Raw genomic sequence first — 72,089 nt, 5'->3', positions numbered from 1 at the left:
AATGTTTAATAAGACTTCTTTATCACAACCCTTTGAGCTGCTGAATTTTCCCAACCTGTGAACTGTGTTTACTTCCTGGCACTACTGTTTTTGCTTTCATGCCATTTCATAGATTCTGATACTAAAATGGTCACCCACAGCTAACCCAGCTGGAAAGTCAGAACAGTACAGGCTTTTATTAGAGCAGAGCAGTGAATCTGAGGAGTGCTACATTGTCCTCCCAGGGATAGGAATTCAAGACCAGGGACTTTGACTTACAGGGATGTTGTAGCAAAGCAATAGACAGAAAATATCCAGTAATCTAGATGCTGGAAATCAGTGTAAACCAGAGAGAGAGAACTGTAGATAGGATCTTTCTAAAAAGCTAGAATATCATATCAAGCAGACCTCAGGGACTGAGTAAAGCCCTAAACAGAGAACAAAGTGTAGGAATTTGGAACAAGAGATCAGAGCTGAGCAAGGAGAGTTAATTGGAGCAATGAGATATGTTTGGCCTGAGGCCACCTTGTTGCATTTAAAGGAGACTCACCCCAGGGAGTAATGCTGGGCCTGACAAAGAAGCTTAAAGCTTGAGGGTGTTTTTTAACATGAGTAATTGACCTGGATTTGGGCTTTGATTTTCCTACTTCTCCTTTTGCTTATTTATGTAGTTAAAATGTCTGCATTCCTTTATTTTCGCTTAATAAAGAAGGATTAATTTGGTCACTTTACTGGACTCAGCTTCATTTTGAACAGACTTTGATCTAATGGGCTCAGTTTTGGATTAATGTTGTTACAGAGGTGGAGTAAGACACATTACAGCAACAATCGGAACAAAATGGCAGCACGGCAGAGGAGCAAAACTAGGCAAGCAGAAGGATAGCAGATGCGAAGGGAAAGGAGATGAAAACAAAGACCTAAAAGAATAGGTTACTCCAGTGTAGCCACTCTAGAATGCAGAGAGGGAAGCTAGTGAGTTAGCTGAAGGAGACGGCGGGTCAGTGAGATGGGGTAGAAGACAGATCCAAACAAAGAGGTAACCAAAGGAGTCACTAATAACCCAAACACTGGAATTGAGACAGGAGGAAGTGGGCAGGACACAATCATTAAAGGAATGATAGAGCAATTAGCACCAAGATGGCGGAAAAGTCAACTCTCAAGACACCTGGAGACCCAAGATGGCAGGAGATTTGACCTCCCATAGACCTTGAGCTTCATTATACACACTGTAATGTACTAGCATGATACATGACACCCCACAGGTGCCATGACAGTTCTGAAGCTAACCATGAGAGGTCAAAGAGAGGGTGATGGCCCAGTTCCTGGGACTCCCCAACCCTTCCCCAAAGTAATTGGAATAATTCTCTCACTTGTTAGCAACACCTTGCCTCAGGTGCTCTCTCTCTTTCTCTCTCTCTGGTGCCTGCACCTTCAAAGATGGCCCACACTCTGTCTGTGGAGTGTGTATCTACCTTTACTTTAACCACTTCCCCTACCCCTCCCTGTGTATATCTCTCTAAATAAATCTCCTTTTATTGAACTATGGCTTATTCTTGAATTCTTCCCTGCATGAAGCCAAGGACCCTCAGTTGCTGGGGCATGTCCCGGAGAATCCATCGAGACCTGGGACACAGCCATCCTTTCTCACACCCCACCACCCCCATTTTCCTGTATCACTTCAGAGCGCCTTCTCTGGTCATCCTATCTACAATGCCAACACCTTCACACACACACACACACACACACACAAACACACACACACACACACACATCACACACACACACACACACACTATCTTTTCCAGCTGTCTTGTTTTATCTGGGTTTTTTCAGCATTACCACAGACATAGGTTTACTTCTTAAAGTTTCAATTCACATATAACAATTCTGTATTCGCATACACCTAACAACATGGCCTCAAATATATGAAGCAAAAGTCACAGAATTATAAGTAGAAATGGAAACTCAACAATTATCTCATTAATCGATAGAACAAAAAATTAACCTTGACTTTTGCTTATTTGTTTTTGCTTTTATGGAAGTGTAGTTGATTTACAAAATTATATTAATTTCAGGTGTACAACATAGTGATTTGATACTTTTATAGATTGTACTTCATATAAATATAACCATGTAAAATATTGGCTATATTCTCTGTGCTGTACATTACATCCTTGTATCTCATTTATTTTATATCTAGTTGTTTATACCTCTTAATTCCTTTCTTCTGTCTTGTCCTTACCCCAACCCTCTCCCCACTGGTACCCACTAGTTTGTTCTCTGTATTTCTGAGTCTGTTTCTGATTTATTATATTTGTTAGTTTGTTTTATTTTTCAGATTCCACATATAAGTGATAATATACAGTATTTGGTTTCTCTGTATAACTTATCTCACTAAGCATAATCCCTCTCAGATCCATCCATGCTGTTGCAAATGGCAAAATTTTATTATTTTTATGGCTGAGTAATATTGTGTATACACACCACATCTTCTTATCCATTCATCTGTAGATGGACACTTATGTTGCTTCCATATCTTAGCTATTTTAAATAATGCCACTATGAACATTTAGATGCATGCATCTTATGGAATTAGCATTTTTGCCTTTTTTGGAAAAATATCAAGAAGTGGAATTGCTGGGTTAACTAATTAATTAATTAACTGCTGGTAGTTCTATTTTTGACTTTTTGATGAAACTCCATACTGTTCTCCGCAGAGGCTGCACCAATTTACATTCCTACCAGCAATGTGCTAGGGTTCCCTTTTCTTCACATCCTTGCCAACATTTGTTTTTTTGTAGAATTTTTGATGATGGCCATTCTGACAAGTGTGAAGTGATATTTCATTGTGGTTTTGATTTACATTTATCTGATGATTAGTGATGTTGAGCATCTTTTCACGTGCCTACGACCATCAGTAAAAATCCTTGGGGAAAATACCCAGTTAGGTCCAATTTTTTATTGGGTTCTTTGGCTTTTTAATATTGAGTTCTATGAGCTCTTTATATATTTTGTATATTAATCTCTTATCAGACATATCACTTGCAAATATCTTCTCCCCTTCAGTAGGTTGCCTTTTTGTTTTGGAGGTGGGGGTGGTGTTTAAGATTTTTGTTTGTTTGTTTCTTTTGGGGGGAGGGGTAATTAAGTTTATTTATTTATTTTTAGAGGAGGTGCTGAGGAATGAACCTAGGACCTTGTGCATGCTAAGCATGCCCTCTACCACTTGAGCTATACCCTCCCCCAACCTTCTCGTTTTGTTGATGGTTTCCTTCACTGTGCAAAAGCTTTTAAGTTTGATTAGGTCACAATTGTTTATTTTTTCTTGTTTCCCTTGTCTGTAGAGACAGATCCAAAAAATATTGCTAAGACCTATGTCAAAGAATGTACTGCGTATGTTTTCTTCTAGAGGTTTTATGGTTTCAGGACTTAACATTTAGATCTTTAATCTATTTTGAGTTTATTTTTGTATATGGTATGAGAAAATATTCTAATTTTATTCTTTCACATGTAGCTGTCCATTTTCCCCAAAACCACTTACTGAAGAGACTGTACTTTTCCCATTGTACATTTTTGCCTCCTTAGTTTGTCTTCATAGAAGACTGGTTAAATAAACTATGGTACAGCCATATGATTGAATACTATGCAACTGTTAAATAAATAATGAGGAAGCTACATAATGTTATAGAAATATCTCAAGATACATTATATTAAAAGAAAAAATCAACATGAAGAACAGTATAGATGAGTACCGCTTTTGTGTAAAAAGGAAGCAAAACAAAGAATGTGTCCTTGAATATGCTTGTATAAACATAAAGAAATATTTGAAGATACATAAGAAACTAAAAGGAAGAAAGTAAGGTAGGAACTAGACAGATGGTGGACAAGCCTGGAAGAAAAACATTGCACTTTATAATATCCTATATTTTTATTTTTGAATTATGTGAAGAAATTGCCTTTAAAAACAAAAATAAGTGGATCAAAAAATAAGTTAAAAAATGTAAATCCCTGACCTCCTTCTGTAACTCAAGACTGCCTGCCAAAACATCTCCCCTGAAATGCCTAATGGGCTTCTCAAATATGACATGTCCAAAATGGAACATTTGATTTTTTTCCCCCAAACATGCTTCTCTTTCACTCTTCTCTAACTCAGTAAACACCACCACCATCAACCCTATTACTTAAGTTCCAAATCTGAAAGCTAATCTTACCCCCTCTTTCTCCTACCCTAGTGAATTTGTGAACTAGTCCCATAGTTTCTGCCACCATGACACAGTCCTAATATGCCCACTTCTTACCATCTCCACTATTATCATCCCAGTCCCTGCCACTGTCATCTCTAACCAGGACCACTGAAATAGCCTCGGAGGTGCTGCTCAAAGTGAGACCCACAGACAAGAACTGCTCATTTCTAGTCCATGACAACATAAGAATCTTACACTAAAATGAAAATCAGCTACTTCACTAAGCATAATATTTAGTTCAACTAACAATTTTTTTTCATAGCAAGACCTTCTTGATGAGAGAAGGGATGCACTGATTTGTACTCTGGAGTAATCTGTTTCTTTGGAGAGCAGCCCTTCAAGTAGTACCACGGCTGGTGTCACTGCTTCCACTTTGCCCACTTAAACATATACCCATTCTTCATATAGTAGCCCAAAATTATTTCTAAACACTAATCACATCATGTTGCCCCCAGCTTAAAACCGTCCAAAGCATTCCCATGACAACTAGAATAAAATCTAAGCTCTTTACCAAATTCTAAATGAACTTACAGGATCTGGTCCATCTCTCCTTTATTACACTATAGTCAATTACTTTCCTATCTTTAAGCCTTTGGGCCCTCTGCTTGGAATTATCAGCTCCTATATGTTCCTGTGGCTGATAGAATGTCATCATTTAGGTCTTAGCTCAAATGAATGGTGATATGGTATAGGTTGTGGGTGATCTTATCTCCACAGCTTTTGAGTCCTTTTTGCTTTTAGGAACTATGGAACCAAATATATGACTCTCTTCTTGAAATTGGACGGAATCTTATGCTATAGGTTGCTCTGGATTATGAGCTGAATTGTGTCTTGCAAAAATTCATATAGGGAAGGCTTAAACCTCAGCACCTCCAAATGTTCATGTCCTTGAGATAGAATCTTTCAAGAGATAATCATGTTAAAATGAGGCCATCAGAGTGGGCCTTAATCCAATATGCCTGGTATCCTTATAAAGGGAGGAGATTAAGACACAGGCACATAGAGAGGGAAGAATGTGTGACGACACAAGGAGAAGACAACCATCTACAAGCCAAGGAGAGGCCTCAGAGGAATCCAACCCTGATGGCACCTTGATCTCAGATTTCTAGCCTCCAAAATTGTGAAGAAATAAATTTCTACTGTTTAAATCACCCAGTCTGTGATACTTTGTTATGGCAGCCATTGTAAACTAATACATCATGTATTAACCAATGTCTTCCCTGATTTGCTTTGAGTATTGCATCCCAGTTTTCCTTTCCCTCTGATATTTTATTTATTTTATTTTATTTTTATTTTCTGTATGTGTTTATGTAGCCACCTTAAATTCTTTTTGGAACCTATCAATCCTTTGAGATATGAGTCTGATAATCCTCTTTAAAAAAAATGAGATTGAGATTAATTAGCCATCACTAGTTCTTAATAAATCCTCCTGGATCTTGATCAATACTTCTTCCTTTTCTAAGTGGTTGTGTGCCAAATGTCTAATGATCTGTTCAGGAAAGTTGCCGGGGATGCACATCAGGGTGAAGTCAGGGGAAGCACCTAAAGAGTTTGGAGCAAGGAATCTAGAGTTGGCACTAGTACCAAGGACTTGAGGAGTTACTTCTAAAATCTAAGCACTGCTTTTAACAAAATTGATCAAAGAAATTGATGCATCCAGGTGTATGTACTTAAATGCTTAAATGAGTATGTACATGTTAAACCCATTACTAACCATAGTTATTTTATTTAATTCTCAGCACAATCTTGTGAGGTATACACTAATATCTCCATTTTATAGATGAAGAAATTGAGGCACTAAAGAGGTTCGGTAGTTTTTGTGAGGTCATACAGCTAGTAAGTGATAGTGCCTGCTTTGATTACTAGCAAATTAACCACAGAGCCCATGTTCTTGGCTGTTGGATTATACTACAGATGACAAATAGAGGATATCATCAATTTAGCTGAGCAAACAGTTATTAAGAAGCTACTATATCCAAAACATTGCTCTGGAGATATTGAAGATACAAAGATAAGTAAGACATAATTTTGCCCTTAAAGAATCTTGGTCTTGTTAGGCAAGGCCAAGAGCCATGCAAATAAATAAATTACAGTACTGTGTGATAGAACAATGAAAAAAAGAAGTTGGAGCTTCAAAAGTGTTAGAGTGGAGGAAATGATTCCTCAGTTCTAGAGACAGTTTTCCAGGGAAGTTAACCTTTGATAGGGGTCTTGAGGGAAGAGCTGGCCTTCACCGCGCAGCTAAAACAGAGAAGGGAGCTCCAAGCAGAGAGTACAACATGGCTAGTCTGACGAATGCTTACAAATTGTAGTCTGTTATTGCTGGAGACAAAGTGAGAGGGCGGATACAGGAAAGAAGGCTGGACATATTGGCATTATGCTTCCAATGGGGGTCTTTCACATTTCACATTTACTCAATATTCATCATAACTTCTCTCATTTTTTTTTAATCACCTCATTTGAGCATATGGTATACTTTACCCCACCTGGAGCTACAGCTAATCTCCTTCACTGGTTGATGGATTGAGCAAATCTCCTTATTGCCTGACTCAATTCTGCATTCCTTTTACATTTTCTTTGTGTGGCATCAATTCCATAGCTATTTAATTGGCAGGCTAGAAGAGACAGACATAAACAGGGAATTACTATCCAGTGATACAGGGCAGTCTTAGAGATGTGTACCTGGCACTGTGGTGGCAGGAACCAAGGTGTGTTCTACTTCATTTGAGCGGGAAGAAACTCAACCGAATCTTAAAGGATGAGCAGGTATTCCAAACAGGGGTGACAGCATGTAGTGTACAGAGGCAGGAAGCACAGATTATATGAGATGCATGAACTCGTTTAACCAGAGTGTAAAGTGTACTTAGGGAAATGGTGAGAAGTGAGCCTGGCCAAGTAAGCAAATACCCAAAAAAGAGGGTTATATATTTCATACCAAGAAGTTTGGATTTTTCTGATAAGTAATTGGGAGTCACTGATGACTTCTAAGAATCAGAGTAACATGATTGGAGATTCATTTTAGAGATTGCCTCTGGGAGCATCACAGAGGGTGAATCCAAAGCAGAGAGATCGGTCAAAAGGACTACAGCAAAAAAAAAAAAAAAAAAAAAAAAATTGAAGGGCAACTTGGCAACATCTGTCAGCACTAAAAATCTACATACCTCTTGACTCAGCAATTCCACTTGGAGGAACTTATCCTAAGGGTACCCTTGTACATGTATAGAAGGTTATATACAAGGTTATTCATAGCACCCAAATGTTCAATACTCACCCATAAAATGAAATACTTTAGAGCTATTAAAAATTTTTATATGTTGATATAAAATGATCTCCCAAAGTTATTATTAAATGCCAAAAAAATTAATTTACAGAACATGTAGTACATGTCACCTTTTAAGTGAAAAGTATAAACAAAAGTATTTTATGGATTTAATATACATGCAGTACATGAATAAATAATATATGCATAAAATATCTCTGGAAGGAAACACTAGAAACTGATAACATTTAGTTGCTTCCAGAGAGGTGAACTGGATGGATGAGATGACTAGGGCCAGTCATTTCATGAGAGCTTTTGTGTCTGGAACCATGTGAGTGTATTACCAATTCCTAAATAAATAATTTCAACATTAATTTAAGGGAAGGGGGGAACCTAGTAAGAGATGAAGGGGTCTGAATCAAGCAAGTAGCAATCACCTGTGGAGAAAAAAGGGGTAGATAAGAAAAATGTTAAGGAAATAAAAACAAAAGAATTTCATGACTCTTTAATGATGGCATGTAAGAGGATAGAGCTTATAATAGCCCCTGATTTCTGCCCTGGGAAACTGAATGACTACATTGGTGCCATTTACCAAGTTAATAAATGCAAAGATAGTAACAAGTTTAAAGAAAAGAAAATGAGTACAATTGCCTTCATGCTGTTTTAAGTGTTGTGGAACCATATATCCAATTACCTACTAGGTAACTTAGGCATCCAGTGAAGTGCTAACCACTGACAGCATATAAATGGTGGGAAAGTGTACCTGTCAGAGAGGTATTGGGTGAGAACTACAAGTAGAAGGTTTTGGAGTCATTAGAATATGTGTGGTTGATACGAGTTGAATCATATGTTCTCCACCTGCTCCCACCCCCAATATCGCCAAATTCGTATGTTGAGGTACTAGTCCCCAGGACCTCAGAATGTAACCTGACTTGGAGATAAGGTCTTCAAAGAGATAATTAAGTTAAAATGAGGTCATTAGAGTGGGCCCTAATCCACTATGACTGGTGTTCTTGTAAGAAGAGGAAATTTAGGCACAGACATGAACAGAAAGATGATGTGATGACACAGGGGAAGACGGCTATCTACAAGCCAAGGAGACAGGCCTGGAACAGCCCCTTCCTTCAAAGTCAGAAGAAGCCAGCCCTGCCAACATCTTGACCTTGGACTTCTAGCCTCCAGAACTATAAGGAAATAAATTTCTGTTGCTTAAGCCAATCAGTCTGTGGTACTTTGTTATCGCAGTCCTAACAAACTAATAGGCAGTAGGCAGTAGAAGCCATAGGCATGGCTTTTATTTGTTTTAAATATAAATCATAGAAGATTCTGGAAAGATGGCAGCAGAGGCAACATAGTTTTTGGATTTCCCCAAATCTTACCATAAAAATAGATAAAGCAATTCAGGTAGCAATATAAAAAGCCCAAGGACAACAGCTATAACAAAACTAGGTGAAAGGTAGCTCTACACACCCCAAAATGTGAGTGTGTGGGCATGAAAACCAACAGCTACAAGAACTGCATGGTATCAGTAACAGAGGAAAGTAAAGAGAATCAAAAGACAGCTGTTTGACCTGAGAATCCCAAAAAATACCAATGAATGTTTGCTGAAAAATTCATGGGGTCAATTTAAGAATGGCAGCTGAAACTAGGAAGGGTTTTGAATACTCTAACATCAAGGGTCCATATTAAGATCTGAAAGGGATGAAGCAGTCTTGACCAAAAATATCTCAAAACTAACCAACTAAAGGACCCCTCAAGTATAACCTAACAAAGTCCAAGACCATTAAAAGAAGAAATAATGCCAATACTTCTCAAACTCTTCCAAAAAGTAGAAGAGGAGGGAACACTTTGAGATCCATTTTATGAGGCCAGCATAATCCTAATACCAAAGTCAGACAAGGATACTACAAGAAAAGAAAATCATAGGCCAACATCCCTGATAAGTTTGAATGCAAACATTTTCAACCAAATATTAGCAAAGTGAATTCAGGAATGTATTGAAAGGTTCATACACCATGAACAAGTGGGATTTACTCCAGGGATGCAAGGATGTTTCAAAATTCACAAATCAATCAATGTGATACACCACATTAACAAATGAAGAATAAAAATAACACAATTATCTCAATAGGTGCTGAAAAGTATTTCACAAAATCTGTTCATGATAAAAAATTTTCTCAACAAACCAGGGGTAGAGGGAACACATGTCAACATAATTAAAGCTATATATGACACAGTTCGCATCATACTCTAAAGTGAAAAGCTGAAAGGAAAAGGATCAGGAACAAGAGAAGGATGGCCATTCTCATCACTACTATTTAGTACTGGAAGTCCTAGCCAGAGGAATTAGGCAAGAAAAAGAAAAAAAAATGGCATCCAAATCAGAAAGAAATAAGTCTGTGTTTACAGATGACATGATATTATATATAGAAAATTATAAATACTCCATCAAAAAAAAAAAAAACTATCAAATCAATAAAAGAATTCAATAAAGTTGCAGGGTGTAAAACTAATATTCCAAAATTGAACTGCATTTCTATACAATAACAATGAACTATCAGAAAGAGAAATTATGAAAACAATTCCATCAAAAAGAATAAAATATTTAGGAATAAATGTAACCAAACAGGTGAAAGATCTGTACACTGAAAACTATAAGACATTGATGAAAGAAACTGAAGAAGACACAAAGAAATGGAAAGATATTCCATGTTCATAGACTGGAAGAATAATAATGTTAAAAATGACCATAATACCCAAGGAAATCTACAGATTCAATGCAATCCACATAAAACTTCCATTGTGATTTTTCACAGAAATAGGAAAAAATCCTAAAATTTGTATGGAACCAGAAGACACCGAATAGCTGAGGCAATCTTGAGAAAGAAGAACAAAGGTGAAGGCATCACACCATCACACTTCCTGATTTCAAACTGTATTACCAAGCTATAGTAACCAAAACAGTGTGGTATTGGCATAAATGCAAACACATAGATCAATGGAACCTAATAGCCCAGAAACGAACGTACACATGTAGGGTCAATTAATTATGACACAAAATCAGAAGAGAAACCCCCCCAGCTTTGGTGGTTAGGTAAATTTAACTATGATGTAGCTTGTGTGCTTTCTCCTGTTCTTTAATTATGTGAAACTGAAGGTTGGTTTTCTTGTTTTCCTCTTTGGAAGTTTTTTTTAATGTGTAAGTAATTGGACCAAGTTATAATGCAGTTTTCAGTTAAAAATGCCTTCCTTAAATGAAACTATAAGATGGTCAAATATCTGAGAACCATTAAATTGATTCTAGTTATAATAAATTTAATATTTTTAAAAGTTAAAAAAAGAACCAAAAATATACGATAAGTAAAGGACAGTTTCTTCAGTAAGTGATTTTAGGAAAACTAGACAGCCACATGGAAAAGAATGAAACTGGACCCCTTTCTTACACTGTACACAGAAATCAACTCAAAATGGATTAGAGACTTGAATGTAATACCTAAAACAGTAAACTCCTAGATGAAAACATAAGCTCCTTGACTTTGGTCTTGACAACGACTTGCTGTATTTGACACCAAAAGCAAAGACAACAAAAGCAAAAATAAACAAGTGGGACTATATTAAACTAAAAAGCTTCAAAAAAAAAAAAAAAGCTTATGCACAGCAAAGCAAACCATCAATAAAATGAAAAGGCAACCTACTGAATGGGAGAAAAATTTACAAGTCACATATCTAATAAAGGGTCAATATCCAAAATATATTTTTAAAGAACTCAGACAACTCAACAGCAAAAATAAACAACAATCCATTTTAAAAATGGGCACAGGAGCTAAATAAATATTTTTCCATAGAAGACATACAAATGGCCAACAGGTACATTAAAAGGTTCTCAGCATCACTAACCATCAGGGAAATGCACATAGAAACCACAATGAGATATTACTTCACAGTTTCTAGAATAACTGTCATTGAAAAGACAAGTTATAACAAGTGTTGGTGACAATGTGGAGAAAAGGAAATCCTTGTGCTCTATTGGCAGGAATGTAAATTGGTGCAGTCACTGTGGAAGACAGTATAGAGATTTCAAAAAATTAAAAACACAAGCACCATACAAACCAGTAATATAGTTCTAGGTACATTTCCAAAGTAAATGAAAATATAATCTGAAAGAGATATCTGCACTCCCATGTTCATTACAGCATTATCCACAATAACTATTCAGCCAAGATATGGAAACAACCTAGACAGATAAAGCAGATGTGGTATATATATACAATGGAATATTATTCATCTATGATAAAGAATAATTATTCACTTATGATAAGGAAGAAAATTTTGTCATTTGTGACAACATGGATCAATCTTGAGGGCATTATGTTAAGTGAAATAAGTCAGTCAGAGAAAGCCAAATAGTTTACGAGACCACTTATATGTGGAAACCAAAAAGCAAAACTCATGGAAATAGAGAATAGAATGATGGTTACCTGGGGCTAGGGCTGGGGGAATGGAAAGATGTTGGTCAAATAGGACAAATTTCCAGTTATAAGATGAATAAGTTCCAGGGTTCTAACGGGAAGCATGGTGATTACACTTAATAACACTATATCACATACTTGAAAGTTGCTAAGAGAGTAGCTCCTAAATGGCATATATCCAGAAGGAACCCTACTTCAGGATGATACCTGCACCCCAATGTTCATAGCAGCATTATTTACAATAGCCAAGACATGGAAACAGCCTAAATGTCCATCAACAGATGACTGGATAAAGAAGATGTGGTATATTTATACAATGAAATAGTACTCAGCCATAAAAACAAACAACATAACGCCATTCGCAGCAACATTGATGCTCCTGGAGAATGTCATTCTAAGTGAAGTAAGCCAGAAAGAGAAAGAAAAATACCATATGAGATCGCTCATATGTGGAATCTAAAAAAAAAAAAAAAAAAAGCATAAATATAAAACAGAAATAGACTCACAGACATAGAATATAAACTTGTGGTTGCCAAGGGGGTGGGGAGTGGGAAGAGATAGACTGGGATTTCAAAATTGTAGAATAGATAAACAAGAGTATACTGTATAGCACAGGGAAATCTATACAAGATCTGATGGTAGCTCACAGAGAAAAAAATGTGACAATGAATATATATATGTTCATGTATAACTGAAAAATTGTGCTCTACACTGGAATTTGACACAACATTGTAAAATGATTATAAATCAATAAAAAATGTAAAAAAAAAAGAAATGGTAATTATGTGACATAACGTGTTAACTACAGGGTGTAATGGTAATCATTTTGCAGCATGTAAATGTATCAAATCAATACACTGTATACCTTAAACTCACACAATATTATATGTCAATTATATCTCAGTAATGCTGGGGGAGGAGAAAATGTGAATAAAATCACTGGATTTTGAAGAAAAAAAGGGTTTTTGGCATCTTGACAAAGAACAAAGTCACAAATAGTGAAGAAATCCAAATGGTCATTAGACTTTTCAACAGTAATGCTTTATGCCAGAAGAAAATGGAGTAACATCTTTAAGATACTCAGGAAAAGAAAATTTTACCAAGACTTTATATACAGCCAAACTGACTTTCAAAATGAAATGCTGCAAGTAAGCTGTTTTCAACATGCAAGAACTCACAGAATATTGTTTGTGTTGAGCCTTTCCTATCAAATCTACCAGGGAATGAACTTCAGATAGCATAATGACTAGAGAAATATTGACATAAGAACTATTGTTTAACATCAAATATTTATTTTCTTGTAGAACTAACGTTAGATGAGGATTACAAGAGAGAGTAAAATGGTTACATGCATTTACAATGTTAATAAATTGCTACTGTACTATACATTTATTTTCTTTAAAGGTGGGGACATGAGAAGGGTACACACAAAAACTAATTTAATTTTTTTCAGCAACCACATGAGTGGTGGTAGTGTTAGTTTTTTTTTAATGAGACTACTGTGTGTATAACGTGGAATAAAACAAACAAGTAATTATGTCATGCTATATTTACTTCATCCCCAATATTCTTAAGAATTAGGACTATTCTTGGTGTGCAAAGGAGATTCAGAGATTGCAATTTTATCATTCCTAAAGAAGGAATGGATTTAGGCACTATTTCAATGTCTGCTTCACAAAAGAGACATTCAGACATTATGTACCTACTGAATCTGAGTAATATTCTAGACTCAATGTACTAAAAATATAGAAAATCGAGGAACATGTTAAAATATACTAAGAGGATACAATCCACAAAATCAAGACTGTAAGAAACTATATAGGTCAAATGACTCAAATTCTTCAACAAATAAAACACGTGGGGAAAGATAAAGAGAGACGTTGAAAGAGAATTAAAAGAAAGAACTAAAGAATGATGTTTAGGGATGTACACATGGGTGATAAAATTATAATTTAAAAAAACTAGGTATTGGTAACAATAAAATTAATGATGGTTACTTTTAGAGGGGTAGACAGGGGTTTGTGATTAAGACAGGGCACATATAAGGCATCTGGGGCGGCTGGCAAAATTCTATATCTTGATACAAGTGGGAGTTACACAGATGTTCAACTTTTAATAATTCTTTCACGTATACATTGGTTCTATACGGTTTTCTGTCTGTAACATGTTGGGCTTAAAGTAAAAAATAAATTTGAAAATGTAACCTATTATGTTGCTCTCCTGCCTGAAACCCTCCCATGGCTTTCCCTCATACTCACAACGCAATCAAAATTTTTGCCTTCCAATCTCATCTCCTTCCACTCTGCCTTTTCAAAAGCACACCAGTCACACTGCCTTCTTTCTCATTCCTGATTATGCCAACTTTATTTTACGCTAGCTCCTCCTTCTGTCTGGGGACTTCGCACCAACTCTTTCCTTTGTTTGCAGCAATCTCACCCCACATTTTGCATGGAGGGCCCCCTATGCTCTGTAGAATCAAATTTTTTATTATTTACATCATCCTGCTTTATAGTCTTTCTAATATTTATGATTATCTGGAATTACTTTGCTTAACTATTCATTTTTTCTAACTGTGTCTTCCATTAGAATAAAAGCTTGATGAGAGCAAGGACTTGTCTGACATATTTACTGCTATCAACCCTGCTCCTAGAACAGTGCACACAGCAGATACTCATGGTCTTAAATCCCTCAGAGGGAGTGAATTGTATGAGAAGAGGAGAGATCCATGGGGAACACCTACATTTAAGAGACAGGTAAAGGAAGAGAAAGCAGCAAAGAAATTACCTGAATCAGAGAAAAGAGCCAGAGAGTAAAGTGATTTGGTCAGTTTGCTTCCTGAATCCTTACATCATATATTGCTTATAACTTAGAACTTGCCCCTAGGACCTGAGGCTTAATATTCTTCAGCTGGTATTAACTAACTTCCGGACTCCCCCACTCCAATTGCCTCTTGAATTGAGAAGTTTCCAACTAATCCAGGAAAAGTTGATCCAGCTCAAGTCCATGAAGCCCCACCCTTGCACCAACCCTTTGTGGCTGAAATTCCTACCAGAGTCACGCCAGGCATAAAGCCTAGCTAGAACCAGACTGATTGGTAAACAACATAAAAAATTACTTCTCAAATGTCTCCATAATCATTATCACTGAAACAAACCTCCAAAGGTAAGGATCAAAGTTAAGAGTTGGAAACAGAATCATACACAGAGAAAGAGAAACTCAAAGAAATCAAAAGTGATAATGTAATAGTGAAATATTTGGTGAAGAATTAGAAATGTTAAGTGTCAAACACAAACTGAAGTGGGAAATAGATAAGATCTGAAAGCATCGTATACTCAAACTGTCATACTTGTCAAATTTCATACTTAACAAAAGCATGTATTTCATGAGGGAAGAGTTAGAATTCTAAGGAAGAAGTCATGAAAAATAATGACAAATGGGCTCTATATAAAAGCAAAGGAAGAAATGAAGAGGAAGCATAATATTGTCAAAGACACATGACAGGATAATCCATCGATATGTTAATTTGCTTTTTCAGCTGGAGGTATTTTTCCCTCCTCCACTCTAGGTAGGGAGCCAGCACTTTGGTTTCACTTGCCATGAAGACTTTTGAATTTGCTTCTAGGAAACAATCTCAGTTCAGACATTTCTAAAAAGCTGAGCCTTCTCTGAGAGGGAGACAGAGAGACTATCGCTTTGAGTGAGGAAGTACCAGGCAAATCAGAGGACTGGAGGAGATTCTCTAAGACAAAGGGAACAGACGAGGTTTGAAAGTAGGAGTAAACATGGAAGAGAGATGACTCCACTTGGGTGAAGAATTCATGTGAAATAATTCTGATTGTAGGGACGCCTACAGAATAAGATAGTCACCAAGCACCATAAGGTTGAGAGTGACAGTAAAGTTCTTTTCAAGACAACCCATGAGAGAGGGTATAGCTCAAGTGGTACAGCACACGCATGAGGTCCTGGGTTCAATCCCCAGCACCTCCTCTAAAAATAAATTAACAAATAAACCTAATTACCTCCCTCCCCCACTAAAAAACAAACATACAAAAAAAAATGAGGGTGGGGGGATAATCTATGATCACTGTGAGAGGCACTTAACTCATTTCAAAGAAGAATGCCTGACTTAAACTAGAGGACCAGCAGCAGAAATCTGCAGCAAGCACAGAAGAAATCTCAGTGATGCTGCCAAGCACCTTGGATTAACAAACTAGTCCCTCCCCTAGTATTCTGATAAGACTGACATTCTTGTGTTAACTAAGAGGGAGATGATTCCAGAGATGAGTGCCATGTTACACGTGGAGGCATAAAGCAGATTCAATTCTTAGAGAAATTAAGGAACGTGACACTCTTTGCATGCCAATATTTTGGACGAAAATTCATAACCATCATAGACATTTAAGTAAAAGAAGCTGGAAGAGTTCCTTACAAACACAATACCAGATAGCAGTTTTGAAAAAATTAAGAATCAAAGGCAAAAAGCAGTCCCAGCAGCAATGAGAAATCTAAGAAAGAATAGCAAATAAAATAAATCAGACATATTAGGATTCTCCATAGAAACAAACCAATAGCAGCATATATATCTAGAGATACAAATCTACATCTATTTATACAGCTCTATCTATGTAAGTTGATACCTCAAGAGAAAAGGATACTTATTTTAAGGAATTGGCAGGCATTACGGAGGCTGGCAAGTCCAAAATCTGCAGAGTAGGGCACCGGGCTGGAGACCCAGAAGAGATGCAGTTCCAGCCCTAAGGCAGTCTGCTGGCAGAATTCATTCTTGCTCAGGAGGGGTCAGTCTTTGTTCTGCTAAAGTCTTCAACTGATTGAATGAGACTTACCCATATTCTGGTGGGTAATCTGCTTTACATAAAGTCCATCAATTTAAACGTTGATCTCATCCGAAACAGACCTTCACAGAAATATCCAGAATAATGTTTGACCAAATACCTAGCACTGTGGCCCAGCCAAGCTGACACATACAATGAACCATCATATATACCCCCTGGTTGCCAGGGCAACTTCTACTTACCTAAGAGACCACATGTGAATATTTGAGAATTCACTTTAGAGCTTAGTTAAAGACATGTAAAACAGAGGAAAAGATGTTATTGCAAATATACCTCTATGCTTAAGATTCTAGTGCAAAAATTAAAGGATGAAAAATTTAAAAACTCTTTCAAATAGTGTCAAAATCTGAAAGCTGATTTTAAAAGGATGTATCTTATAAACAGTTACTTTGTGTGAAGTCATTCTGTTTTCCCTAAAACCATAGACAGAGGGCAAGAAAGCAGTTGAGGCATTGCAGACTGGAAAACAGATACTTCTCTCCTACTATACTCTTTTACCAAACGCTAACTTGACTCTCTTAGCATTGAGAATCTATGAGTCAGAGGAAATGAAACTAACCCACTGTATTTCACCAAGGTGGCCCCCAACTGACATTTGACAAGGACCTAGAAAGACTCTTTGTTGGGTATAAAGAGCCAAAGCAGCCCAACTAAGTTCCCAACAAGTTTGGGCCTGAAACCTGGCAAAAATCTATTAAAAATTACAGTGGATTTTGCACTGACATCATCCCATTTATTCTAACTGTATAAAGATCAGTAGACTACTTCTTAACGTGCTCTAAGAAAAGTCTCACATGGCTTTCCCTGAAATGTCAAAAAGTTAGAGCTTATACTATCGTTCTTTAGTTTTTCAATTCAGATTTGGATTTGCTCAAGCAAATTTCCTAATTTTCCCAATGAAAGTGTTGAAGATTTTTATCTTGTTCAGAGTTTCCCTTTGTGTCAGTTAGGGTTAGCCTTGGTTGCATATGGGAAAACTGTAAGAGTGCCTTAAACAAAATAGAAGTTATTTCTGTCACACAGAGCAGAAACCCAGAGTCAAAAGGGTTGGTATGGTAGACACATAGTTGCTATCTGAATGTTTGTATCCAAAATTCACATGTTGAAACCTAATGCCCAATGTGATAGTAGTAGGAGATGGGACTTAGGAAGGTGATTAAGTCATGAGGGCAGAGTCTTCATGAATGGGATTAGTGCCCTTACATAAAAAGTCCGAGGAAATTCCCTTGCTCCTTCTACCATGTGAGGACATAGTGAAAAGATGTCTATGAACCACGATGTGGGCTCTCTCCAGACACTGAATCCATATCTGAAAATTCCTTGACGTGTCGACACCTTGTTCTTGGACTTCCCAGCCTCCAGAATGGTAAGAAATAAATGTTTGTTGTTTCTAAGCCACCCAATCTCTGGTATTTGGTTGAAGCAGCCTAAACAGACTAAGGTAACAATCATCAGAGTCCCATGTTTCTATTTTTCTGCTGCATCATCCTGGCATATGGCTTGTAACTTCAAGGTTACCTCATGGCCCTGTGTGTTCCCTGGAGCTCTAGTCATTGTGTCCACATTTCTGGCAAGAAAGACTGAAGCATAAGAAGGTGAGCACTCTCCATTTTAAGATGGCTTCCCAAAATTCTGCCCAACAACCTCCACTTAAAACTCACTGGCTAAAACTTAATCACATGGCCACATTCAGATTCAAGGGAAGGTAGGAAGGCATCTTGCCACCCCAAATAAATTCAGAGCTCTATTACTAAGGAAGAAAATAGAGGAAGAAGGAGAAAATAGATACTGGGAGACAAATAACTGTCTCTGCCATATGCTACCACAGGGATTCCCCACACTCCAGGGTTTCCTCCCCAACTCCTTCTTTTAAATATATAGAAACATTTTTAAACATATAGAAAAATTGAAGGGATAATTCAGTGACTAACCTTATATGCACCAACGACATTCAATAATTATTAATAATATACTGTGTGCGCATGTGTGTGTGCAAGTGGGGAGAGAGATTATGGTAAAAGTACATACATATGTCAGTGTGTGTACACACATACACATACATTTGGATCTCACATACATATACATATTGCTGAACCATTTGCTATGCATTATCCATAGAAACAATGTAAATACATGAAATATATGTGTGAATGCTTGCCCAAACCATGTGAAAGTACAGTATTGATATCATGAAACTTCACCTCTAAATAGGAGATTCTCCTCTATAAACAATAGCATTCACACATTAAGGAAAATTACAATACCCTAACACTATATAATATCTAGTCCAAATTCAAATTTCTCAGTTGTCCAAAAAATGTCTTTTTAACTGATTTTTTTCAACCAGAATTTATTATGGTTCACTTACTTTATTTGGTTGTTATATCTTTGGTTTATTTTAACCCATAAGGGCTTTCTAATGGTCATGAAAGTACACATTATAGCTGATGTTTGATGCCCATATTCAGAACATGCAGTGTGTACATAAGGTCTATCCATAATGTATATCATGGTTAATGAATCTTTGAATTTGATGAAACCCTTTCCAAATAAGCTAATTTCCAATGTGTCTTTCTTAAAAGGTTGTCTTTTATTTCCAATTCTAATCATAAGTAACTCCCAGAAATAAACTGCTTCCTTGCATTTCAAAACCCTCACTGTATAATCATTTCACCAAGTTGACAAGGTCTAATTACCCACACAGTATGAGTTGGGAAAATTCTCTCTATGGCAGGCTCTTAAATAACATTTCTGAGCTCAAGGCGCCTGATCCAAGGCTTTGCAATGCATTAGCTTTGAAAGTCAGTACATGCATTTCAGGCTCCTTCATACATCTGAAATAAACCATCCAAAATATCACAAGAAAGTACCAGTGTGACAAGACCAAAGCAAAAATATACATCTAGGAAGCCACACGCTGTAGCCCATTCCCAACTCCACTTTAATTTTTTTTAAGAAATTACTCAACCACTCATGACATTTGATACTTAATAGCTGAAGTACTTACAAAATATAGTTAGGTATCACATTGGTTGTATGATAAAAAGAATCATTGGCAAAGCTTTGTAGTGTGTTGGAAATTTACTTTAATAACATGCAGAAGTTTGGCCCCCTATTTCATCCTCTTAAAATACCTTTAAGAAATCTATAATAGCTGTTTGTCATTTAGAGAATTATGAAATTCTCTAAAACAGAGTTTAAAATACCTAACACACAGTTAGGTATTGTAAAGCTAAAGGGTGAAAGGGTTGATATAACACCTTACTTTGATGATTTAGGATTCTAGGATTTATGTCCCTGACGATATCATAAAATGATAGCTAACAGAAAGTGTATAAAACGTACTGACAAGGTATGGAATTCAGGTATTCTAAGCATTCCCAGCCAGTTTCTAGGCAATTATTTGCTTGCAGCCATTCTAAACAGTGCTTAAGAATGATCTGAACATCCTTATTTAATACTGTCTGTAATTTACTTGTGAGAAGCTGCAGTAGAAGGGGCAGTTCTAAGGTACTGTTCACATATGCACTGAAAGACAGCTTTCACTTAGACAATGTTGCATAACCTTGCAGGATGGGGTTTAAAAAAGCATACACTTGTGATCATGTCAAACTGGTATACAGAAATTAAAAGATTAAATTCATGGGCAAAGTTGACAAGACAAGGCTATTCTTTATCATATTTATGAGCACAAGTGTACTTTTAAATGCACTTAATCCTGGTTCTATAAAACAGGATTGTATAGGTAAATATTATTCACAGTCCTGACAGGAAACATATGGATAGTTAGAGAAAAGTTCAATAAACAGGCTATTTACAGGGTGGACAAGACGTAGGAAGACCAAAAGGATAAAATACAGTATCCTGGGCCTAGTTGAGCTTTACCACTATTGGGTCCAATGGGGCAAGGGAAGAAAGAGAAGAGTGGAGAGAGCCACATTAACAGCAGCTATCCCATCCCTCTGAGAGCTCTACTCTCGTGCCCTCTTTGTGTTGACTTAATTCTCAGATAGGTTCTCCTCTTGTGGTCAGAAGGTGTTTGCAACACTCCCAGATTTCACATCCTCTATGTTCAATATGCAAAAGGAAAGAGAAAGCTTCTTCCCAACAATTGGACAAAAGAGTCAAATCTGACTCTCACTGGTTCCAACTGGGCCATTTCCACCTGCAGATCAGTTACTATAGCCAGGTGGTAGGATTTGTTGGATGGTTAAGCCACTCACACCCTACTCTAGAGCTGAGAGTGGAGTAACTGCATCCAAATATAAGCTGAGAGTAAATGAAAGATAGAGCCCCCCCCCAAAAAAAAAACCAGAACTTGGAAGAAGGGGGATAATTGTAAATGTCAGGTGGCCCAAAAATGATAAATTTCTAGTCCAAATCATCAATGCCTATCTCCATCCTTCACTTTTCTCCCAAATTCTAGGCTTGAATATTTATTGTATGCCTGGTGTCTTGGATGTCTCCAGACATCTTGTACTTTAAATGTCCCAAACTGAACCACCCATGGAATTCAGCCTTAGAGGTGGAGGAATGCTCACCTTGCTCTTTATTTTAGCTCCCAAATCTTATTTCCTCTTCTCTCCTGCAAAAGCCCCAAAATCTTTGAAGTACGACAGCATATTTTAACATTAGCTCTTTCTCCTTGTTACTGTCACCTTTCAAACCCGTGGGTCACATCCCCTTGTTCATGGATGATTCTAGCATGTTTCATAGCCTTTATTCCCACCACTACTCTTATCACTTATAGTGTCAACATCCACAGTCATGAGCCGCCTAACACCACTTAGATTCTCAGTTCCCCAACCTCCCTCCCCACAATGATCATTTCATCCTTCCACCTCAACCACCCACTCCCACAGTAACACTGTTGACTCTCTTTACAAACAATTATAAAACTGCCAAAATCTCAAATTCTAGAACCTATTTTTTTAATCTTTTACTTGAAGTGTAATTGATCTACAATGTTAGTTTCAGGTATACAGCAAAGCAATTCAATTACACACATACATACTTTTTCTTTTCAGATTCTTTTCCATTATATGTTATTACAAGAAATTGAATACAGTTCCCTGTGCTATACAGTAGGCGCTTGTTGTTTTATCTATTTTCTCTATTTTAATGTGTATCTGTTAATCCCAAACAGATTTGGGGTATTTATCCTAATTTATCCCTCCCCCACCCTTTCCCCTTTGGGAACCATAGTCTGTTTTCTATGTCCATGAGTCTGTTTTTGCAGAACCCTGTTTTCTAACCCTCCCATTTCCTATCCTTTCTAGTCTTCCCACTGCAGCTCTTCTTTGGCCTTAATAAAACCTCCAGCCCATGGTCGTCATCACTTTCTCACTACAAATCATCCCCCATTACCCAGTTTATGTTTCCTTATTCATTGTTCAGATTATTTCCTTGCAAACACCCTTAACTCTCTGTCAGTCCTTTCTTCCTTCATTATCTTGCCTGACAAAGCTTTAACCCTAATTAATCCCAATTAATCCCACCCACTCCATGCCTGCATCCAAGTGTCTGAATATTTCCAGAAATAGGAAGCTTATAGCTTTACTCACAATAAGTGTATGACCATAAATTTCATGGGCACTTCACACTGCCAACCAATCCTACTTCACTTGCTGGGTCTGCCTGCTTTTCTACTCTGCCTATTGACAATTTCACAATCTTTTCTCTTAAAATCTCTTATACTTTCCAATTTTCCATTCTCAGTTGATGACCTTGCCTCATAGTTATTTGAGGAAATACAAACAATGAGTCAAGACCTTCATTGTCTGTACCTGTATTTCCTGCTGTTGAGCAAGTGACATCTGCTGCTTATTACTAGGAGCAGCAGTCCCAGGATGTCAACCTGCATGGTTTGTAGGTATCAGGGTCACCAAGAAAGACACAATTCACAGAGGCACTGGATAGAATGACACTTTACTCACACAGAGAAGAGACAGAGCAAGATCAGCCTCAATGATGAGTGTTGACCCCCCATGGCCAGCACATCTCACCCCACAGCTGATGCAGGGAGATGGTCTGCTGACAGCACTCCTGTGCTGCAGGTAAAGGACCCCCTTCTTTCCCCACCAGGTTCAAATATAGCAGTGAGGTTGGCCATATCATGCCCATGCTTTAAGCAGAACAAAGAGCTACAGTCAAACCCAGAACAGAGAGATTCCCAAACAACTCCATGTGCCCAGTGATACGCAGCCATGTATGGATCAACAGGCTGTGCATGACTGTCTTTCCCAATAGTCCAGCCCCCAATCCTTGCTCAGCCACTGAAATAGCAGATAAACCACATCAAATATGGTGGGACCACCATCTGCCCCCAATTTGGAGATAGAACTGGGTCCATTGGGGCCCCTGAACAGTATATGGATAAAGTTTTCTCGCAGAGCTCCCTGTCATGTTGAGACAGCAATTCATCAGGGTCACAGACTGAGGAGTATAATCAGACCTCCCTCAAGGATGGTCTCTAATCAGGAAACCCAGATGCTTGGAATAAGCCAACTAAAGAGTTTTTTTAAAGAGTCTGGGGGGACTGCAGATTATAGCTGATAATCATCCTACCTGACCATGGATCTTCTCCAGCTGAGTTTTCACCTTCCCTTAATTAGTGATATAGACACAAGAGGTGTTGGCAATAACACAAATGCCATGCTGTTCCACCAGCAGATAATCGAGGCTATTTGGTTGTCCATTACCACCACCAGCTTAGCTAGTGAGTTCAGTGACTCTTGTTTGTTTTGGATTGCTTGGAGAGTGTCTGAGTAATTTTCTGCCAGTCAAGCCATCAAAATGGGAACATGGGATTAGAGCTTTAGCCTCTAATTTAGAGGGACCTCTCTCTGTCCAACAGCATTAGTAGAAGTCTTCTGTAGGGATCTCATAATTTTTTTCTCTATCCAGTCTTAACAACTGAACTCACATTGCTCTGTGGGTCGACATTGTTGTTTCCTTTATTCCTCACTTGTCATCCCTTCGGTTCCCCTTTTGGTCTCTGGGTGTGGCTTTTTATTGTTGGTTTTCCATCTGTTTAGCCCAAGTTGTTGGAAATCACTGAAACCATTCTATTGTTTTTATCCCAAACAGGACATTTCAGTGGAGCTTTTCTTTTTCTTCCCCGACAGTCATTTTAGGGGACAACAGTAGAAATAATAGGGTTTTCCACTGGAGAGGTCCCTGTCACATGAAGACAGCCACTGTACCGTCCGCATCCTAAGGGTCAGGGTCATATAGTCAGTATCCATGGCTTTTACCTGAAATGCAGTTATGCCTTTATGATGGTTTTCCAGGTGCTCCTGGTTTTAGGGAAGTCCCCACCATTGGGAATACTGTGCTCATACTCTTTGCAGTCCATATCAAGAGCAACATGGGCTTATCTCTGTTTCTGTCTTGGTTGTCCTGTTCGATGTGAGCAAAATCAGACTGCAGCCAGGGGCCAGTGATTAGCTTCCCTGGACTGCAGCACTCAGTCTGAGATGTTTATCCTTATCAAACAGGTGGACCATCCAAGTCACATGAGACTCCCCAGGGCCTCTGCCCATATCTGTCTTTCAGTTTTCATATTTCATTCTCAGAGAAGGACCACATTTCAACAGTTACATTTTCAGCAACAACATGAGTGGTTTTGTGTTGAGTGAAAACAAGCCTTACTTGGGGCTTTTAAGCAACACAGATCAGGTGCAGCTTCTTACACAGGGGTCTTTGATTTCCCCTTGGGTGTCATCTGCAACCCCTTGCACATCAAAGTTAGAGGATGGTGTAGGAGTGTGAATGTGGCCAGAAGCTAGGTTAATTTTCCAAGAAAACTTTTAGGGCCCACCTCTTGTATTCTGCCCTCATCCATCACACCCATTTATCTTTGTTGACAGGGAGATTGTCTACATCTCATTTATCCCCAGTCAGCCAGATGGAGGTCATCCCCTAGGGAGTTGGCACCACCCTGGGATGGCTGGACTGATGAACCTTGTGCCATGGTGTACCTGTTGGTGACCTTGCTCACTGCACCAAACTGTCAAGCAAGTGACACCTTTTGCCTACCACCAGGAGCAGCAGTACCAAGATGTCAACTCATTACACAGTTGCCAAGAAAGACACAACTCACACAGACACTGGAGGGAACAACACTTCACTCATGCAGGGAAGAGACAGCAAGATCAGCCTCAATGGTGAGTGCTCCCCCAGGACCACTGCATCTTGCCCCACAGCAGGTGCAGGAAGATGGTCTACCTGCACCCCTCCTGCAGTGGTGAAGAACCCTCTTCTCTTCCTGCCAGGAATATATATACATATATATATATATATATATATATATATATATATATATATATATATATATATATATATATATATACATATATATATATACCAGTGGGGTTGGCCAGGTGTCATATGATGCACATGCTTAAAGCAGAACAAGGAATGTACAAACCATGCCCAGCACAAGCTGTGAAGACGCCTTATTTCCATGTAAGAGAATATTCCAGGACCAAGGCATGCTGTTACAGTTATGCAAGGGTCAACAGGCTATGCATGACTGCCTTTCCCAACACCTGCCTTATCTCGTTTTAACAATCAAAGACTACAAAGACCTCCATTTGTATTCTGGAAATCATCTCCTCTTGCCTTCTTGAGGATTTTGCTCCTGTAACTTTTGCCTCTTTTCCCAGCATCATAAATCTCCACCCTCTACTAAATCAATCCCGTGAACATACAAAGATGGTCTTGTATTTCCCATTTAAAAAACAGTCCCTTGATCTTACAACCCTCTTCAGCTACAGACCTAGCTCTGCCTTCTCCCCACCCTTACTCCTCAGTCCTCTTCAACTCTGCTTCCATCATCACTATTCCACCTGAGACTGTGTTTACTGTGATCTTCGTGTTGCCAAACCCAATGGTCATTTCTGTTATCTTACTTCACCTTTCAGAAGCATTCATGCTAATTGACCTATCTCTCTCCAAAACTCTTCACTTTCTTTCTGAGATATCACACTCTCCAGCTTTCTCCCCACGGTGCTTCCTTTGCTGGAACTTTCTTTTCTACTAGAACTCTAAAGTTTGCATTGCTCTAAGACTCTGTCCTGAGTTTTCTTTTTTATTTATACTTTTTCCCTGATGATCTGACTCAGTGTCATGCTTTAAATATCTTACTCGTACCAATGACACTCAACCCCTAACCTCTCCTCTGAACTTCAGAATCATGTATCAAACTGCCTCCTTTCTACATATATGTGATTTCACCCCCTACTATTTCATTCCTTAACACTCTACAATTTTATGAAGTAATCACAAGATTTTCTTCAATTCACAGTTGTCTGTCCTGCAATCAAACCTAGAGTTAACTGACCCGTTCAGTTTCAGACACTGGGAAAAAAGAACACTATACTAAGAGGTAAGACTCTTTAATTCTCGTATTTAAAAAAAAAATTTATTGAGGTATAATTTACATACAACATTATGTTAATTTCAGCTGTACAACATAAAAATTCGACACTTGTACAAATTGCAAAATGACCACCACAATGAGTTTAGTTAATATCCATCACCATACATAGTTACAGAATTTTTCTTGTGATGCAAACTTTTTAAGATTTACTCTCTTAGCAACTTTCAAATATGCAATATAGTATTATTAACTATAATCACTATACTGTATATGACATCCCATGACTTATTTATAACTGGAAATTTTTATCTTTTGACCCCCTTCACTCTTTCCACCCACCCTCCATCCCCCATTTCTGGCAAGCACCAATCTGTTCTGTGTCTATGAGCTTGAGTTTTTTCTCTTTTCTTCTTCTTCTTCTTTTTTTTAGATTCCACATGTAAGTGAGATCATACAATACTGGTCTTCTTTTGATGTATTTCATTTAGCATACTTAGCATAATGCCTTCAAGGTCCATTCAGATTGTCACAAACGATAAGATTTCATTCTTTGTTGTGGCTGTATAGTATTCCATCATATATATATAGCACATTTTCTATTCATTCAATGATAGACAGAGGATGCTTCCATATCTTAGTTATTGTAAACAATGCTGCTATGAACATGGGGGTGCAACATACCTTTTTGAGTTATCATTTTCACTTTCTTCAGATAAATATTTAGAAGTGGACTTATGGATCATATGGTAGTTCTATTTTTAATTTTTTAAGGAAACTCCATAATGTTTTCCATAGTGGCTGCACCAAGTTACCTTCCCAACAAAAGTGTACAAAAGTTCCCTTTTCTCCACATCTTCACTAGCATTTGTCATCTCTTTTCTTTTTGATCATAGCCATTCTAACAGGTGTGAGGAGTGGTGTTGACACAGTGGTTCTCAAATCTCTATATGCAAATGAATCACCCTAGATCTGAGATGTCCAAGACAACAGCCACTGGCCATGTGGTAATGAAGCACTTGAAGTGTGAGCAGTCAAATCGAGATGTGCTGTGAGTGTAAAATACACAATGGATTTCAAGGACTGAGTACACAACTTACGGTGATCATATGTTGAAATGAAAATATTTTGGCTATACTGGGTTAAATAAAACGTACTGGAATCAATTTCATCTGGTTCTTTTTACTATTTTTTAAATGCGGCTACTAGCATATTTAAAATTACATATGCAAGGGAGGGTATAGCTCAGCGACAGAGTTCATGCTTAGCATGCACAAGGTCCTGGGTTCAATCCCCAGTACCTCCACTAAAAAATAAAAGTAAAAAATTAATTTAAAAATACACAAAGAAACCTAATTACCTCCTCCCCCCAAAACAAAAACAAATATATATATATTAAAAAATAATAAAATTACATATGCAACTCACATTTGTGGTTTAGGTTATATTCCTGTTAGCATTGTCCTCGATGCTTATTTAAAATGCTTCCTGGGTCCCACTTTTGGAGATTCTGTTTCAGTAGTTCCAGGTTAGAACCTAGAAATCTGATAATTTTCAGCTCTCCAAGTAATTCAACTGGTAAATCAGGGTAGAAAATCATTGTTTTATACTGCTTTTGAACAAATGACTTTGAAGGTCTTCAGGATAGCAGAGATTCAAAGATAACAACGGGATAATAATTTTCAATTTCAATTGTGAAAAAATGCAATAGTTTGCAAATAGCATAATGTAATAGTTACATATGTTTTTCAATTAGCAAAACACCCTTCAAAATATAATCACATCACAACCATTTTATAAGAGTGGAAGGTGGGAACAATAAAGCAATATTTATCACAAATTTAAGTGCACATAACCTTTGACTCACTTGTAGAAACTTATCTTGCAGATCTTCTCACAATGATATACCTATAATTCACTTCGACACTATTTGAAATAGTGAAAAGCTGTAAAATTATAAAATTATGACACATCCAACTGAATGCTAGCAGTTTATAAACAAGAAAGTCGTCTATATGTACTGCTGTGGAAAGATGTCTACAATATTTATGATGGAGCAAAGCAAGTTGCAGAAAAGGACATAGATCCTATTTGTGTGTGAAAAAATATGTACATATGTTTATATATACATAGTAAGCTTCAAAAACTGTTAATAGTGGTTACTGTTAATAGCGGAGAAAAGATTCCTAGTGACACGAAATGGATTTTTACTTTGCTTTTTATATCGTTTTGTATTATCTTAGTTTTTAAAATATGAGCAATATGCAAATTTAATTGTACATTACAAACAAATTTTGCAAATCTACATGCCCAGCCAAGAAAACACTTAATCGCTTAGGTTCCTGTTACAGAAATTTGCTTTTCACTATTATGTTTTAATATGGAGTATGGTCTTCATTTTAACTTGCTAAAAAGCCACCGCGTATATTCCTTCATTTATTCAACCAATAGTTACTGACCACCTACTTTATGCCAGGTATTGTTCTAAGGCAGAAAAATAAAGGGCGGTGCAGAAGGGGTGGACAATAAAACGTACACGTACATAATAATTAGCAGTAAGTGCTATGGAGACCTGAATTTTCAAATGCTGAAATGTTCAAATGTCGTCTGTTCCCAGGTATGCGCATACGTACATATATTTACCCACACATACTAATTAATGCCATTGTTGCTACTTAACTTAAATGTCATTTGGATAAGATATTCCGTTAAATTTCCCAAATTAATCTTTTTCCTGCATGATAATGAATTTAGTGCCAAAAAAGTTAAAATAGCAAAGCTCTTGGTTGTGTGAATTTAGGGAAATTATTGGTACTTCAGGCCTAAGTTTTCTCCTTGCCAAATGGAGGATTTACCTCTCGGGTCTGCCGTCTCGGGGAGAATTCTCTGTGCTGATCACAGGATGTAACAGCAGGGCACGGCATCCGGCAGCCTGAGGGGGGGCGGACCCCGTGGGGCGCAGCTGGACCGCGTGCCGCGCAGCCGGCCGGCTCTCCAAAGGCGCTGCGTTCTCGCTGAGGACAGGAGAAAACCGGCACTTTCACATACTTTCCTCGTCCGAGCATTTCTGCCCGCCAATTTCTCTTTCCAGGAGTGCGGCAGCCGCCGGGCATCAACTCCCTCCGGTCTCCAGCCAACCAGGCAGCCCGTCTTCTCGACTGAATGACAGGCTGAGGCCGCCTGCGCTGCAAAACTCAAGTCCACTCCCGGCCCCGAGCCGCCCCATCCGTTCTGGGCGGACTTGGCTCGGGGAAGGCGGTAGGCTACCGCCTCCAAAGGCTGCTGTTCGTTTGAATTCTGGCGCCACTCCCGCGCCACGTAGAGCCAGACTCGGAAGCGACTTGTCGCAGCGCGCCAGCGGGCGCGCGCCCGGGACTAAACGTGCGCGCCGCGGAGGAACGGCGCGAGCACCACGCGCCGGAAAGAGTTCCCAAAAGAAAAGAGCCGCCTGGCGCGCTCTCGCTCTGTCTCGACAGGAACAGGCCACGCCCCCGTGCGCTCCAGTCCAATAGCTGCGAGAGGGAGGGGCGGCCTCGTTCTGACTCAGGAGAGGCTATATAAGGAGCTGCTGGCGGAATCGCTCGGTCTTTTACGTCGGGACCTGAGGGTTGTTCGGTGCTTGTAGGTAAGTGGGCCGCGCGGGAGGTTATCCGAGCGAAGGTGGGTGGCGCAGATTAGGTTGGGGCCTACGGGAATGTGAAAAGGTTTCAGAGATTTGAGCTTGGAGTGCTTTGTGTTGAAGCCGTGCACGTGGGAAACATGCCGCGGGCCACCACGTGTACCGAGTCGTGGTGGCGGTAGGCTTCGAGCTTAGGCGTGGGGAGGTTGCCGCTAGTGGCCACGGGCGCTGTATGCGGCCCGATTGCCAAATCCCGGCAGCCGGCTGGCTGAGCCTGAGCGGCGGCAAGAAAACAACCACATTCCTGGGATTTAGGGCGGGGAGTTAATCTTAAGAGCCAGAGGCCTTTGTTGGTATGCTGTCTTCCATCGCCAGATCAACGGTTATTTCAAAACGGGAGGCCTTGGCTGCGTGAGACTAAATTGCACTGTGCCCAGGTGGCGCTGTGTGCAAATCGAATTAGTGAAGAGGAGGGTTTTCGTACTTGAAAATCTTGGACGTTCTGTGAGAATGCTTAATTTTAAACGTTGATTCCCCCGCAGGAACAGTGACACGCTGTAATGGAGCTGTTATGTAGAGATGCTAAGATACGAGTTGAGCTGGGTTTTTTAACTGTGGAAGTAAACCTGTTGATTTACAGGAAAGATGGTGGTGCATCATTTGGAATTTGCTATTTTTAGATGCAGAGGAAAATTCCAGAAATGGGAAAATGTTTGCTGGAAAATTACTTGGTCGGAACTTGACAGTCTTACCAGGTATGTGTTGGACCACTGCTTTTGAGTCTAGTATTCAGTTCATAAGTAGATTAAATGAGGAATTTTTTGTCCTTGAGCAGAGTCCTGGGGTTGTGAATACTAATGAAGCTACGGATGTCACTGGTGACCAGCTTCATTTTAAATTAAAGTAAGGTAATGTGGTTTACAACATCTATAGCATTTCTAATATAGTGCTTGTCTTTTAATGTTGTATTTGTTTATGGTAAATGTCAGTGTGATGTAGCTTACTGGATTTTGGTCTGATCAGTGATGAAACCTATCCTGAAGCTGACTACCTGAAGAAAAGCATGTACGGATTCGGCTTCTGAGATAAGACCAATATGTAGATATGAAATAATATATTTTTGTTGCCTGGATTTTGTAACTGTAAACTGTTAACTCGGTAATTTTTTTTTCTCTGCCAACAGTGAGGGGTCGCTGTCTGTCTACTGAAAGGCTAGTTTGCTGTGAAATTCCTAAGCTGTAAACATTTTTGTGAGTAGAGATATTTTGCTTGACAATCAGTGACTATTGTGTCCTTGGTCTTATCTATGATGATCCTATCCCGAACCTGAATTTCTGTTGAAAAAACTTACACGGATCTGGCTTCTGAGATAGACCATTTTAAGGACAATGGTATTCTTAAGGATTTTTTTTAACTTCTTTTGACGTTGATAGTCTTGTAAAACTCAAGTGTTTTTCCTTTTCTAGGGCTAGACAAGATTTACTTGTCTGTAATATGAAAAACTGATGATCAGGAAAAGCTCTTCATTTTGTGGACATGGAAAGAAAAATACCAAGACGGACTATATTAATGTTGTAAATGGATTTCTGAACCAATATCAAATCTAGATTAATGCATCCATAAGATTCAAGCCATTTCTATTTAATCATTTCACTACCCTAGAGTCGTAACCTGTTAACCAGTGTATTATTTCCTAGCTCTGAAGCTTGTTTTTTGATTATCCAGCCTTGAAATTAAATAATTTTGAATGAATGTTTGGCCTTTGGTCACCTGTTTGAATTTAACATGGATAATTATAATTACAGCCAAGTGAAGATTTATACTAACTATTGTGGTGCTAAGCATTACTGAATGGAGGTGAGAGCGAAGTGGAGAGACAGACTGAGGGTCAGAATGTCATGCATCAAGATGATAAATCTGATTACTAGCTAAATTATGGAGTATTTCGTCCTAGTGCAATAGTAACATGAAACAGTGTTTGCAAAAGTGGGGAAAAGTAATACTGAAAGTTAAGGAAGAGAGCACTGCGTAACAGTTAAGGGTCATGAAGGAAGGTCATTGGTAAAATCTGGGTTGAAACTGGTCAGGCATGATAAAGAATGGATTTAGCATAAGCAGTAATAGCATCCAATATAACCAAGGTGGTTGGGCCCCATGCATTGTCATTTTCCTTAAATAGCTGCATGAATAATTGTTCCCAAGCCTTATTTAAATGTCAAAATCAGAATACAAATGTTCTTGTCATCTTAAAATGAACTTTTTGTTCAAATGTTTATTTGCCTGCCTTAGTGAAAAGAATTTGATTTGGGTCCCATGCAGCTCAGGAGAAGTTCAGAAGATTGATAAGCTTGTAGTTAAGTGGCCAGGCACAGAGTGAATCTGTTCCAAGTATTAAGACTTTCCAAAATAAACCTCTGGAAGTGATTCTTGCAGCCATATTAAAAAACAATGTTCGTGTGACCATACAGAGAAAACATTCAGTATTTTGAGTATCTACATTATTAAACTAGGTGAGTAATTCCACAAATAACACAATCAAGTATAATTCTAGGAAAATGAGCCTTAGCAGATACTTTGAGGCAAATTAAGGGACCTTATGAAATCTAGCAGTGGAAAAAAATGTCATTCAGCACAGTGGTTTGCACATATGACTGTATCTTAATACTGCCAGAAGCTGAGCTGTGGGACCTTAAACAGAAAATACATTCAAGGGAGGATCCAGTGAGATGTATAAGAAATGTGATTGACAAAATCGTGACTATTACAAATCCTACAGTTCTTGAGGCTATGAAATTAATAAACCATTTCCATGTGTAGTAAGATAATATTTCAATCACTGGCACCTTATCTCCTTGGCATTTTGTTGTGCAGTAAAAGTGAATAATGAATGATTCAAAAGACCAATTGGGGTCTACACAAAACTTTCAGAGAAAACTGCCCTTTTATCAAAGTTGGCAAAGATAACTTAAAAACAAGGCACATGATGAAATAAAACTTAGCATTTACAGCCTGTTGACCTCTTTCTGCAGTCCCTTCTGGTTTTGTTCCTTTCCCTTTCTGTCTTGTAAAATACATTTCCTTAGTTGATAAAGTCCAAAAGTGCATATACTTCTGTGTTTTTGATGGAGGTACTGGGGATTGAACCCAGGGCCTCTTGCATGCTAAGCATGCACCCTACAACTTGAGCTATACCCTCTATATGTCCTCTTTATCAATAGTTATGCAAGGTTCCAAGAAAAAAAGCAAACTGCAGAATACTTAGTGAGATTGAACTAGTGGTACACTCAGGCATAAGAAGCACTGACCAAAAATAGTAAATCTAACCTAAGGGTGGTAAATTGAGAATTTAGGTATCTACTGGATAGATGTACAAATAAGCTGGAAGATAAGGCTGAAATATTAAAGTACTCTAAGATTTTTGAGCAAAGGAGCTCAAGCTATTCAGTTCCATAGAACCTTTCCAATAATGGAACCAGATCTTTGGTCTCATTCTCCCAAGTCCTGGCCTTGTCCCCTTACCACTAGTCCATTTCAGGTCCTGGCATGCCATGCATCTGACTTACAATAGAAAATAGATTTAATCTCATGGAGTCCCACATTCAGTACAGTATAATCCAATGTACTTGGGAATTTTATCTTACTAGTTAGGCTTACTAGTTGCTTCTAGTTTTCAAGACTATCAACAATGGAAAAAGCATTTCAGAATACTCAAACTTATTTGAAGAAAATGTTTACAAATAGAGTGCATTACTGAGGTCAAGAAATTTGGATGAACCCTTGTCTATTGAACTATTGAAAATAAACAGTGAATAGTCCATTTTTAAAGTGTATAGTTTGATTAGCCTTTCCATAAGTATGCACCTATGAAACCATTATCATAATCAAAATAATGGTTAAGTCTATCTCTCCCAAAAGTGCCTTTTTGCAGAGGCTTGATTTTGAGCATGTTAGGTTTGAGATGGCATGTGATACCCAAATGAGTTTTTGAGTTATATACAAAAGTCTGGAGTTCAGGGGAGAGATCTGAACTGGAGAAATAAAGTGAGGCGTCATCAGCATGTGGATGGTATATTTAAGACCATTAAGATTAGATAAGATCACCAAGGGAGTAGAAATAGAGATGTGGTCCAAGAGTTGATCCCTGGGACATTCCAAGAGTAAGACATTCTAGTTCAAATCCTAGAGATTTTTTTGTACCAACAAATAAAAACTGTGAAGCAAAATCTGTTAAGTTCAACTGCCCTAACTGAAACAAACTAGATGAAAAGGGAGTTCCGGAAAGCAAGGATGAGAACTAAGCAAATAATTGCTTGGGGTAATGGGGCTGGAGATTGCCTTGTATTTAATGCAGAGCATTGGTCAGCATGAAAATTGGAGGAGTCAATATCTGAAGACAATTTTGTAAGGTATCAGGCAAAATGGTCTGCAGAAGAGAGCAAGATGAGGAATTTAGGTACTAAGTATGATAAGGGTTTTCATCAAACACTGCACTTAGAAAAGTGGAGTTGACTACAGACAAGTTAGAGGTTTGCCTTGCAGTGCTAAAATGCTTCATGAGGCTGAAAATTACCGAGTGTATAATCAGCATGATTCTTCACTATTCTCCTTTGTGGTTCATCCACCATGGAGCAGAAAGCAGATCAGTGGATTAATTCAAAATTAGGGATAAACTGGCCAGGAGGAGCAGAGCAGTGATGGGCCTATTGAGGGTGTAGATGAAAGTGTTAAAATTATTGACCTTGAGATCTAGGCTGATTAGGAGGAAAAACTAGTGCTGGAAAACTGTCCTAGGTAATGACAAAGATCAGATGTACCGCAGAAAGATAATGAAAATGAGGTAAAATAAGATCCTCTCCAGTTATACTACAAAATGATACATAGCATGTTGTATTTCTGATTAGTGGTTTATCTCTCTCTGGTCTTTGAGTTTTTTGCAAGCAGAAACTGTGCCCTTTAATCTCTTAAACTCTGTGCCTAATACAATGTCCCATTAAGAATTTGTCTAACATGGAAGCATCCTAAATGTCCATCGAAAGATGACTGGATAAAGAAGATGTGGTATGTGTGTGTGTGTGTGTGTGTGTGTGTGTGTGTGTGTACACACACACACACACTGGAATACTACTCAACCATAAAGAAGAATGAAAGCACCATTTGCAGTAACATGGATGGACCTAGAGATTATCATACTAGGTGAAATAAGTCAGAAAGGACATACCATGTGACATCACTTATGTGGAATCTAAGATATAACACAAATGAACTTATTTACAAGACAGAAACAGACAGACAGACATAGAAAACATGGTTACCAAGGGGGAAAGGGTGGGGAAGGGATAAATTAGAAGTTTGGGATTAGCAGATACTACTATATATAAAACAGATAAACAGCAAGTTCCTACTGTATAGCACAGGGAAATATACTCAATATCCTGTAATAAGCCATAATAGAAAATAATATGACAATGTATATATATGTGTCTGTAATATATATATATATAGCTGAATATATATATATTATATATATATATAATATATATATATCTGAATCACTTTGCTGTACACCAGAAACTAACACAGCATTGTAAGTCAACTGTACTTCAATTAAAACTTTTTTTAAGTTTAAAAAAGAATTCGTGTAATTAAATGAAATTCAGTACATATATTTAACGTGGACAATGGTGGTATGATTTAGGTTCTCCACAAGAGATAAAAGAAATGAGAAAAGTTGGAAGCTGTGACGGACTTGATATTTGTGTCCTCCCCAAAATTCACATGTTGAAGCCCTAAACCCAGTGTGGCTATATTTGAAGATGGAGCCTCAAAAGAAGTAATTAAGCTTAAAAATGATGTCATAAGTGTAGGGCCCTTGTCCAGTAGGATGAGTGTCCTTTTAAGAGGAAGTACCAGAGAACTCACTCTCTCCCCGTCTCCATGTGCACTCACAAGAAAGTGGTCATGTGAGGACAGTGTGTTGGCTGCTGCCTACACACCCAGACAGGAGGCCTTGGAATGATACCTACCTGGCAGGCACCTTGATCTTCGACTTTACAGCCTCCAGAGCTGTGAGAAAATTATTTCCTATTGTTTAAGCCACCCAATCTGGTATTTCGTTACGACAGTTTTAACAGACTAAGGCGGAAGGAAAGGATAAATGGCCATTGCTAAAATTTGTGGAGTTTATATGTCTAGACAATTATGAATAATAACTGTGAGAAAAGTCCACACAATATCTCTCTGGTTTTATACATTTTCCCTTTAAGTTTTTATTTATTACATTGGAATGATCTACAATGCACTTTCTTATTGAATACTAACACAGCAGCCACTCACAAAGCTTTGTACCTGTTTCAACATCAAGTTCAATTATTTGAGAAATGGACAGTTTTTCAATTAAAAAAACTCAGTAAAGAAATTAGAGGTTGAAATTAAACTATCTGAGAAAGTGAATGTTTTCTGAAGTCTTATGCTTCACAGGAGAAACTTTAACGAATGAAATTAGTTCCTTTGTAATTATTTCATATAATAAAAAATGGTTTAAGCTTACTAGATATTTCAGTGTAAAATTTCCTTTTTCTAAGAATACGTATATATGTATAACTGAATCATTATGCAGTACACCAGAAACTAACACAACTAATTCAACTACAATTTAAAAAAAAAAAGTGGGGGCATCTTAAAAATTTTTAACTAGAAAATTTTTATTGAAAAAGCATATCATGAACTGCACAAACCTTAGAGTTTTATTTTGACAAATCTGTCAAGTGATAATACACCAGAAGTTACAGAAATTTCTATCACCCCAGAAATTTTCCTCTTATACCTTCCCCTGCCCCTCTGCAGAGGAAACCACTATTCTAACACATTTTTACCATAATGGGATTTAACTTGTTCTAGAACTTCACACAAGTGAAATCATACGGTATGTACCCTTTCACGTCTGGCTTCTTTGGTTCCACATAATTGTTTGAGATCTAGCTGTGGTGTTGCTTGTCATTTTCCCTTTTTAATGCAGGGATTTACTCCACTGTATTGTCCTACCACAGTTTGTTTATCCACCATCCTGTTGGGTTCATTCTAATTTTTGAGTATTAGGAATACAGTTGACATGAAAAAAATTTTCCCTTTTCGATGTGAACATTAAGACTGCAAAAAAACCCTTAACTTTTTGGTAACTGATAGGTCATACCTGTTATGATTTTTTAAACTAATGAAAAATACTCAGTATAAAATAGTGACTGATATTCCTGTACGTCTTGCTCTTTTTTCACAGTACTTTGACATACATTAGCTTGGTTGCTCCTACAGTAGCCCTAGAAGTGGGCATTATTAGTAATTATACATTTTAGATGTGAGCAAACTGAGAGACTTTAAATACAGGCTGCTTAAGGTCTAGATCGCTGGAAGGAATGATTTCATCATTATCTGTACTTTGCACATATATAATATATATTTTTTAATTTGGGTGCCACATTTAAGAAAACAGTGACAAACAAAGCATAAAGACAAGGGTTTGGAAACCATGTCATTCTGGGCAATATTAAAATATTAAAATGACTTGGAAATATATATTTTTTTGGCAGGGGGCAGATATTTAGGTTTATTTATTTTTAGTGGAGGTACTAGGGAATGAACCCAGGAGTTTGTGCATGCTAAGCATGCACTCTACTACTTGAGCTATACCCTCCCTCTGACTTGGAAATATTTAATCTGAAGAAATGAAAATCAAGGGAAAGCATGATGACCATTTTTAGATATTTAAAAGTATATCATGTGGGATGATAGTAATATCAGTAATAACCGCACGTGGTAAATACTATGATTGTGCCCATTTTACAGATGAGGAAACTGAAACTTAGAAAAGTAACGTAATGAAGGTCACATAGGAAGTGAGGGAATTAGAACTAAAAATCTGGCAAAGTCAAAGGATGGTGTTCTTACTCCACTAAATACCTTCCCGAGTGGAGTAGTTAACTGAAGTGTTTCTCTAGAAGACACAAAGGAGATCAATGAAATAAATAAAAAGAGGCAAACCACAGCTCAACCTAAAAATGAACTTTCCAGTAACAGAACATACCGTATCATGGTCTCCTGTCCCAGTGAGTTGAAGGCAGGAGGCTGGCCCTAGTCAACTTCAAAGACTTTTCCAAATCTAAATTCAAATTCTTGACTTGCCCAAGGTAATCCCGCTGGTTAATGATCAAACTGACAGCCAACATCTTCTACCCGTCTCTCAATCCAGTGTTCAATCCCCTATTAGTGTGGTGCCCCAATTTTTTTCCCAGCAAAAATTTAAATTTTCTCAGAATTCATTAATCTATGGGTATGGAAAAGACCATACAAATCAAATAACTTTAATCAACTATTTTATACATAGGTACAGTTTGGGGCATGTTGCTAATAGTTGGTCAATTTAGTTACATTATTGGGAACATGGGCCTTAAGCAGACTAAACTTCTCTGGGGCAATAGTAAGGTGTATTCTTTGAGGTACATCTCAATTCTGATTTTTTATTTTCATCACCAATGGAGACTCTCAGTTTATATTACATTTCTTTTTCAAAAATGAATGCAGAAACATTGCTCAGGGTCTGATCACATGCCTAGAAATGTCAATTGATAGTTTTGAAATTCGTGGACTTGTTTCCATAAGTCTAGATATAGCTCAGTTTCTTGATGAATGTTGTTTGCTTTAAATTCAGTCTGTTCCTTTGAAGATCAAGGCACACTGACAATTTACATGTGTGGTGATTCAGAAATATCCTAAGGTTTCACTCATTTGTTCACTGAACAAATAGGTCCCGAATAGCTACCATGTGCAGAATGTCCTAAGCACAACCGTGAACCAAATGACCAAAATTCCTGCCCTTGTGGAGCTTACATTTTAGGAGGAGGAGAATAAATAGATAAATCATAAAGTATATGAGAGAATGAGAAGTGATATGAAAAAAAAAATAGAACACAGGACATTGAGGGTGGGTTGGGGAGGTAAGTAGTCCTGTGATTTTTAAATAAAGTTGACAGGATAGGCTTCAATGAGAAGGTGAGATTTAGCAAAGACTTACAGAGTGAGGGATTGAGCTCTGCACGTATCTGAGCAGAGGGCATTTCCACGGAAGCAGCCCAAAGACAGGTGCATGTGTGGTAAGGAAAGAAAAGAAACAGGGCATGCAGATCATGTCGGACCTCATGGGTCCTTGAAAGGATTTTGCTCTGAGTTAAATGAGAACCGCCGTAAAAGAAGATACAGAAACTGAAAGTGTGATTCACATGCATCAAAACCTGTGAACAATACACCTATAACCCAGATTGTCATCGCTGCCATTTACTATTAAAAGAAAACAAGACTCCTTGGAGAAATGACTGGTTACAGATCTGAGGCAAGAAATGGACAAGATGAGCCTTCTGCATCCTGCTGTAGAGTAGGAGAACGAGGAAGTTATCAGACCATTGGTGGTGTTTGAACGGAACTCAGGAGCCAGTTTGGAGCATCTCCTACTGTCCAAATATGGAAATGTAGGCTATTATCAAAGATAATAACTACAATAGATTGAAATACATGAGATATGTTCAAATCTGAGGATTCATAATGATACGTTAAAAAATAAAAACTGGTTTTGATGCTGTTAGAAGATGGTAGTGAACCAACTTACCGATTTCAGAACTGGTAAGTAAAGGGACTTTCCAACACCAACTGCAGTAACGGACAATCAGATAGAAAGCGAGAAAGTTCCTCTTTATTGGTGCATCCAGGTCAATAACTGAAAAAGATTGACATAATTAAGGTATCACCATTTTGTAACATCTCATGAATTAATGTATTAGCTATGATCACCCATGGGGGCTAACATCAAAAAAAAGAGAGGCAACCTGAGTCTAAGTGGCTGTTTGGAGATTTTGGGGTCAGGTCAATGACATGCTACTTAAAAATTCACTTTCCACAGGAAATATGGTTTAATTTTTTTCCAATGAAGATGATATATTTATCCAAAGTATTGGCACTCTCCATTCTTGAAATTGTCACACATCTGCAAGATGTCTGATCTAGCTTCCCAGAAAGAGTTCCCTTGGGTAAGTCTAACAAACAATACTCCAAAAAGCTAATTATTGACACGAATGAAATAACATGAGATTTATCACTTCAGCTTCAGTGGCATCTTGAGGAGGTAAGCTTGTTACATAAACTTTAAACACTTTTATCAAGTAGTGATATCAGCCCTGCCCATAGTACTGTTGTCTATCTTACTAAACAGCCATATCTCAGGAAGTACAATACACTCAATCTGTGTTAATGTTTATTCTAGATTTATGGTTAATAGATGATTCATATAATAGTACCTCAAACTTCTTTGAATATTCTTCTTAACTTAAAATAAATATAACGTATTCCATGAAACAAATAAAAGAAACTGTCTCCTATGCAACTTTTAATGTGCCATTTACTTGGTATTTTAATTATTTATCAAATTTTAACTTGAATAAGGAACAGATCTGTATAAACAACAAGGTCTACTTTTTAGCACAGGGAACTATATTCAATAGCTTTAATAACCTGTAAAGAAAAAGAATACATATGTAGGTATAACTGAACCACTATGCTGTACACCAGAAACTAACACAACATTGTAAATCAACTATATTTCAATATTAAAAAAAAAAAAAAGAACAAATCTGCAGAACACAAACTTCTTGAGTAAGTAAAATTTTTTTTTTTCAGTTTTAGGTATGGGGTTCTGGGGTGTTTAAATGCACCTAATTTCCCAAAGTTTGTGTATTTGTTTTTCTTGTTTACTTATTAAAAATTATAAAAAGATATCTTATAAAATGTAAAAATAAGATATTAAGCATATAATTAAAATAACTCACAATGTGACCATTTAGAGATAACTACTGTAAAAGAATTAATGTAATTTTTCTATGCAAATATAAATATAAATAAAATTTAAATTTTACTGTATGTGGTTTTGTTATCTTGATTTTTTTAATTTAATATTCTATAGTGCCAATTTTCAATGCCATTAAACATTCTTCTACTCATTGTTCTCATTGGCAACATGGAGAACATTTCATTTTTATGGATATTTGATTCCCTAAGACTAGAAATTTTGATTGCTTTGAATTTTATCCTGATGACAAATTTTACAGCAATGAAAATTCCAAAAGGGTACTGCTGTACCAGTTATCTCTGGTAGTGGGTTTATATTACCATTCAAGAATTAAATGCGTCAGGTAACCAACCTATCTTGTCATATTCATATTTAGCCATCCTGGTCCAAACTACCTCTGCAACAAGTGCTCTCTCACCCAGCCTTTTCCACTATCCAGTCTACTGCACGTTCTTAATCATGTTTTTGGGCACTCGTTCCACCTACTTGCACTAATTAAAATATGGTTCTCCCCTCAGGGCACCGCTTCCCTTTGCAGGCTTCTTAAGTTCTCTCCTTCAGATGTGGAAGTAAAGGTCAATATCTTCCTTGCTTCCTACTGCCACTTCTTGACAATTATTCTTCCATTTTTATGTACAACCCCCTGATTTTTTCACCCTCATCCCACCTGGCTTGCCACCCTTTGTCCTGACAAGGCTGTTGTTTTCCAAATTTCTAATTACTGCTTCTAATTGATTTTGAAGAGTTCAGGACCAGGTTTACTGTCCTATTTTATGATATCTTCCCCAAGGTCTACACGTCAATGTCCAAGCAATCTGGCTTCTCCACACCCAGCATTCTCACCTGAGATCCACTGGCCATCCCTGAGGAGCTACGGATAGAATTTGAGAGTCTACTAGTTGAATACTAATACTAATTGAAATTTAGCATTTCCTTTGATAATAAAGTAGGCAAGATACCACAGATTTATTAGCAGTATCTATGGCATTGTCAACAACAGAAAACACAGCTGTTTTTATCTATATTACAGTTCACATCACATACAAATATTTCAAATTTTCATTTACGTTTATTTCTACCTAGAAATGATGGTCCTTTTTGCTAGATCTTGTTCTTTTAATACGAAGAAGCACATTATTTTAGTCCATTCAGGGTGCTACAACAAAACACTACATATTAGTGAGCTTATAAATGACAGAAATTCATTTCTCACAGTTCTGGAAGCTGAAAGTCTAAGATCAGGGCGCCAACATGGTTGGGTGAACGCTCTTTTCTGGGTCACGGACTTCTCATTGTACCTTCACATAGTGAAAGTGGGTGAGGGAATTCTGTCGGGTCTCTTTCATAAAAGCTCTAATCCCATTCACGGGAGCTCCGCCCTCATGACTCATTATCTCCGGAAGGCTCAACCTCCTAACACTATCACATTGGTGTTAGGATTCCAGTATTTGAGTTCTGGGGAGACACAAACATTCAGATCTTAGCAGGCATACACTTGGTTTATTTAAATGTTTTGGTAACTATATTTTAATGTAAGGGTATTATGCTAAGTGAAATAAGTCAGACAGAGAAAGACAAATACTTTATGATATCACTTAAATATGGAATCTAAAAAATACAACAAACTAGTGAATATAACAAAAAAGAAACAGAGTGGCGGGGGGAGGGTATAGCTCAGTGGTAGAATGCATGCTTAATATGCACAAGGTCCTGGGTTCCATTGCCAGTACCTCTGTAATAAAAAAAAAAAGTAAATAAATAAAAATAAACCTAATTACCTTCCCCCACCAAAAAAAAAAAAAAAGAAAGAAAGAAAATGTAAAAGGAATAAATATTAAGAAAAAAAGTCTCAAAGAGTCTAAGGCTATTAAAAAAAAAAAACAGTCACAGATATAGAGAACAAAATAATGGTTACCAGGAGGGAGAGGGAGAGGGGGAGGGGAAATAAAGGGATAAAGAGTTAAGAGGTACAAACTACTATGTATAAAATAAACTACAGGAATATATTGCATGACACAGAGAATATAGCCAATGTTTTATAATAATTATAAATAGAATATAACTTTTAAAAATTGTGAATCACTATATTACACATCTGAAACATAATATTATACATCAACTAAACTTCAGTAGAAAAAAAAAGAAACTCTCATTATACATATCAAAATTGTCTTTAACTTTCCTTCCTATCTAGCCTAATTCTGAGACTTACCAGTGGGTCTCTCATGCCAATATTCTCTATCCCCTTATCCCTGTTGTCTTTCCTGGGCTACTACGTGGCAGTACCCCAACTATAGATGAACCCCACCATTTGCCTTGCTGCAGAAATCACACAGCAGGGCAGATTTATGCCACGATATCTCATGGTCTCCAACCCCAACTAGCCCTCAGTGCAACCAGGCAGTCTTCATTTCCCTTGTCAGTTTTCCTTCCCATTTCTGGCTTCCTTTCTCTTCCATACCTCTTTACTCTTCCCTCCCCTTCCTCAACTCTCCCCTCAGGTCAGCAGAGATTTCACCCTCTTCCCTCTTTGTGGAGAATTTTGAAGACTTCAGATGACAATTTCCTTACATGAACCATATTACGTACCCACTGGTTTTTTCCTTCCATGTCACTATAACGGAATGATGTCCCTCCTCTGGTCTAAGGCAAACTCCTCTTCTAGTTCTCCAAATCACATTCATCCATTCAACAAATATTGAATCGTGATTTGTCCCTTGCTGAAAAAGATATGTTGAAGTCCTAAACCCCAGTACCTCAGAATGTGACTGCATTTGGAAATAGGGTCTTTGCAGATATAATTAGCTAAGATGAGGTCATACTTGATTAGGGTGAAGCACTTATCCAATATGACTGATGTCCTTATAAGAAGATGGTCATATAAAGACAAAAGCACAGAGAGAATGTCATGGGGCAATGAAGGCAGAGATTAGAGTATACAGCTGCAAGCCAAGGAAAGCCAAAGGTTGCCCAGATACCACCAGAAGCTAGGAAAAGGCATGGGCATTTTCAGAGGGAGTGTGACCGTGATAACACCTTGATTTCAGACTTCTGGCCTCCAGAACTGTGAGACCATACACTTCTGTTGTTTTAAGCTTCCCAGTTTGTGGTACTTTGCTACCCTGACCTTAGGAAACATATATACCGTTTTCAGCGCAAATCATGAACAAAACAAAGATCACTGCCCTTGTTGATGGAGCTTATCTGCCCTCTTAAAAACCTGGATAAAAAGATGATCACTTTTTTCTTCTCCACCTTCAATTTCTCCCTCTCTCCTGGCTTCTCCCAATTTCAGGTGTCCCATATCTTTTTATATAAAAATTAAACCATCACTTGCCTTCACGTTCCCTTCTAGCAGGTTATTCCTTGCTCCTCTTTTATAGCCCATTCCTTGAAATAGTCGTCTATACCTCTCATCATATTTTGACCTCCTACTCACATTCAGCCCTTTGTCTTCTCACCTTTGTCCTCATCATTCCACTGAATTTCATTCACTAGATGACCTTACCACTAAATCCAATGGAATCTTGAGCTCCCTCTCAGCAGCATCTGAGTGTGTCGACCACTTCCTTCTTCCTGAAACGCTCTTTTTCTTTCGAGTCTGTGACACGAGCCTCTCCTATATTTTCTCCACATTTTCTGACTACCTCTTCTCAGAGCCTTTGAAGACACTTCTTCCACATAAACACCGGTGTTCCTTATGGTTCTATGCTGGGTCCCTTTCTTGTCTTACTTTACAACATACTTCCTAAACAATCTTTTTTATTTCTGTGGCTTTAGTCACCATCCCTATTTGGATGACTTCCAAATCAGTAACTCTGGTTCATATCTCTTTCCAGAGACTCAAACCTGCTGTCTATGAACATCCTGCCATGTGATACATATATCTCAAACCCAACATTTTTTGCTTCCTTCCCATTCCTCCTTTCCAATTCTTTCTCCAGGAATTCCAGGACCAGAAAATGGCACTTCTATTCCTGCTATTGCCAAAGCCAGACCTTGGAATCGTTCTTATCTCTCTTGTGCCTCTACAACCAAGTAGTGTACACATGCTACTGGTCTGGCAGCCCAACTATTTCTTAAAACCATCCTCTTTCCCGCATTTTCAAGGTTACTCCTTTAGTCTCAGCCAACATCCTCTCTCCGTTTGATTATTACACTACCCTCTTTACTGGTCTTCTTGCCTCCAGGGTTGCTCTCAGGGCCAGTTTCGGGTGCGGATGACCTGCGTCGTTTGCACTGGCCCTGGGCTCAAATGAGCCCCTCACTTGGTTTTATGCTTTGTTGTTGCCATTTTGAAATTCTTAATATTTTTATATTTGCGCTTGTATTTTGTAGGTGAAGTCCAATGGGACCATAGAGCATGTGAGGGAGCAGAGGAGATAAATGCAGTTTATGTGTCTGCCAGTTCATGCTGCTTCATTTCTATACAGTGGCCATGAGGCCTCATGAGCACAGAATCCTAGTGGCCCCACAATGTGTGAAAAGCTCAAAGTGAGTACAAGGTAAGTGTGTTAAATCTATGTCAGCACAGAAAGGCCATGGTTTCCACTAAGGAATCAGAACTTGTTTTGAAGGCAGAAAAAAGGCAATGGCATTCTAAGAACCATCAGTGACTGAGGACCCCTATCATAACCATTTTTAACTCATGTTACTTTCCTGTACTATCCAAAAGCTTATGCTGAAAATGATGACAGAAAGGAAGAGAAAGGGGGAAACCCATAATTCCTTTTCCTTTCAGACCCTCCTTAACTCAACGGTAAGCCAAAGATAGAACTTTGGTACTACTCAGCCACAAAAAAGAATGAAATGATGCCATCTGCAGCAATATGGATGGACCTGGAGATTATCAGACCAAGTGAAGTAAGTTACACAGAAAAGACAAATATCACATGATATCACTTATATGTAAAACCTTAAAAAAAATGACACAAATGAACTTATTTACAAAACAGAAACAGATTCACAGACATAGAAAACAAATTTATGGTTACCAAAGGGGGGAAGGGGGAGGGGGAGGGATAAATTAGGAGTTTAGGATTAGCAGATACACACTATTATATACAAAATAGATAAACAGCAAGGTCCTACTGTATAGCACAGGGAAATATATCCATTAGCTTGTGATAATCTAAAACGAAAAAGAATATATGTATGTGTAACTGCATTGCTATGCTGTACACCAGAAACTAACACAACATTGTAAATCAACTATCCTTCATTTAAAAAAAAAATAGAGTGTTGGTAGAATGTGCACGTATTAAAAAGGAAAAGAAAAAGTTGAATTGGTTTTCTGCAGTGTTGGTTTTGTCCACCATTCTGAGAGAACTAAATACATATGCATGTACCAGTTATGAAACCCTAAATTGCATAATTTCAATGATTCTTCATAGGAGTTAAATGTTCGTAGATTTGCATTTAAAACTGGCATTGCACAATATAAAGATGAATGGTAACTTTTATACTAATAATTTAAATTTTTAATTTTTCTTTATTTAGAATGACATTAAATAACAAATAGAAAATACGATGACAGGAGCCTCTGGGTTGGTGAGCACATGGATATGTGGGGAGAATGGCCTGCCCAAGAGAGAGCCTGGAAACTCTGCACTCCTTCCTACATACCTTGCCCTGTGTACCGCTTCCATTTGGCTATTCCTGAGTTATAACCTTTTATAACTGATAAATGTAAGTTAAAAAAAAAAAAAAAGAAAAGAAAAAAAAAGAAAGTATCATGACAAGTCAAGAGCAAGACTATGGAAGAATGAAAAAGGCTTTACATTTCAGTACCTTTAACACCACTTTTTCCCTGCTCTTTTCAACAAGAACTTCTACATATTCATTTTGTACTAAACCAAGCAACTAATATAGCCAGCTCAGGTTGCTCTTCACCAATCCATCTTATAGCAAGAATGAAATAAATTGTAAATATCATTAAGGAATTTTCTTGTTTAAAGCCTTTCTGAGACTTGCCAAGGTCTTCCCCGACAGTTGCATTGTATACAAGGATGCTCAAAGAGGAGAAAGGGCTCTGAAATCCAGTCTGCACCCTGCATGCTCTGCTTTGCACCCTGACATGTGGTACAGTACTGACCTGAGACGGAGGAAAAGAGGAAGTAGTGTGTCTACACTTCAAAGTGCGTGCAAATCAACTCGAGGTCTTGTTATATTGCAGATTCTGATTTGGCTGGTTTGGGATGAGGCCCGAGATTCTGCATTTTTATTTTTGCAAGCTCCCATGTGCCACCAATGCTGGCCCACAGACCACATTTTGAGTAGCAAGGCTCTAGAGGACCCTGCTCTTGGGCTCCTCAGGGCATGCTACTTTCATACAAAAACCCCATTCTGATTCGGGTTCCCAGGACTGCAGGCTTCCCTGCCCAAACTGTCCTGAATCCATTTCTGTTTGCTGGGGGAAAGGGAAATGGTGAATACAGCTTGGTCGGGATGTCCACATGTATATGAACAAGGCTCTTTGTAATATAGGATGGACTTGGGAGTGGGAAGAGACAGGAACAAAGCTTGAGGTTGTGCTAAGGTTGAACTCTGAGTCCAAGAATATTGAATCTGAACTTGGTCTTTTCGCTCATTATGAAGTATGGTTGTCAAATTAGTTTATATATACATATCTATGAAATTTGTAAACTGGTAGCATTATGCAATGTATCTTTTTCTTTAAGCCATGGTCAAAAAGTGTGAAAGTCACAGCTCTGGGCAGTGAACTGCCCAGAGGCCTTCCTAACCTGGCTGTAGATTGCCTCTCCAATATCACAACTTGCAATTCATTCTCCTTTCTCTGCCCTGTCTTTTGCCTACCTGAGCACTCCACATTCTAACCATAGTGTGCTTTTCTCCACTTACAGAAGGCGCCACGTTTCTCTTGCCCCTGAGCCCTTGCACATGTTGTTTGTTCAGCCTGGAATCCTCTTTCTCTGTCTCTTCACCTAGGTAACACCTACTCAGGCTTGAGGACCCAGTACAAACATCACCTCCTTGGGGATCCTTCTCTGACCCCTAAATGACCCCTTCTTAAGAGCTCTAACAACATCCTTTCCCCTGTCAGTTGAACTCGACTGATGTTTTGTCTTGTGAGGGAAGGGACAATGACGATTTTGTTCATCTGCATCTCCATTATTCAGCACACAATCGGGCTTACAGCGAAATTCTCAATAAATAACATTGCATTGAATTGAAAACATTTTTTCCATTTTCTATGTAAAATACATTACACTATTACATATACATCCCCCTGTACTTAATTTAAACCTTTCAAGGTCTATGATGATTTTCTTAGGATAAAGCTCTAGAAGTAAAATCATTACTGGATGAAAGAATATAATCATTTTAAAGTCCTTGACATATATTGCTAACTTCATCCAGATTATCCTAACTCTACTTAGGAACTATTGACAATTTTTACAATATTCAGCCAGCCTCATCTAGGGCTATGCTATATCTCTCCATTTATATAAGTCTTATTTTTGTATTGCTTAAGGTAAATTTTGTAATTTTTCTGATATATGATCTTGCCATTCCTTTTAAAGGTAACTACATGTTTTATATATGTTTGTGTGTATGTATATGCATGTGAATATACACACACACACGTAAAATCGTTTTCCTATTGCAAGTCAGAAGTCTTTTCCACCATATTTTTATTACCAGCTATTGCTAATACATAGGAAATCTAATGTGTTGATGACTGCTTTCTTATCTGGCTTTCTTATCTGAACTATTTTATTAATTGTAAATGTACACAACTTTATCATCTCTAAATAATGATACATTTATCTGCAGTTATGCTTCTTGTTTCACATCTCATTTCAATTGCTAGAATTTCCAGAACTTGTTAAGTAATGGTAATAAGGACCAGTTTCCTTTCGTTTTCCTTACTTTAATGGGAACACTAGTTTTTCAGTGTTGAGGGCGATATTAGCTGGATTTCAAGAAAGTATTCTTTGTTCTTGAAAGTTTTATTCAATCCCTAGATTACTATTTTTAAAACTCAAAACTAGATTTTATTTTTATCAGACACCCTTTTAGCATCTAGCTACATGAATAGATATCTTCTTCCATTTGACCTATTGATGTGATATAGTTGAGTTGGTGTTGGGGATATACTCTTTTTTTAAATCAATTGTAGAATTTAAATTGCAAAATTACTTATTTTATTTAGGATTTTTACAATTCTTTCCATAATGGAAATTGGTCTGACTTTGTGTGTGTGTGCGTGCACATACTCTTGTCAGGTTTTATATCATGATTTTATATCATGCTGATTTTATAAAGTGAACTAAGAAACTTTCCTTCTTTTTCTACTCTATGTAACAGTTTATATAACATTGCAATTATATATTCCATGAATGAATCCACTCTTCAAACTATCTAAGTCAAAAACCCTTTGAAGAATTAATTCTTCTTCAATTTCTCTCATAGTTTTTAGTCTCTTTTCTACTTCACTTAATTTTGATAACATATTTTTCCAGAAAATTTTCAATTTTATCAATATTTCCAAATTTTATCCAGGCATTATGAAGTAGTGCATAAAATATGCATGATTTTTAAAAACTTTGTTATTTTCTTATCATTCTTAATTTTCTGAATTGTGTTTTCATCCTCTTTCCCCAATCAGACTGCCTGACGTTTGTTTGTTTTATATGATAAGTCTATTTTTATTTTTTTTAACATTTTTTATTGATTTATAATCATTCTACAATATTGTATCAAATTCCAGTGTAGAGCACAATTTTTCAGTTATACATGAACATATATATATTCATTGTCACATTTTTTTCTCTGTGAGCTACCATGAGATCTTGTATCTATTTCCCTGAGCTATACAGTATAATCTTGTTTATCTATTTTACAATTTTGAAATCCCAGTCTATCACTTCCCACCCCCTCCCCCCTTGGCAACCACAAGTTTGTATTCTATGTCTGTGAGTCTATTTTTGTTTGGTATTTATGCTTTTTTTTTTTTTCAGAGTCCACATATGAGTGATCTCATATGGTATTTTTCTTTCTCTTTCTGGCTTACTTCACTTAGAATGACATTCTCCAGGAGCATCCATGTTGCTGCAAATGGCGTTATGTTGTCAGTTTTTATGGCTGAGTACTATTCCATTGTATAAATATACCACTTCTTTATCCAGTCATCTATTGATGGACATTTAGGCTCTTTCCATATCTTGGCTATTGTAAATAGTGCTGCTATGAACATTGGGGTGCAGGTGTCATCCTGAAGTAGGGTTCCTTCTGGATATATGCCCAGGAGTGGGATTCCTGGGTCATACGGTAAGTCTATTCCTAGTCTTTTGAGGAATCTCCATACTGTTTTTCATAGTGGCTGCACCAAACTGCATTCCCACCAGCAGTGTAGGAGGGTTCCCCTTTCTCCACAGCCTCTCCAGCATTTGTCATTTGTGGATTTTTGAATGATGGCCATTCTGACTGTTGTGAGGTGATACTTCATTGTAGTTTTGATTTGCATTTCTCTGATAATTAATGATACTTGAGCATTTTTTCATGTGCCTATTGATCATTTGTATTTCTTCCTTGGAGATTTGCTTGTTTAGGTCTTCTGCCCATTTTTGGATTGGGTTGTTTGGTTGTTTCCTATTAAGTCATATTGAGATAGTGGTTTCATTTGCAAAAATTTTCTCCCATTCCGTAGGTTGTTGTTTTGTTTTACTTATGGTTTCCTTTGCTGTGCAGAAGCTTGGAAGTTTCATTAGGTCCCATTTATTTGTTCTTGCTCTTATTTCTATTGCTTGGGTAGACTGCCCTAGGAGAACATTTTTGAGATGTATATCAGATAATGTTTTGCCTACATTTTCTTCTAGGAGGTGTATTGTATCTTGTCTTATGTTTAAGTCTTTGATCCATTTTGAGTTTATTTTTGTGTATGATGTAAGGGAGTGTTCTAGCTTCATTGTTTTACATGCTGCTGTCCAGTTTTCCCAACACCATTTGCTGAAGAGACTATCTTTATTCCATTGTATATTCTTGCCTCCTTTGTCGAAGATTAGTTGACCAAAAGTTTGTGGGTTCATTTCTGGGCTCTCTATTCTGTTTCATTGGTCTATATGTCTGTTTTTGTACCAATACCATGCTGTCTTGATGACTGTAGCTCTATAGTATTGTCTGAAGTCTGGGAGAGTTATTCCTCCTGCCTCTTTCTTTCTCTTCAGTAATGCTTTGGCAATTCTAGGTCTTTTGTGGTTCCATATGAATTTTATTATGATTTGTTCTAGTTCTGTGAAATATGTCCCGGGTAATTTGATAGGGATTGCATTAAATCTGTAGATTGCCTTGGGCAGTGTGACCATTTTAACAATATTGATTCTTCCAATCCAAGAGCATGGGATATCTTTCCATTTTTTAACGTCTGCTTTAATTTCCTTCATCAATGGTTTATAGTTTTCTGTGTATAATTCTTTCACCTCCTTGGTTAGATTTTTTCCCAGATATTTTATTACTTTGGGTGCTATTTAAAAGGGGATTGTTTCTTTACTTTCTTTTTCTGTTGATTCATCGTTAGTGTAAAGAAATGCAACTGATTTTTGAACATTAATCTTGTAACCTGCTACCTTGCTGAATTCTTCGATCAGCTCTAGTAGTTTTTGTGTGGACCTTTCAGGGTTTTCTATATATAGTAACATGTCGCCGGCATATAGTGACACTTTTACCTCTTCTTTTCCAGTTTGGATCCCATTTATTTCTCTCTCTTGCCTGATTGCTGTGGCTAGGACTTCCAAGACTATGTTGAATAGGAGTGGTGATAGTGGGCAGCCTTGTCCTGTCACAGATTATAGTGGGAAGCTTTTGAGTTTTTCACCATTGAATACTATGCTGGCTATAGGTTTGTCATATATAGCTTTTATTATGTTGAGATATGTTCCCTTTATACCCACTTTGGTGAGAATTTTTGTCATAAATGGGTGTTGAATTTTATCAAATGCTTTTCTGCATCTATTGAGATGATCATATGGTTTTGTCCTTTCTCTTGTTGATGTGATGTATTACATTGATTGATTTGCATATGTTGAACCATCCTTGTGTCCCTGGGATGAACCCCACTTGGTCACAATGTATAATCTTTTTTATGTGTTGTTGGATTCTATTTGCTAATATTTTAGTGAGGATTCTGGCATCAATGTTCATCAGTGATATTGGCCTATAATTCTCTTTTTTGGTAGTCTCTTTGCCTGGTTTTGGTATCAGGGTAATGGTGGCTTCATAGAATGAGTTTGAGAGTATTCCCTCCTTTTCAATCTTCTGGAAGAGTTTGAGAAAGACTGGTATGAGTTCTTCTTTGTATGTTTGGTAGAATTCCCCAGTGAAGCCGTCCGGTCCTGGACTTCTATTTGTAGGAAGGTTTTTTATTGCTATTTCGATTTCATTTCTAGTGATCGGTTTGTTCGAGTGGTCAGTTTCTTCTTGATTCAGTCTTGGTGGACTGTATGTTTCCAGAAACTTGTCCGTCTCCTCTAGGTTATCCAGTTTGGTTCCATACAGTTTTTTATAATATTCTCATATGATATTCTGTATTTCTATTTTATTTGTTGTAATTTCTCCATTTTCTCCTGACGTTTGTTTATGTAACTGGTTCTTTAAAAGGAAAAATAGAGTAAATAAATTAATTGCATTCTTCTCTTATTTTTCAATTAATATTTTCTGGTTTTCCTTCATTTTTCCTTTTTAAAATTTATCTTATGTTATTTCATAGTTTTTTTTATTTCTTATAGGGATGTTATGCTTAGTTCATTAATTTTTATTCTATATTTTTCCACAGTGGAAACATGTAAGATTATATAAATTTGCTTCCAAGTGTAGCTTTGGCTGTATTCTAAACATTTTGTTGTAAATCTAACAGTGCAGATTGGCTTTGGCTTTGGAATTATGCTGAAATCTGCTGTTACACAATTATTACATTTCATGCTTAGCCTGTGGATAAGTGAATTGTCAAATGTGGGCAAAGAATTCAAGATATCTCTGAACTTGTCTGTAACCAATGACCATGTGGTCATGTATATTACCTTCATTTTTAATTACAGTAAGTATACCAGTAATGTGAACAAGGGTTATCATTTGGACATATTTTTAATATCTGAACATAGGACATTCTAGATGTTTCCTATTGTAAAAAAAAATTTGATATGCTTTATCTGTTGCAATTCTGTCAGTTGAAGGATGAGTATATTTGTTACTGTAAGAGTATAATATTAACAATAATTAATGATGATTATTAAAGATAGATAAAGGTGTCCAAAATATACATATTAAGTGAAAAAGGCAAGTTACATTGATAAGATTTTATATATAATATGAAACCTTTATTGTCAAATATATGAATATAATATTAGTATCTGGGAAATAAAATCAGAGGAATACATACCATTTATATTTTTATACAGTAATCCTCTCTGGCAATGAGGTTATAGACATTTTTACTTCTATTTTATATATTTATATAATGCTTGAATTTTATCATTACCATATGTTATCTTTTATAACAAAAAAATATATATATTTTTTAAAAACAGAACTGAAGACATACAGGTTAGTACCCTGATAAACTACATGATTGTCTTCCTCTTCTTGAAAGATTCTGTGATTCAGGTATCTAAGATGTTTATGTCTTCACACTTTTCTTGTTGGCCTTTCAATCACTTCACTTATTACCATGCATATACAAGGAGAGAAGAACAAGGCAGTTATGTCACATTTTATCAGCTATGGTGAAGAAATAGACACAATAATGCAATTGATTCATATAATTGGTTAAATCTTAAATGGGTATGTTTTAATTGGGCTGTTTTGTGCTAAATTAGGGAACTTAATTTAGCCAAATAAAGAAGAGTGTTACTTTAAGGACACATGGGAGGGGGTGAGCATTCATAGCGGGGCCTGAGGAATCTGAGACTTAGTGATGGAATGATTGTCTAGTCTGGACTCACAAGATCTGGACCTGGGGAGAAAATAGGACCCAGGAGGCTCAAAAGCCAGATGGCTTTGTGTCTCCTCTCCCGCTGTATGTGATCTTTCTCAGACTGTCTTTGCTCATCTCCATTGATCTATTCCCTCCCTCTCTGCTATTTACATGTACTCTCCTTACTCCTGTTGTCTCAAAAACTTTTCTCCTTTCCTCATCTCCTTTCTCTCTCCTTCATCCTCAACCTTTTTCTGTCTAGTGGACCTTATCCACAGGTATATAAATATGCTTCTCCCATCTTAAAAACCAAACCAAATAAAGACAAGAACAAAAAACAAAACAAAACAAAATACCTATCTTGAAACCACATCCCATTTAAGCAACCACCCACCTCTCTGGACCCTTTGCCACAGGTCCTGAAGGAACAGTCCACGTATGCTGCCTCCACCTCCCCTCTCGTTGGCCCCTTACCCTATTCTAATCTGGCTCTTGCCCTCATGTTACTCCTCAAAAATGCTCTTCTTAAGAAGCTCTATTCCAGTCTTACCCCAAACTCTTAACCTCATTCATTCAACAGAGTTGATCACTTCCTCCTGAAATACCCTCCTTTCTTTTCTGAAACATCAGTCTCTCTTGGGTTTTTTTTTTTTCGCCCTACCACTAGGGCTATTCCATCTCATGCATCGTTACAGGCTTCTCCTTGCTTACTCATCCTCTAGGAATTGACCTTCCTGGGGCTTAGTCTCTGGGCTTCCTGTCCTTGTGCTCTTCCTAATCTTCTACCTCAGTGATTGTATCTATTCACATGGCTTAAATACATTTATTACAGGACAATGAAAATGCAAGTGGATTGCACGAGATCAGTGCTGTCCAATGTAACATTCTGTAATGATGGAACTGTTCTGTATCTATGCTGTCTGGCACCATGGTACTAGCCCTTGGCAGGTTGCTACTGTGATTGAGGAACTGAATTTCAGATTTTATTCAATTTCAACTAGGCAGCCACATGTGGTTGGAGGTTATGGTACTGGACAATTTGGCTCCAGATTAAAAGAAACTGAAGAAGTATTAAAGAAAAAAAAAAGCAACTTGTGAACTTGGTTAAATGTAGTGAAAAACAGATGCAGAGGTGGGTTTCAGCTTGATCTCTTCCTTCCCTGGTCTGTATCTAGCTCTTTTTCCCAACTGTCAATCTTACTAACTATCAGTGACTCCAAGTCTGCCACCAGCCACAGATCATCCTTTCACATAACCCTCCACGAGGTCTCCTTCTTGGTCCCACGTCAGCAACTGGACGTGTCAAGCTTCCCAGATTCCCCTGCAAGGTCTCCTTATTCACTCAGCCTTCAGAAGAGCTGGTAAGGGACTCAGCTCTCATTCTCCAACTCTCCCTATTGGATGCTTGCTTCATCCAGCCTATAAATTCTTATTTCTATACAAAACTCCTTATTCCATAAAACTCATAATGGGCCTGCTTCCCCAACTGATTCCTAACTGATACACTCTTGAAAACTGTCATTCTCTCAGTCTTCCCCAACTCAACAAATGGCACCAACATCCATCAGTTGCCTCCTTAACTCCCTACCTTCAGTCCATCACTAAGTACTTGGCAAACTAGTTTCAAAATATATATTGAATATACCCACTTCTCTCTATTTCCTCTGCAGTACCCTAGTCCAAGTAAATCCCATCCCTTACCTGGTTCCATGTCCATCATCAACCCCCAATATCTATTGTTTCTAAATACTAACTTTAAAAATGTAAAACATTTCAATGGCTTCCTATTGTACTTACTTACATAGTCCTGCATAATCTGGCTACTGCCAACTTCTCCAAACTCATCTTGGGTCACTCTCTCCCTTATCAAATATGCGCCAGCCACACTGGCTTCTTTTCAGGGAAGACCATGCTTTTTCTCCTCTCAGGACTTTCACACATGCTATTTATTCTGCCCAGAATATTCTTCTGGCTCCCCTTCATTCCTCACTTTCCTTGGTTTATTCCTTCAGGTCTTCATTTAAACATCACTTGCTCAGAAAGGTTTCCCTTCACCAGCCTAACTAGGTCCTCCCTGATATTCTGTGACACTGGACTACAGTAATTTCTTATTTGCATTTATCACATTTTATAAATATTTTGTTTATGTGTGTATTCCCCCACCACCACACACACACACACACCTGCCTTTTTTCCTCTCATGAAGCTGTGATCTCCATTAAGGGAAAAGACATTTCTGCTTTACTCACCTGGTGCTTCATTCAATGCCTTGCATACAACTGATGCTCAAAACGTATTTATGGACTGATAGATACAGTGAATGGATTCTCCTTAGCTTCTGCTCATTTATGGTTTCTGTTTCCTTTTAATTTTAGTTTGACATGACCTCTCATAGCCCCAGCTCTAACTCCCTCCTGCTGACACTTACTCTATCATTTGTCCTTCTCTACGCATGGTCTGGTAGCTGATGCTCGTCCAATTTAGTTGTGGCAAGGCATTGTAGAGTGAAAGCATGACAGCCTAGGCTGCTCCCTGAGTAGAGGCTTTGGGTAAGGTTACCCTTGGAAAGGGCTTTGAGACACAACAAGATGGACATGTTCAGTGAAAGAATTATTACTAAATTTTTCCTGTTTGGGCCATGATTCATCTTAAATATCTAAACAACCAAAGATTGCTTGTATTCTGGAACTCCATTAAGAGTACAGCGGGAATATTTTGACAGAACCCTTCTTTGGGTTTATGTATACATCATCCTTGTTCTGTTTAAAAATTTTTTCTTTTCATTTAAGTATAGTCTGTTTACAATGTTGTGTTAATTTCTGGTTTACAGCACAGTGATTGAAGTATACACACACACATATATATACCTTTTCATGTTCTTTTTCATTATAGGCTATTACAAGGTATTGAATATAGTTCCCTGTGCTATACACTAGGACCTTGCTGTTTATCTATTTTATATTCATCCTGTACTTTTTGTAGTTACTTGTATAAACTCTGTGGCTTCTTGCAACTTAGTCCATCACCTTCCATTGGAAACGTTAAAATGCAAACAGCAAAATGAGGCTAAACTTCTAATTAAAAAAGAAAAGCTAAAAGGAATAGAAAGAATATCTAGCATTTCAAGTGTATTTAAAACGTCAGGATCTGAAAAAAAATAATAGATTCTACTTTTTAAAGCATTTCTGGGTCTAAGAAAAATGAGCAGAAAGTACAGAGTTTCAATATACTCCCTCCCTCTAGCCCACCTCTTCCCTTCCTTTCTCGTGTTATTAACATTGTACATTAGTTGGTATCTGTGTTACAGCTGACAAACCAGCATTGATTCATTGTTATTAAGTCCATAGTTTTACATTAGGGTTCAGTTAACTCTTTATGTTGTACATTCTATGACTTTTGACACATGTATGACATTGATCCACCACTATAGTATAACACAGAATGACTTCACTGCCCTGAAAATTCTCTGTGTTCCACCTATTTAACCCTCCCTCCACAAAGTCCCTGACAACCACTGATCTTTTTACTGTTTCCATAGTTTTGCCTTTTCCAAATGTCATATAGTTCAAATCATATACTATGTAGGCCTTTCAGATTGGCTTCTTTCACTTAGCAATATGCATTTAAAATTCCTCCATGTCTTTTCATGGCCTGATAGTACCTTTCTTTATAGTGCTGAGTAATATTCCATTATGTGGATACCAAAGTTTGTTTATCCATTCACATGCTAAAGAACATTTTGGTTGCTTCCAAGATTTGGCAATTATGAAAAAAGTTGCTGTAGACATCCATGTGCAGGTTTTGTGTGTATGTGTGTGTACTTAAGTTTTCAACTCATTTGACTAAATACCAAGGAATGGAACTGCTGGATGATGTAGTGAGAGTATGTTTAGTTTTATAAGAAACTGCCAAACTGTCTTCTGAAGTGGTTATACCATTTTGCTTTCCCACTAGCAATGGATAAGAGTTCCTGTTGCTCCATATCCTTGCCAGCATTTAGAATCAGTGTTCTGGATTTTGGCCATGGTACCTGGTGTGTAGTAGTATCTCACTATTTTAATTTGTAATTCCCTAATGACATATGATGCTGAGCATCTCTTCATATGTTTATTTGCCATCTGTATATCTGCTTTGGTGATGTGTCTGCTTAGATCCTTTGTTCATTTTTATATTGAGTTGTTTGTTTTCTTATAGTTGAGTTTTAAGAGTTCTTTGTGACTTCTAGATACTAGTTCTTTAACAGATGGGTGTTTTGCAAAGATTTTCCCCCAGTCTGTGGCTTTTCTTTTCATTCTCTTAGCAGCGTCTTTCCAGAGCAGAAGTTTAAAATTTTAACACACTAGCTTTTCAATTACCATGACAATGCCATGTGAGAAATGGTGCAAAAACTTTCTTGATTATTAGAAGGACTGAGCTGAATGACTTCCATAGTCTCTTTTGACCTTAGGTTTTTATGTTTCTGTGAAAAGAAAAATGCTGTGTTGTGGATTTTTCCCATATGAATTCTAGCCTTCCCCTTCCCATTATAACATTAATGTTATAATTTATAATGTATTAGTGTAACTGCTGAAAGTTGAGAAAATGAAGAAAAGAAAAGAAGAAATGGGATATTTTTAAATGGCTGGCATGTAGTAGTGGAAGAATTTTGGATGAGAAGCAAAAAATTCAAACAGGCATGCCTTTATGCCTGCCTTTGATTAATTGTAACTTAACAGATCTGTCTTCTCACTACTTCAAAGGTTACATGGATGGAAATACAGTGTTAAGGTACATAAATAATTAACTTTAAAAAAACACATATTTATTGTAATAAGTTAAATATCACCAAAGTGTACGAAGTAAAAAGTGATGGTCTCCCTCCACCCCACCCTTGTCTCTAATTGCAATTATTCTCTCTAGAAACAGAAATCTTTCTATCCACATATACCTTGTTATACATATACACACAGACCCCTAAGCTTTGAGTCAGGGATCATCTGTGTCTATCTTGACCTATGCCATTGTAAACCTAGTTTATGCCACAGAGCTTGGTACACAGAAGGTACTCAGCTGAATGAATAAATGTCACACTCTATATTGTTCTGTAGTTGGCCTTAAGAAAAAAATTACGGATGTAACCTGGGTATCTTTCCATATAAGGACATTGGTAGCTACTACATTCTTTTCAATGACTCCAGAATAATCCACTCTATGGATGTACACTATAATTTGTTCAACCAGTCCCTTATTACTGGATGTTTAGCTTATACATATTTTTACAATCAACACACACATATTTATATGTTACAAACAATACTTCAGTAAGCACGATAGCCTAATTATTTTGTAAAAAAAGTTGTATCAATTGATCCTCTCACTAACAGTGAACATGAGTGTCATTTTCTCCACATCCACAGTGGGGATGATATCCCAGATCAGATATCATCCATCTTGGTTGTTTTCGCTGTTATTATTGTTTGGAGCAAGGGTTCTTATAAGGGGAATAGCAGGTTACTTTGCTATAAAGGGAAGCTGGGATTCAAATGGGAAAGATCTTAAGTGGCAAATAGGGTATTTGGATATTTTTAAGCAATAAGAACCCAGGGAGGGACTTTGAGAACTTTTTAAAAAAATATATTGTAAAATGTTCAAGCTAGAAGAAATCTTTAAAAATAATCTGTTTCAATGCCCTTCTTTTATAGATGAGGAAATAGACATCCTGAGAGGTGAAATGATTTATCCAAGCTCACACTGCCCATTACTAGCAGATCTGGGGTTAGAATCAAGGTTGTTTGGGTCTCCGCCTATCATCCTTTGGTTTTATACAGTAAATATTTACTAAGCATGAAATCCTGTGGTAGGTACTTAAGAGGATTCAGAGAAGTAAGGACACATTTATTGAGCACTTTCTTATGCTCGATCTGTCATATACATACATTTCAATCCAGCCCAATGCATCTACCATACCAATTGAATCATTCTATCTACTAGTTCAGTTCTTTTGGATCTTTTTTATTTTTAAATATTACTAAGGATTCACCATGTTTCAGTAATAGTACTAATTCTTGGCATCAAGCCTGGAATAATAAGTTCTGCAGGTTAGGAGGAAAATTATACTATTGTTTCGCTCAAAAAGAAGTCAAATGGAGAGTATGGCTGACAGCTTTTTTCTCAGGCCTGCTCAGGGCATCTCTGTCTAGGTTTCTGTCTAGGTCCTCAGGCAATCCTGAGAAATGCCAGACTTGAGGAAAGGCCAGCTGAAGCTGGGAGAATGACTGAGATGTGGCTGGGGAGACATGTAGGATAGATCACGGAGGGTTTTGTTATCTAGTTAAGGACTTGGTTTTAAGTGTAATGGGAAGCTAATGAAGGGTTTAAAGTAGATGATCCATTGGGTCTTATTTGCAATTAAAAGACACACACACACATGCCGGCTTTGAATGGATTAGGAAAGCTCAAGGGTGGTCGTATCAGGATGCTGTATTACTAGTACAGGTGGTAAAGGATGGTGACTTATCCCCAGGTTGCAACATAAAGAGAGGTGGAGATACATTAGGAAGACAAAATTGACAGGACTTGATTAATTGCCATGGCATCAAAGGAGAAGTTAATGTCCTGAGTGACTGGTTTTCAGCTAATGGATGCCCGTGGGTAAAGTTCATTGCGATGGGAACTCTGGAGATGGAAGATTAGGGGGAAGATCTTGTGCTCAGTTTTTTGAAATGCTGATTTGGAGTGCCTAAAGCCCACACATAGGTGTAGGGGTGGTTAGAGAAAGGAATTAGAGGTCAAAGAACTAGAGATTTTACTTTGGGAAGTCTGGTTATCTGGGTTGATGACATTGCCTAGGTAGAGGCACTTACTTCTTTTTCTTCTTCTTCTTTTTTTTAAAGAGAAGTTGATTCCCAGGAAGGTCTAAATAAAAAGTGTTGGATGCTTCAGACCTCTTATTTTAATTCTTTAATCTATAGGATTGCCTTGTTTTATTATACTTTTGGATTAAACATTTTGGTTATTTCTTTTCATTTATAACATTATCTACATTTAAATTATGAACGAAAATCCCCCTTGCTAAAATTGCTAAATTCAGTAGCAGGTCCGTGTATGACAGTAAGGAATTTTAGGTAACGGAGAGCTCAGATCCTTGCTAAACAGATTAGCTTGATAGTCCTTTGGTCAAAACATTTCAAAAACTTCGTATCTTGATCCAGGTACCTATGAAAATAACCTGGCTTTTTATGTGCTTATGCACTTTGAAAAGTATTCATCTACCTTTTACTTTAACCACTTATTTGATGACATAGCATAGAGACTTTAGGAAATCAGTGAGCTCTTAAAAATAAACTTGTTTTTTAATTGAAAGGACACTATACCTTTTTCACTACAGCTGCATGGAATAAAATTAGTATCCATATCGCGTCTGAAATTCAAATACATTTGTCCCGTATTTCTTGCACCTAGTATACGTTTACAAAAGAAATGTCACTTCAGTTAAGATTTAATTACTAAGATTTTTGAAAAGAAACACAGATACGCTCCTCACAGTTATCCTAACCACGCAGCTTTGTGCTGCTTCAAGTTTCTCAAACTGTGCAATGAGGAAGCCCTCAACTGCTTAAAAGGCCAGGGACTGAGACGGAGTATTGCACAACTCTTCACCACCGGCGGTTTCGCTTCCAAATCTGGCTTTCGTCTCATCCCCAGGCGGGAGCCGTTCCTCGCTCCACTGGAGCCAGCCGGTTCCCGTTCAAAAGCAGCCGGGTTTTCCACGTCCGAGACTTGGGCGCCCCTCCTTCCGCCCGAGGTTCCCGTGGAAGAGAAGCCACGCGGGCGCGGGGCCCCGGAAGGTCCCACTGTCCAGCAGGGGAACCCAGTAACCCCGGAGCGACTCCAGCACTCGGGTCACGCCGGCCAGGCTAACCAAAGATCCGCGGGTCTCCCCGTCGCTCCCCTCCCCCGCCGCCCCATTGTCTGCCTCTCCCCGCCCCGGGGGACACGTGCGCCTGCAGCTTCCCGAGCGGGGAGAGCGCGGGGCGGCGGCAGCGTGGACACCGCCTGGAACGGCTACGCGGCCGGGGCGCCGGGGGGGGGGGGCCGGGCGCGCACGGACCGGTGGGTACCCTCCGGAGAGCTGCAGTCGCATCCCGCGCCCCCCGCCCCGTCCCTTGCCGGCCCAGGACGGGGCGGGAGGTGGGGCGAGCGGGAGCTCGGTGGGGGTGGAGTGCGCGTGGTGCTGCGGTGGGGGTGGGGTGGGGCGGGGTGGGGAGATGCCAGTCTCCTGACAAAGAACGAGTGGGACACGCTGAGCCGGCCCGCCCCGCCCCACCCGGAGGGGAGCGGGAGGGGGAGTGTCGGGAGGGGAAGGGGCGGGCCTTTCATTCACTCTCGGCCCCTCCGCCGCCGCCGGAGCGGAAGGGCGGGGTCTCGCGCCCCTCCGGGTGGAGAGGAGCAAGGGAGGTGGCGGGGCATGGGGGCGGAGCCCGCGGGCGCGCGTCCCGAGGCGTAGGCTACGTCGTCACGTCAGCGCGGGAGAGAGAAAGAGAGGAGCAGACTCGGCAGGGACTGTGGGACGGGGCCGAGAGAGCGAGCGAACGAGGGAGGGAGCGAGCGAGCGAGCCAGGGAAGGGCGGCCACTCGTGCCTGAGCGGCCGCGGACGGGAGTGGGAGTGGTGGGGGAAAGGAGCAGGGAGGGGAAGAAGAAAGGCCTAGAGAAGAAGGCGGACGGAGGCTGGTGGTGGTGGGAGAAGGAGAAGGAGGAGCTGAAGGAGGGCAGGGGCTGAGGAGTGAGTGAGAGAAGCGGACGCGCGAGGGAGGGGAGGGGAGGGAAGGGAAGGGGGGGTCACGCGGAGGCGCGCGCGCGCACCGGGAGCGCGCTCGGAGGCGAGTGGAACTGGATCGGGTTTGCTGCCAGCGGCGTGAGCTTCGGCCGCCATTTTACAACAGCTCCACTCGCGCCGGACACAGGGAGCAGCGAGCACGCGTTGCCCGCAACCGGATCTCCTCGGACAGGATTCCTCCGCCTCAGCCCAACGGGGAGGTAACGACCGCCGAGACCCGGGTCTGGGAGGGGAGCTCCTTGACATTGTGGAGGACCTGGGGGAGGGCGGTGCGGGGAGAAACCGGCTTTTCTGGAAAATGGATTCCAAGGGAGAGAGGAGCACGTTGACTGGGGCTGCTTGGGAGTAGGCCGCGGCCCGCGCCACCACTTCCTCCTCTCCTCCATGTGCTGCCACCGTTCGGGCTTTGTCTGAGGCGCTCCGGGGAGGAGGCGCCCCCTCGGCCCCGTGGCCCGCGCGGACCGCGAGCGGCGGCGGAGTTGGTGCTGTCGTGGCTGTCGCCGCGGCGCAGGAGTGGGCGGAGAGGAGCCGGTCCCGTCCCGCAGCCGCGCGGCAGGCTTGGGTGGTGCTCGCGGTCCGGCGGGCGTTGGGCAGTTCGCGGAACGCCCTCACGCCGCCGGCTTGCCTGGCCCGGCGGTGGCACCGCCGGCCCCCGCGCCGCAGTCCCTGCCCCGACCGGCTCGGGGTGGGGGCTTGGACCTAGCGGCGCGGCGCACGTCTTGGCGGGGAGGGCGGGCGGCCGGGGGTCGCCGGCGCCCGGGGCAGAGAGAGCCATGTGTCACGGACCGAGACGGCGGCGCTTGGGGGCGGGGAGAGTCTGTGGCCTGGCGCCGCCGCGGCCTCGGTGTCGAGGGGCGAGGTTGTGCTGCTGCTGCTTGCTGGGGGCTCCGACCGCCGCTTTGGGTTGATGTTGGGAGCCGGTGACGGTCGTCTTGGCCTGGAACTCAGTGGGGTTCCGTGGAAGGAAGTTGTAGGGCATTTGAAGGCGCAGAGCACGTGTTTCTAATGGGCTCCTGGTGGCCACAGCGGTGAGGCTGCCGCTCTGGGTGCGGAGTCGGGGGCGGGCTTTGGGGTGCGGGGGTGAAGGGTGGAGAAATTGGGTGGTGGGAAGGTGGCTTGTGTGAGCGCTTTGTTCTTCGCTGGCTGTGGTTACTGATCTTTAAGCGGCAGGCGGGAAAAGCGCGCACTTTGGGGGTTTACCTTTGAGAGGGAAAAGCCCAGCTTTGCTTGCTCCACACACACCTCATTCTCTGTACGGGCACAGCTGCATGTGGCACACTGGCTCGTCCTCGTGCTGGTTGGGTTCCATTTGTAATGTGGTTTTTCCTAGGGAGTGTTAGCAGGTGAGTCAGGGGTGGTGCTAAGGAAAAATGTAGTGGATCCGTCCTTCTGTGCCCCGCGCTCCCAATCTGCCTTGTCAGGCGACAGTAGCTTTAAAGTAAGGCCTCTTTAAAGGGAGGTTGCAGGCTGGCTGGTGTAGAAATTGGTAGAGAAAGTAAAGATTGGGGCTCTTATATTGTCCTCTACCCTTTTTGAAGATCCTAGTTTAATTTTGCTTATTGCGTTTGAACAGATCTCTGGAAACATGGCTACAGAACATGTTAATGGAAATGGTACTGAAGAGCCCATGGATACTACTTCTGCAGTTATCCATTCAGAAAATTTTCAGACATTGCTTGATGCTGGTTTACCACAGAAAGTTGCTGAAAAACTAGATGAAATTTACGTTGCAGGTAAGAACTAACACTTGCAAAATTATATTATGAAATTTTTCTATTGGATTTCTGGCTTTGAGCTAAAATAGCAACTTTTTGTGGTTTCCAATAAGTGTGGGACCTGGAGTTTTGCCTTGTTGTGATAGTTGTGAACCAGAGGTTAAGGTGTATAGAGGGAGGGAAGAAGGAAGGGGTTAGGAGGTAAAGGCTGGCTGTCCAGATGGATAAGTATATGATGGTAGCAACAGCTGCTAAATGTTGGGAGCAGGCCATGTGACTTTTTGGGGTATTTTTATAGTAGGATTCTTGTTAAATAGGTAACTGTAGACTTGTAGTCTCAGTGTGGCTGTTGCTTTTTCTAGTGGTATTTGAAATTGAGTAGAGGTTCAGTTGTCATGCTTGGTACTTTGTTGGTTGATTTTAGAATTCGTAAGCCTATTTGTTTACTGTAGAAATACTTAGTGTTCAGAACTATCTGACTTAAGACACAGCAAGATAAAGTTGATTCATTATTGTAAGTGTGGTTGAGAGGCCTTATTCAGTTCAGAATGGATAAGGTATGTGTTTTTCACTATATAGATAAGGGAAATGGAAGAGTTCTTAGTTGGCATCCGTATGGCACATGGAGTTTTCTTTAAAAAAAAAAACTTACCAAAAATATTAAAAGTTGACAGCTAATTAAGTTTTCTCTTTTCCAGGGCTGGTTGCACATAGTGATTTAGATGAAAGAGCTATCGAAGCTTTAAAAGAATTCAATGAAGACGGCGCATTGGCAGTTCTTCAGCAGTTTAAAGACAGCGATCTCTCTCATGTTCAGGTAACGTTAATTTAGTGTCAGTGTAAAAAGAGTAAAAAATCTGAGTAGTTTTGATAGTTTAGCTTTTATATAATTAGATACAGATAATACAGTTATTGTTAAATATGATTGGAAAATTCTTTTACAGAACAAAAGTGCCTTTTTATGTGGAGTCATGAAGACTTATAGGCAGAGAGAAAAACAGGGGACCAAAGTAGCAGATTCTAGCAAAGGACCAGATGAGGCAAAAATTAAGGTATGTTTTATGAAACTTTATTTTTTACTCCCTTCAGTTTTAAAGTTTTTTTTAAACTGTTTTCTAGCTTTGGTAAACATTCTTTGGGCATGAAGTGGGTGTGTGTGTGGTTTTGGGGTTTTGTTTTGTTTTTTTTTTTGAGATGTTGAGAGTTAATGGCCATAAGATAATTTATTAATTTTTTCTCATTACTATACTTCGAAGTTTCACGTCTTTAAGTATTTGTTTGTAAAACAATTCTGAAGTTTTTCTTGCTGGCTGTCTGCTGTTGATTAAATCTGTGCTATTGGTATGCTGAATAAAAGATTTAAAGAAGTATAGCTGCCATATTTTTTAGTTGATTTTTGGAAACAAACCTGCAAATCCAGGTTACTGACAGTGGAACCAAAGTGGGAGGGAATCATTTAACCCTATACTGGTGGAGAATATACATTTAGTAGTTGATTGCTTCTCTTAGGATTCTCAAGCTCGAAATTAAGTGGGTTTAGTATTTTAGCATTGCCTTCCCCTTCCATTAGTATGGGTTATTATGGCCAATTTGTTCTTTTCTAAAAGCAGCTTTTAACAATAAAATTGATTACTGTGAAAATGTAAATTGGGCAATTGAGACTGGGAGAAGATTCCTCTCCACACCTCACATAGAACATAATGGCCTCAAATTCAACCAAGTTTTGATCTTTGTGTTTTTTAGTTGTGTTGAGTTTAGTTCATAGAAAATGTGGCGATCATACTAGTTTTAACATGGTACTCTTAATACAGTGTGCCACTGCTCTGGAGCCAAGGGTTATAGCTTAAAATCAGTTACTAAGAAGGTTATAGGTGTCAGGTGTGTTTTAATAGTATGGAAAGAGGGAAGCTTGGAATAAGGAGTTAGCTGTTAATATCTACAAATTTGAGGCTTTCACGGGTCTAGTTGGAAATTGTTTGAACTATAAATTTGATTTTTCCAAAGAAATGAAATATAGTTGTCACCTATTGTAATTTTATCAAGTTGTTACTAAATTTACATTGGGAGTTAGAATTACTGAAATTTCATATTAATTGAAAGTTTAGTTTGTGAGACTTTCAACTCTGTCTTTGGAAGGGAGTGGCTTAAAGCTTTAGTGTGACTTAAATTGTGGCAAGAAGACACACACTTCTGTAGGATGTTTTACAGAAAGAGTAAGTTTTTCCTTTTTAGGGATTGTCATAAAAGTTATTATTTGGATCATATGAAGATTGAAATGAAAGAAGCACAGGGATTACATACGGAAAAAAGGGAAGATGAGCCATTTAATGGTTTGGTTTATATGGTAGTTAATAGATTTGAGTTTATTTTTGTTACTAACCCAATGTTGCACTGTTAGGCAACTATGTTTGGGCATAATACAAGGCTACTTAAAATTTGTAGTACTTTGTGGGCTTTTTAAAGACAGTTTAGGAATACAGGAGTTTTCATCAATTATAGTATTTTTTTCATGAACATTTTATGTTCTTTGGGTAAAAAAAATGTTTTAAAATCTGTCTGGTCATTTTCATTTTCAAATACTAAGGTGACCCCAAATCCGTTAACAGCACTTTGATAAGTATTGTCATATGCTTGGTGTTAGTTTCTTTTTATTTCAGAATTTATCAGAAAATTGTTAGATTGGTTTTATTATTTAGAAAGTCAGTTTTGTGCTTTGTAGATGACATAGTGGAGAAGAAACAATTCCTGGTTTTTTCCTTAGGCTAACAGTGGACTACTACTTTCTAATTTGCTTATAAATAAGAGATGTAGAGAAAAATCTTAATACTCTGAGTAAACATGAGTTGTATAAATTTTAACAGTTCACTTTTAGGGAGATGTATTTAGAGGTTATGTTACATTGTTGCAATTCCATAAAGTTTTCAAAATCATTTTGGCACTCTTTTTTTCTGAGTGATCCATACTGTCCTGTGAAGCATGGTGCTTGAATGTCAAATGAAGAAGAGGTTATTTTTCCTGTAACTCCTTTTAAGTTTCTGGACTTAGTTTGAGGAGTGTAATTTTTGTAAAGGTTGGCAAAACTGCTATTCTAGCAGTAGGTACCTAGGAATGTGGGGTACAGGGAAGCTTATTGGGTAAGGTAGACTTGAGAGAGGTGACTTATCTAGCTACTTCTTCAGGAGAGAATTTCAGCCTAGTTAAGTGAAGTCTGTTATTAGAAGGGCAGAATAGTTAAACCCTGCTTAGAAAGTTGTTGATGGATCAGTATTAGTTTTGTGTTGTTCACTTCATTAAGCGGTAATTAATCAGAGACCAGAAAATAATTTGACCAGGATCCTGACATTTTCGTTTATAAATTAAGGCACATTATACATTACAAGCACACATTAAAAGGGGAGTTCTAAAACAGATAACAGAAACCTGTTAGTAAGGAATGTTGCCAAGATAAATGGAAAGATTTGAACAAGATTGGTTTTTAACTGCTGAATGCATGGGTGTGGTCTTGTGAATTAAATGTACTAATGTCATTTGAACTTTTTAAGGCACTCTTGGAAAGAACAGGCTACACACTTGATGTGACCACTGGACAGAGGAAGTATGGGGGACCGCCTCCAGATTCCGTTTATTCAGGTCAGCAGCCTTCTGTTGGCACTGAGGTAAAGAAACTAAAAACTTGTACCCTCTGTAGTAAATGCACAGGTATCTAGTTTCCTAAAGAAACTCTCCATGGTTTTTACTTCATATTTAATTTACAGATATTTGTGGGGAAGATCCCAAGAGATCTGTTTGAGGATGAACTTGTTCCATTGTTTGAAAAAGCTGGACCTATATGGGATCTTCGTCTAATGATGGATCCACTAACAGGTCTCAATAGAGGTTATGCGTTTGTCACTTTTTGTACAAAAGAAGCAGCTCAGGAGGCTGTTAAACTGGTGAGTTTGTTTTTTTTTCCCCCCAGTCTTCACACTCACTATCTTTAATTAAAGCCAGGGTTTCGTTGTGTTAACTATTTTTTGAAGTGCTGGTTAGACACTTTCATATTCTCTGTACACATTGTAGCAGTATTTTTTTTGCATGTGTAGTTGATTGGACTCAGGATCTATAAGGTAGTGTGGTGAAATTCTACTTACTGGTTCTTTGAAACATTTGGCTTAATGGCTTTTTTCCCCCCTTAATTTAGTAATGTTAAAAGATTTAAGAAAGTAACTGATAGGAAGGGCTCCCATAATTTTTGGCCATATCTGGCTATCCCCTTTTCAGAAATGTTTCATGACGACATTGTGATAACTTTCTAGTTAGTTAAATAAAGGATTTCGTGGTAGAGTGGCAGTATTTGACTTTAGTACTAGATGTCAGGTGAGGACATGGTTACTTTTCCAACTTAAAGAATTTTACTGTTTCAAATTATGGCTTATATAATTCTCCTTCAAATTTTTATTAAATCTTGTGACTCAGGTAGTTTCTACATTTTGCAGTTGAAGATGGCCATATAAGTTAATTTCCATCCAAGAAGTGTACCAAAAAGTGCAGCTTGGGTGGAACTTCTGTAAATGGTTCACTATGGCAAATGTTTGTTAATTTTTGCCTTATCTGACTTACATGTTTTATGATTAATTCTAAGGAAACGTGAAATCCTCAGATTGATTTCTCCTGAACTTTATTTTGCTTTCCCTCACCATCAGATATTTTAAGGTAAACCTTAAGGAGAAAAAACAAATACACTTAGTTTCACTTTTCTATGTTGCTTGGATCTCTGTTGGTGTGTGAAATTGAATATTGTGAAGGTTAACATTAGAAAAGTTGGAAGAAAAAGGTGTCTTTAAAAAAAGAATTCAGGAGTTTGAGTATTTTTAAATCATTGCTGATTTTTTCCTCCTTCAAAGAATGCTTCCTATTTCAGAAAGGAATATATAGCTCTCTATTCACTAATAACTTTTGAGCTGTCAAGATTTTAGTTTAAGCAGTTCAGGTAAAATCAAGGGCTTTTAAGAGTTCTGGAAGATTGTAGAAATCATCCAGTTGAATCTATAAAAGAAAACATTTTACCAGATAGTAATAAAGTAGCAGGGAGTTTTAATGTGGAAATGTAGAATGATTGAGAAGCCAATGAGCTATCTTACCACAGAAAGCTAGTACAGAATTTAGTGATGTCAGACCCAATTTTATTTACGAGGTATTACATACAGCTTTAGTTCTGTTTAATAGGTGTGACTACTTAGTGTTACAAGTAATGATTTGTGTATTTATTAATGTTTTTTAAAATAATCCTTAAACCAGCATTTGTAGGTTACTTAATTCTTGCTACCAGAAGACATTATTTATGGTAGGTCCTCAATAGAACTTAATTCTAGGTGATTTTCAGAATCCTTATGGTAACGATACATCATCAGAGGAAGATGATTGTAACTTGACAATTTTGGGTGTCAATAAATGCACAGGAAATATGTTTCAGTTTAGGCAGTTGCCTTGGCTTAACAGATAATGTGGTCCAAAATTGCATTGCTATAGGCTTAGAGTATAGTCTTAGCAATATTGTTAAGTTTTTCAACTATAATGCAGAAGTTTCCAGATAGTCAGATAACTATTTTGATTGGTCTAGGAACTAATTCTCGTCCTAAACCTTTTTTACATTATTTTCTGGGTTTATGATTTGAATCCATATCTGGGGGAAAATTATTTTTTACTGGTGAATAGAAGGGTTTGTGCTTTGGTGCGTTTTTAAAGATATTTTTAGCAATGGGATGAATTGGACGTGTTGTTGCTCTTTTTAAAAGGATACTTGACTGTAGGTAGGATTACGGTGATAATATAATTGGGAGATTTGCCTTGTAACAGTAAAGGAAAGGACTAGACTTCTGAGGACATGAAACATTTAGAGAAATAAAAACTTAAGTTGATTTGGATAGTTTTTTTTGTTACCTTGTATTGATTCCTGGGAATGAGTACCCTTCCTAAATGTATTCCTTAAGGGAGCATAGTTTGAAAACTATCCCTACTTGTGTCATGTCACGAGTCTACTTGAATTACAACTCTATCCAAGGTAAATTTTTATATAAGGTAGTTGAACTGTCATTCTAGTTGTGGATAATCAAATGTTGAGAAAATGCCTCTTTTGCATTATTTATAGATGAGACAAGGTTGAGGCACCATCTCTTTGTTTTCCTGTACTTTGAGTGTCTTGAGGATAGAGGTGGTTTATGTATTCGGCGTTAGTTTTTGATATAATTCGACAATGATGCCCCCGCATTAAAACTTGTGGATTTAAAGTTTGCATCTGAATTGTAAAAATGGATTGGTGTTGACAGTTTGAAGAAGAGGCATGAAGTTAGAAGTAACTGCAAACTTCTTAAATGACCCTATTTTCAGCTAACATCTGCCTTGTGGTTTGGTAGAAAAAGAAAAATTCGTCCCTAAATGATGATGATTAGCTAGGGAAGCAAGATCTAAGTTGGTGAAAAGATGAGTAATAGCAACCACTTGAGTGCTTGTTAAGGCACAGGAGCTGTGCTAGGTGCTACATTATTACCTTTAAGTGTCCTCAACTCATTTTCAAGGTAAGTGAAATAAATGTCTTCCTTCTGCAGAAGAGTCAGTTGTCTGGGTGGCTTGTCCAAGGCCATATATAGCCTTAGGTTGATACCAGGTATGTTTAGTGTGTACCTGTTGTTAACTAGTCATAACTTACACTGCTGGATAAAATTGTAATGTTGCGAAGTAGTCTGATTCTTTAAACTGTAGTGTTCAGGTAGTGTTAAAAGGAGTTCAGGATGTAAGTCCTGTCTCTACTGCCAAATATTTTTGGCATCTAACCAATTTGTACCATCTTTCTGCTACCACCCTAGCCTAAGGTACCATTTGAGAAATCTTTCTAGCTATTCTCACTGGTTTCTGTTGCCCCTTTACAGTCTTAACCATTTGGCAGCATAGATTAGATCACAACATTCCCATACTAAAAACTCTAATAATAGCTTCCATGCAAGGCTCTTACTCTGCTTACTTCTCTTCCTACTCTTCTTTATTACCCTTCCATCCATACTTTGCCTTTTTTGTCTTCCACAAAAGCTACGACCATTTCCATCTCAACTGCCTTCTCTTGTACCACTTCTCCCAGTTATGGCTGCTGCCTTCTTAACCAATCAGGCCTTCTTAGAAGGCCTTTCCTGACTTTGAACGGCTAGTTGCCCCATGATGGTGTCCTGAACAGTTAAAAAGAATGCTTAGATATACTTAAAATTATTTCTTGGCTTTGTAAAATTATTTGCTTCTTTCTCCCCATTAGAAAATGTGTTCTTTTTCCTTGTATCCCCAACATTTAGAACAGTGCCACTGTGGAGTATGTACTGGATAAATAATGTGGCCAGCTGACTAGTGCCAACTAATCCATTATTTATGACACAAGAATTTATAACATTCCCATATTAGCTATGGGCTATTTTGCTATTTAAAGGTTTTTTAGCTTCCATTGGCAATTATTTTGTGCTACCTTTAATCATAGAGATTAACATAGATTAATGGTGTGGGGTGATGCTTTTACTCTAACCCTCTTGGGGATATTTGGAAGTATATGTAGTGTTTGACGTTGTCACAAAGTCCAGGGGGAAGAGCAGGCAAGCGTGTATATGTATTTGTGTGGTGTACTGCTGAAACTGGAGCCCAGGTCCACTGGCTTTGCAGTGCCCATGATGGTCCTATACAATAGAAGTGTCCTGCTGAAAATGCCTTTGTGGTGAAGATTGGAACACTGATCTCTTTGCCCTTTAATTAAGAGTTATGATTTTAATAGCCACTGATGGGGTTTATTCACCAAAGTGATTGTATACAGTAGTATACAACCATTTTGATGAATGCAGCTGACAAGATAGGTCCATAGAATTAGTAGCAATTAGCAGATGTTTAGTGTGTTTAACAAGAAAACTTTTACTATGTGCATACAAGGC

The 72,089-nt window shown here is 38.4% G+C and overlaps 2 protein-coding genes, 2 long non-coding RNA genes and 2 other non-coding genes across 9 annotated transcripts in view; 5 read left to right on the top strand and 1 right to left on the bottom strand.

Moving 5' to 3' along the window:
- The window catches only part of LOC116665296, a 19,466-nt gene extending 18,108 nt beyond the window's left edge, over positions 1–1,358 (bottom strand). The window contains exon 1 of the long non-coding RNA XR_004321840.1: positions 1,240–1,358. This is a non-coding gene — a long non-coding RNA (uncharacterized LOC116665296). The remainder of the gene's footprint in view (positions 1–1,239) is intronic.
- A 28,374-nt stretch (positions 1,359–29,732) lies between these two features.
- LOC106728897 lies at positions 29,733–31,557 on the top strand. The gene is made up of 5 exons (XR_001365178.2): positions 29,733–29,811; positions 30,486–30,560; positions 30,641–30,713; positions 30,989–31,055; positions 31,272–31,557. It is a non-coding gene; the product is annotated as an uncharacterized LOC106728897 (long non-coding RNA).
- Positions 30,823–30,892, top strand: LOC116665579. The gene has a single exon (XR_004322236.1). It is a non-coding gene; the product is annotated as a small nucleolar RNA SNORD50 (small nucleolar RNA).
- LOC116665578 lies at positions 31,107–31,176 on the top strand. The gene has a single exon (XR_004322235.1). It is a non-coding gene; the product is annotated as a small nucleolar RNA SNORD50 (small nucleolar RNA).
- Positions 31,558–62,113: 30,556 nt separating the features above from the next.
- The window catches only part of SYNCRIP (synaptotagmin binding cytoplasmic RNA interacting protein), a 28,830-nt gene continuing 18,854 nt past the window's right edge, over positions 62,114–72,089 (top strand). The window contains exons 1-6 of one of the 4 annotated variants that reach the window (XM_032484553.1): positions 62,114–62,637; positions 64,011–64,170; positions 64,851–64,969; positions 65,097–65,204; positions 67,695–67,808; positions 67,908–68,084. In XM_032484553.1, the coding sequence (XP_032340444.1) occupies positions 64,023–64,170; positions 64,851–64,969; positions 65,097–65,204; positions 67,695–67,808; positions 67,908–68,084 (666 nt within the window). In that variant the 5' untranslated portion in view covers positions 62,114–62,637; positions 64,011–64,022. The remainder of the gene's footprint in view (positions 62,638–64,010; positions 64,171–64,850; positions 64,970–65,096; positions 65,205–67,694; positions 67,809–67,907; positions 68,085–72,089) is intronic. The other 3 variants (XM_032484555.1, XM_032484554.1, XM_032484556.1) reach the window with 3 other exon arrangements.
- On the top strand, positions 62,767–63,473 carry LOC116665546 (laforin-like; the record flags this gene model as incomplete). The annotated part of the gene is made up of 1 exon (XM_032485441.1): positions 62,767–63,473. A coding segment is annotated over one exon (579 nt), but the record flags the coding sequence as incomplete, so codon positions are not given.

Source organism: Camelus ferus, chromosome 8, assembly GCF_009834535.1.
Source record: "Camelus ferus isolate YT-003-E chromosome 8, BCGSAC_Cfer_1.0, whole genome shotgun sequence".
NCBI lineage: Eukaryota > Metazoa > Chordata > Mammalia > Artiodactyla > Camelidae > Camelus > Camelus ferus.
The sequence above is the reverse complement of the archived record's forward strand: the minus strand, read 5'-3'. Positions and strand labels throughout refer to the sequence as shown.